Source organism: Triticum urartu, chromosome 3A (genome assembly GCF_056163025.1).
Source record: "Triticum urartu cultivar PI428250 chromosome 3A, HENAU_Tu73, whole genome shotgun sequence".
NCBI lineage: Eukaryota > Viridiplantae > Streptophyta > Magnoliopsida > Poales > Poaceae > Triticum > Triticum urartu.
Window position 1 is genome coordinate 176,862,221 of NC_141875.1, and position 72,089 is coordinate 176,934,309.

General features: G+C 38.2%; 3 protein-coding genes and 2 pseudogenes across 5 annotated transcripts; 2 read left to right on the forward strand and 3 right to left on the reverse strand.

Moving 5' to 3' along the window:
- The first annotated feature begins 5,356 nt into the window (after window positions 1–5,356).
- On the forward strand, window positions 5,357–23,632 carry LOC125543397 (uncharacterized). Of its 2 annotated transcripts, none has more exons than XM_048706724.2 (12): window positions 5,357–5,810; window positions 18,310–18,489; window positions 18,583–19,212; window positions 19,316–19,468; window positions 19,555–19,776; window positions 19,857–21,826; window positions 21,932–22,422; window positions 22,499–22,585; window positions 22,664–22,801; window positions 22,922–23,025; window positions 23,097–23,169; window positions 23,273–23,632. In XM_048706724.2, exons 3-6 carry the CDS (start codon window positions 18,691–18,693, stop codon window positions 21,039–21,041), a joined length of 2,082 nt encoding a protein of 693 aa, XP_048562681.2. In that variant the 5' UTR covers window positions 5,357–5,810; window positions 18,310–18,489; window positions 18,583–18,690; the 3' UTR covers window positions 21,042–21,826; window positions 21,932–22,422; window positions 22,499–22,585; window positions 22,664–22,801; window positions 22,922–23,025; window positions 23,097–23,169; window positions 23,273–23,632. The 2 variants fall into 2 exon arrangements, with proteins under 2 accessions (XP_048562681.2, XP_048562682.2); XM_048706725.2 differs by lacking the exon at window positions 5,357–5,810 and adding an exon at window positions 16,352–17,423.
- A 796-nt stretch (window positions 23,633–24,428) lies between these two features.
- LOC147979099 (uncharacterized) lies at window positions 24,429–25,064 on the reverse strand. Its single transcript, XM_087516705.1, has 2 exons — window positions 24,876–25,064; window positions 24,429–24,794 (listed from the first exon to the last, which is right to left on the reverse strand). The coding sequence occupies exons 1-2, from the start codon at window positions 25,062–25,064 to the stop codon at window positions 24,429–24,431; spliced, it is 555 nt and encodes a 184-aa protein (XP_087372831.1).
- Window positions 25,065–50,676: 25,612 nt separating this feature from the next.
- On the forward strand, window positions 50,677–55,061 carry LOC147979100 (uncharacterized; annotated as a pseudogene).
- Window positions 55,062–56,205: 1,144 nt separating this feature from the next.
- Window positions 56,206–58,822, reverse strand: LOC147979101 (protein FAR1-RELATED SEQUENCE 5-like). Its single transcript, XM_087515035.1, has 5 exons — window positions 58,507–58,822; window positions 57,899–58,352; window positions 57,496–57,787; window positions 56,839–57,410; window positions 56,206–56,212 (listed from the first exon to the last, which is right to left on the reverse strand). The coding sequence occupies exons 1-5, from the start codon at window positions 58,820–58,822 to the stop codon at window positions 56,206–56,208; spliced, it is 1,641 nt and encodes a 546-aa protein (XP_087371161.1).
- A 5,222-nt stretch (window positions 58,823–64,044) lies between these two features.
- Window positions 64,045–66,103, reverse strand: LOC125548214 (serine carboxypeptidase-like 34; annotated as a pseudogene). The gene is made up of 5 exons (XR_015599677.1): window positions 65,767–66,103; window positions 65,587–65,694; window positions 65,211–65,489; window positions 65,023–65,111; window positions 64,045–64,934 (listed from the first exon to the last, which is right to left on the reverse strand). The product of XR_015599677.1 is annotated as a serine carboxypeptidase-like 34 (transcript).
- Between the last annotated feature and the right edge of the window lie 5,986 nt (window positions 66,104–72,089).

Below are 72,089 nucleotides of genomic sequence, written 5' to 3' on the forward strand. Positions count from 1 at the left end.
AGTCAGCTTGCTACTCTCTACATGTCCAGAATTGTTTCACTTCACGGTATTCCACTGGTTATCAGTTTGGACCGTGGCAGCTTATTCACTTCAAGATTCTGGGCAAGTTTCAAAGAAGCTATGGGGACTCACTTATCTTTCAGTACTGCGTTTCATCCGCAGTCACAAGGGCAAGTTGAACGTGTCAACCAAGTTCTCGAAGACATGCTTCGAGCTTGTGTAATCTCATTCAGCAAGAAATGGGAGGAATCTCTTCCATATGCCGAGTTCTCTTATAATAATAGCTATCAAGCTAGTCTGAAGATGTCCCCCTTCGAAGTGCTATATGGACGAAAGTGTCGAACCCCTCTGAACTGGTCAGAAACTGGGGAATGTCCACTCTTCGGTCCGGATATTATCCAACAGGCCGAAGAACAAGTTTGCATTATTCGCGAGAATCTCAAGACTGCTCAGTCACGTCAGAAAAGTCAGTATGACCGTCATCACCAAGACATGGTCTATCAACCTGGCGAAAAGGCTTATCTTCGAGTTACACCAATGAAGGGTGCACACCGCTTCGGGATCAAAGGAAAGTTAGCTCCCCGCTATACTGGTCCTTTCACTATTCTCGAAAAGCGTGGAAAAGTGGCATATCAACTGGAGCTTCCGTCAAACCTTTCTCAGGTTCACGATGTGTTCCACGTGTCGCAACTTCGACGCTGCTTCAAGGACCCAATCCGAGCAGTGGACCATGAAGTGCTCGAATTGCAACAGGACCTCTCCTATAAAGAGCATCCGGTCCGCATTCTCGACCAAGCTGAACGCCGCACCCGTCAGAAGGCGATCAAGTTCCTCAAGGTCCAGTGGTCGAATCACTCTGAAGACGAAGCCACCTGGAACGCGAGGATCGTCTTCGCGATGAATACCCTGCACTGTTTTCTTCTACCTCCTAAATCTCGGGACGAGATTTCTTGTAGTGGAGGAGATTTGTAACGCCCGGATAATCACGCTAGAGTGATCTCACGTTAATGGTGACACGTCACCTCTGTCACTGTAATTAATTTCGGGTTAATTCAAAACCGTTTCAAATTTAAATCCTAATTAAGTCAAACGACAAAAGTTTTCAAATATTAAAATAAAATGTTCGGGCTATATCTATTATTGCATCGGTAATTATAGTGAAGTAAACACATTTTTATAAAATGCCTAAATGCTTTTAAATGAATTAAAACAGAAAAGAAATAATAAAAGAAAATACAAAGGAAAAAAACAAACAGAAAACAAAAAAAGAAAGAGAAAGGCCCCCACTGGGCTTCGGCCCAGCAGGCCGGCCCATTCGACCGCAGGCCCAACCGGCCTCCCCCACGCCTCCCTTATCCCCCCCACAACCAAAACCCTAGCTCACCCCCACCCCACTCGCACCACTCCTCCCCCCTGGAACTGGATCGGGAACTCCCGATCCCCTCGCCCCCGCACGCCGACGCCGGTGCCCGGAGCCCCCTCCCCCGCCAGACTGCCCTCCCTACGCACGCTCGTCCCCGTCGCCTCCCCGACCTTCCCCGAGCCCGCTGCTTTGACCCTACAAAGCCCGGTGAGGCCACGGCCTCCGCCCTCCTCCTTCCCCTGTCGCTGCGCCCCTCCTCTCTCTCCGTTCGCCGGCCGCGCAGCTCGGCTGCGCCCGCGTGCCGGAGCTCACGCTCCGGTCCGCTCGCCGCCCCATGCCGTGGCCTCGTGCTCGCCGCGCACCGCAGCGCTGCTACCGTTGCCCACCGCGACCTTGCCCCGCGCCGCCCCCGCTTCTGCTCTGCTGCCGCTGCCCACCGCTCGCCGGGCCTTCCCCCCTTCCCCCTGCTCACCCGCGCGCATCCGCACTTGCCGCTGCCGCGGCCACGCCGCCCCCCGTGGCGCCCCTGCTTCCCCCCCTCTGCTCCGCTTCGGCCGCGGCCAAGCCAACGCCCGCGACCCGCCGTCGCCTCGGGCCTTTGCTCGCCGGCGTGCCCGTTCGGGCGACGCCGCGCCCTGTCGGACGCCCACGGTCACGGCCTTGCCCCGGCCCTCCTCGCCCCGGCGATTTGGGCGAGCGCCCAGTCGGGCGCCGCAACGCCCGACCCGCCCGTAGCGCCCGAACCCGCTAAGGCCCCTGTGCCTATGACGGGGGGCCCCACCCCATAGAACGTTTAAAAAAAAGAAGAGAATTAAGAATAAAAATAATTAAAATAATAATAATAATAATAATTAAATTAATTATTTAATTAAGGAATTAATTAAGTTAATTAATCATAATTAGATTAACCTAACTAACTAATTATTTTAATTAAACAGTAGTTAGATTAGTTAAACACTGATTAGGCTAAACAGTCAATGACCAGTGGGTCCCACACGTCAGCGACCCAGTCAACACCTCTGTTGACTGCTGATATCCTGCTGATGTCATGATGACGTCAGCAAACACTGTTTTGGATAATGTTGACTTAAAATATTTAAATTAATCTTAAAAATGATTTAAATCTTTTAAAATTAATATAAAATAAACCGTACCTCGGATGAAAATATTTTCAACATGAAAGTTGCTCAGAACGACGAGACGATTTCGGATAAGCAACGCGTTCGTCTGCCACACCCCCCTAACCTATCGAACTCGCAACTTTCCCCCTCCGGCTCCTCTGCCCGAAAACACGAAACACCGGGGATACTTTCCCGGATGTCATCCCCCTTCACCGGTATCACCTACTACCGCGTTAGGGCACCTCTAACGCCGTTACTTGTCATGTCATGCATCACTATGCATATGCTTGCATTATATTTATTGTTTCTTCCCCCTCTTCTCTCGCTAGACACCGAGACCGACGCCGCTGCTACCCAGTACGACTACGGTGTTGACGACCCCTCTCTCTTGCCAGAGCAACCAGGCAAGCCCCCCCCTTTGATCACCAGATATCGCCTACTCTTCTCTATACTGCTTGCATTAGAGTAGTGTAGCATGTTGCTGCTTTCCGTTATTCCTATCCTGATGCATAGCCTATACTTGCTACTACTGTTGTTACCATTACCTGCTATCCTACTGCTTAGTATAGGATGCTAGTGTTCCATCAGTGGCCCTACACTCTTGTCCGTCTGCCATGCTATACTACTGGGCCGTGATCACTTCGGGTGGTGATCACGGGCATATACTATATACTTTACACAGTTACATTACCTGTGGTACTGTTCGGAGTTGGGGGCTGAAGGGGCAGGTGGCTCCATCCCGGTAGAGGTGGGCCTGGGTTCCCGACGACCCCCGACTGTTACTTTGAGGCGGAGTGACAGGGCAGGTTGAGACCACCTAGGAGAGAGGTGGGCCTGGCCCTGGTCGGCGTTCGCAGATACTTAACACGTTTAACGAGATCTTGGTATTTGATCTGAGTCTGGCTACTGGCCTATACGCACTAACCATCTACACGGGGACAGTTATGGGCACTCGACGTCGTGGTATCAGCCGAAGCCTTCGTGACGTCAGCAACGGAGCGGCGCGCGCTGGATTGGACTGGAACGCCTACTAGGCTAGGTCTGCTTCCGGCCGCCCACGCAACGTGCAGGTGTGCTAAGGGCGATGGGCCCAGACCCCTGGGCGCTTAGGTTTAGACTGGCGTGCTGACCTCTCTGTTGGTCTAGGTGGGGCTGCGACGTGTTGATCTTCCGAGGCCGGGCATGACCCAGAAAAGTGTGTCCGGCCAAATGGGATCGAGCGTGTTGGGTTATGTGGTGCACCCCTGCAGGGAAGTTAATCTATTCGAATAGCCGTGATCTTCGGTAACAGGACGACTTGGAGTTGTACCTTGACCTTATGACAACTAGAACCGGATACTTAATAAAACACACCCCTCCAAGTGCCAGATACAATCGGTGATCGCTCTCTCACAGGGCGACGAGGGGAGGATCATCGGTTAGGGTTATGCTATGCGATGCTACTTGGAGGACTTCAGTCTACTCTCTTCTACATGCTGCAAGATGGAGGTGGCCAGAAGCGTAGTCTTCGACAGGATTAGCTATCCCCCTCTTATTCTGGCTTTCTGCAGTTCAGTCCACCGATATGGCCCTTTACACATTTACCCATGCATATGTAGTGTAGCTCCTTGCTTGCGAGTACTTTGGATGAGTACTCACGGTTGCTTTCTCCCTCTTTTCCCCCTATCCCTTCTACCTGGTTGTCGCAACCAGATGTTGGAGCCCAGGATCCAGACGCCACCGTCGACGACGACTCCTACTACACCGGAGGTGCCTACTACTACGTGCTGCCCGCTGACGACGACCAGGAGTAGTTAGGAGGATCCCAGGCAGGAGGCCTGCGCCTCTTTCGATCTGTATCCCAGTTTGTGCTAGCCTTCTTAAGGCAAACTTGTTTAACTTATGTCTGTACTCAGATATTGTTGCTTCCGCTGACTCGTCTATGATCGAGCTCTTGTATTCGAGCCCTCGAGGCCCCTGGCTTGTAATATGCTGCTTGTATGACTTATTTTTATTTGTAGAGTTGTGTTGTGATACCTTCCCGTGGGTCCCTGATCTTGATCGTACACGTTTGCGTGTATGATTAGTGTACGGTTGAATCGGGGGCGTCACAAGTTGGTATCAGAGCCGACTGCCTGTAGGAATCCCCCTTCCACACTCCTTGGCCGAAGTTGAGTCTAAACAAAGCTCTTCTTCTCCAGCGGAGAAACTTTTAATCAGATTCTCTTAGTACAATGATAACTATCTTGTTAATTTTCTTGTGATTTCCTTCCTTGTTTTCGGAAATAATTGTTCTTTCCCTGTGCAGAGACTAATAAACAAAACAAGATGATGAAGTGGACACATACCCTTAATACATATAGCTAATATTAGTTCCCTATTCATTAGCTAATATTAGTTCCCTATTCATTTTCATGTAGGTACTCATTCCTGTTTCTACTATACCCACAAGATTGGAGGGAAATTAGCTATGCACCTGTTTCTATTGTACCTACCCACAAGCTTGGAGGAAAATTAGCAATTCACTAAGTAGTTTAATTAGTGCAACATCAGTTAATTACCTAGCCTGCTGATGCCCACCGTGTGACATAGTCACAACCTTAAGGTCCTGGGCACGAGGGCTTTGAATAATTGACGCTCTTTTGTTTACGCAAGAAAGATCTCATTCATGGACGTGGATCCAACCGATAACATAGGACGTTGGCAATCTCTCCCTAAGAATAAAGTACGGGTTGAGTCTGTCGAGTTCACCGTTGTAGTCTTTTTGCGAAAAAGTCACTGTACATTTTGATAACTAAACCCGCAGTCCCTTTATAAGTTACTAACCTGAGATAACATTTTGTTGTTGCAAAACAGGCCCTGTAGTCTGATAGATTTGACCCGCAGTCCTTTTAAAAGTGGTTAATCGGGAAAACGCACGGGCTCCTTCTTTGATGCGTGCTCTCTTCGATCCGTAATGGTGCCACCGCCGGCGGTGGACAGTCTTCTTATCCGGCCACCATCCGCCGCCCTTTTCTCCTTCCCCTCCCCATCCGGCCTTAATCTTCTCCGGCGTCACCCATAGCCTCCTCAATCCCCAACCTCCCCTCTCTGATTTGGATCGAAGTTGGATTTGGATCAAAGTTAGAGTCCGTGTCCTTCTCCAGCACAAAGCCATGAAGCAACTTGGCTGCCATAAGAAGGAAGTAGCCTCGACCAGAATCTCTATCAGGTTGCGTCACCAGAATCTCCATCGAGCTCCGCCGAGTTTGCCGGCTGAAGAAGAACATCCGTCAAGCCGTACAATGTAGCCTCCGCTGAGTTCACCAGAGGAACAACATCTGCCATCCGAACATGCTTCACCAGAGGTATGCATCCCCTAAATATAATCAGTTGATAGAAGCCTCTGATTCAGTTTACGTTTCTGATTGCTGCCACTTCTGATTGCTCTTGTTTAGTTTATTGTTTCTGAATTGGCCAGTAGATAAAAGCCCCTGAAATCTGACCCAACTATGTATTGGCCAGAAGAAGCCCCTGATTTTGTGTTATGCACCAAGATGGCTTAGCATCATATGTTTCCTGTGTCAATTTCTACTTTGTTTTATGGAACAATTCGTTTCTGAATTGGTCAGTAGATAGAAGCCCATGAAATCTGACCCATCATTGACCGGTAGATAGAAGCCCCTGATTTTGTGTTATGCACCAAGATGGCTTAGTGCCAGATGTTTCCTGTGTTAATTTCTACTTTGTTTTATGAAACAATTCATATAATGGTGCACAATATGGCAAAAATGTAGATGCAGTAATGATTTATCTTGATAGAGATGCACTGGATTAGCAAGTAGTTTTAGTGCTTTTTTCTAGAAGATAGCTCAACAACTTAAGCTTCCGCAATCATGAAACAAAAGGTGTTCTGCAGCTGCTCAACCTAATTAAGTAACTAAAATAAAAGCAACCAATAGTCAGGTTCTATTAGCTTCACATCTATTAACCTATATCTTGATATAGATACACTGGATTCACAAGTAGTTTTAGTGTTTTTTCTAGATAGCTCAAGTATTAAGCTTCTGCGATCATGAAAAACAAAAGAAGGTGTGATGTCCGCTGATCAAGATAATTAAGTAACAAAAATAAAAGGGACCAGAGTCAGGTTCCAGTAACCAAATGCTTCAGATCTATTAACCTGTACTCATATTAGTCCAACGTTGTTCGGTATTGCTTGGAGATTTTCTCTTTTTTACAAATCAAAAACATTATGTGTAACTTGGGCATGTACTAAAGTTGCATGTACTTTTTAATAACAAACTTGCTAGAGTAAGCAGATTTGGGGCTGCACTCTGGTCTGCGGCGAGCTAGATAGGTGTCATTGGAAAGTTCCTGGGCATCGCCGCCCACCAGTCGGTGTCAATCTACGCTGACGACGTAGTCATGTTCATAAAGCCCCAAGCGTTGGACCTCAGGTTTGTTAGGACCGTGTTACAGGTGTTTGGTGAGGCTTCAAGTCTAAGGATCAACTATCAAAAGTCAATGGCCATCATGATCCATGGGGACAATAGCGATAGAGACCGGGTGGAGTCCATCCTGCATTGTCGATTGGGCAACTTCCCATGCAAATACCTTGGACTTCAATTGGCTATAAAGCAGCTTTCGGGGGCCGATTGGCAGCCCATGTTAGATCAAGCCAAGAGTTTCGCCCCGTCTTGGCAAAGGGGGCTGATACACCGCCCAGGTCGATTGGTGCTAGTTAAGTCCGTGATCGCGGCCAAACCTATACATTATTTTATGGTTACCGAGGCTCCGGTCTGGGTTTTTGAAGAGATTGACCAATGGATGCGATCATTCTTTTGGGCAGGCAAAGATAAAGTGAACAGAGGTCAATGCCTTGTTGCCTGGAACTTGGTTTGCAAACCTACTTGGCTTGGCGGTTTGGGTGTTCGCAATCTTCAGCTACAAGGGCTGGCCCTGAGAGTTCGGTGGGAGTGGCTACGAAGGACGGATCCTGACAGACCATGGCTAGGTTTACCCATGGCGGTGGACAGAGAGGCCCGGGAGGTGTTCGACGACATGGTGCACATCCCGGCGGGGAAGGGTAGAAAGATCTTGTTTTGGAGAGACAGATGGATTCATGGCTTTGCGATTAAGGGCATTGCACCGCTCATTCATGCTCAAGTGGACACCCGCACGATCAATCGTCGCACGGTCGAGGAAGGCTTACTGGAGGGGAGATGGTTACTTGATATCAGCGGTGAGGTAAACTTTGTTGGCCACATGCAACTCTTGCACCTCAACCTTGCGATAAGTACGATCAATCGTGATCCCTCCAAAGACGACCTTTTCTCTTGGCCGGCAGACCCATCCGGATCTTATACTGCAAAATCCACCTATATTCGGCTTTGCCAGGGTGCTGAGAGGCCCCCCTACGCCACTTGCATTTGGAGAAGTTGGGCTATCCTGAAGTGTAAAATCTTCGTGTGGTTGGCAGTGCAACATAGGATCTGGACATTGGACAGAAGAGCTAGGCATGGTCTCCAGAATGCTTTGTCCCCTTTGTTTCACGTGACTTCAAGATGAAGACAATGCGGAGCACATTCTCATTTTGTGCGTCTATGCCAGGGAAGTGTGGCACTACATATTCGAGGCATTGAGCTTGAGGGGCACTACCCCTAGACCGGTAGACACCTTCCTGGAGTGGTGGCTAACCACGAGGACTAACTTCAGGAAAGGTCACAAGCGCGGTTTTGACACAGTGATCATAGCGACCATTTGGGCTCTTTGGAAGCAGCGCAACGCCAGAGTCTTTCACCGGATCAACCAGCAGAGGACTGCGTCAGAGTTGGCACTTGCCATTATTGCGGAGCTCAAAGATTGGAGACTGGCGGGTTTGGGTGGAGGAGGATACGATTCGTTTTGTGAGAGCGTAGGCATAGGCTAGCTAGTTGGGTGTGCTAGGGTGTGCGTCTCTCTTTGGAAGTTACTAGGGGTAGGGGCGCGCCCATGGCGCGCCTCTTGAGACGTTTCTCTGCGCACATAGGCTGTCTACAGACTTTAGAGTTCCTGCTTTGATCAAATAGCCACCTAACCATCAGGTAGATGTTACCACTAACCAATATAAACACTCGACAATAGTTTAATATGAGGGTATGTTAACAAAAATAGAAGCCACACTCTTCATATTGATCTGATCATACTATAGGAGATCAATAATTTGGCAAGTCAATAATACACATATGAATAACAATATGCCATTCCATAAGAAATAATGCTTAGTTCTTTTATACATTTTTCATATGCTGGCTACAGAAAGCAAATATAACCCATTTAGCAACATACTTTCATGTTTTCGATAATTGAGACACTCCCCAGCGTTTGCAGCGGAAAATGTTCAGACTCAAAAACTTACTATACACGACAATAGATACACCTACAGCCGCAAGCTCTACGGGGTTGTTTGTCCTGAAACAATATCAGAGCAATCAAATTACCAGTATACAACATGAGCTAAAAACATCACAGTAGCAGGATGTAGGTTGATAACAACTGTTGGACAAGTCCAAAATAAAAGACCAGTGATGTAACTATAATGTTAAGTTACACACAATTTCATGCTAGATTGACCAGCAATCATTTTGAACACATGTTGTTTAATTCCCACACATTAAGTTACACACTTCAAAACTGAGATGATAATCAATGAAGCAATACAACTTGGATGCAACACACGTCCCAACCCAAAGCTTTCATGAAAAGACCAAAAAGTGAGGTAACTATTTGTTTGTTCCATGGTACCATGATAATGGATTGGCTTTTCAAAATGCCCTGATATATCCTATTACAGCCAGAACGTTGAAACTTTATACTGTTGTGCAGGTGTTCAACTCCAAGTTAAAATATGGATTGATAATTGTGGTAGATCATAATTACCTTCAATGGTAATTTCAGCCGAGAATCACCTTACAGAGCAGGAACCAAAAAGAAATCAAAGAAAAGGACAGATATGAAACGACCCAGCCCTAGAGCTCATCCCAGACTAACCACCGCAAGCCTCAACAAAGAGGCTGAAATCTGCGCTCGCCAGCCTGCTAATACCAATTGCCGAGCACTAATACTATCCAAAATTCTTCTGCAATTAGTCACTGATCAATTGAGTAATTAGACAGTTTAATGGAAAATATATATACGAGTGACTGACACTGAGATTGATCTGAATTTCTTACCATTCAGGCAGCCTCTTGTCCTGCAGAATAGCCTACTTCTTGATCAAAGACTCTCACTTCATGTGTTCTATACACAGGCAGAACAAAGCTTTAAGAAATCTCAATAATCAAAGACATCCAGAAATCTCACAGACAAGGGTGTCATGAGCCAATTGTTCAGCAGTGGCATCTCGATTCAGGCTGAGGAACTTTGTGTACCTCCAGTGGTAGGTCACGCACGAGCCACGACACCATGAGTGTGCTTTATATATATGGATGAACACATGAGGAATCCTACCTTGACGACGGATGAAGGTCAACCTGGACGAAACGAAGACGAAACAGACGATTCACGAATGATGACAACTTCGTGCTCACTTAACACCAACCTGTGAAAAAAGAGCACATATTAGCAAAGAGGAGCAGGAGCACAACCTAAGCAATAATTAACATCCAGTGCAATCAAAATCACCTCATGGTAGCCATCACGAAACAAAGCAAACACGCAGATAAACCCCTCTCCGACTACCTCCTAGACAGCGTCGGTTCCTGCTCCCTGCAACATGCAAAATCAGTAATACACCGCAGAGCAATCAACAGAGGATAGTAGGTTTAAGATTTATAAAAACATCTGAAAGCTTTTTACGAAAATTTCTATATATTATGTGAATTATCAATTTACAGAATTGAGCACCAAAGGCTGAAACCATGCATACCAAAAAATAAAAATGTTTGTTACAACAAATGGGAAATGCATTATTTCTATAAACAAAACAACTATAGGTAAGAAAAAAGTTTCTTCCAGGAGATAATTTGTTCTTGTTGGTTACATATACATGATTTTCCGTTAGATAGAAAAAGCGCCGCACCATCTAAACAGTATATGCAAGTAATTATTCATACATGAGAAGCTGCTGAGATTGCATAGGTAGAAGATTAAGGTGGCACGGAACACAAATCTAAGTGATAGAACAAGCAATTTTAGTACACATGGAATTGTCCTCGGTCACAAGTGATAGGTACAGTGGAGGCTATCTGGAGTACATAGATAGAAATAGAAGTTCCATTGCAACATAAAAGAAGCACAGTAGACATCCTCTCATCATTATTTCTACCACATAGTAGATGATACATGCTTGCACTACAATTTAAGATTTGATATTCGTCTCACATTATATCAAGAGACAAGTTACATCAATGTTCGAGCTCCATTGAGATCTTGGTGGATTCAAGCCTACTTTCAAAACTTCTTTGTAAGACCTGCACCGAGCAAAGACACATTTGAAACCAAACATGCTTCAGTGTTTGCGAATCAAACCTATTTCAGTTATATATAATCCCAATTGTTCACCATGGATTTAGTCTCCAAAAGAAAACTTGAAACAAAGAGAATAATCCAGTATTCTGGATAGTTCATGCATATGAAAGAAACAATACATCTACTTGTGCATATGAAATCCCATGGACTTCCAACAGAAAACTACTAACCAAGCTCACATGTGCCTTTTATATAAAAACTTGTCACAATAAAGCAACTATATATTTTTGGTAGTTTGTTAGTAAATATCCCTTGCAAGTATGAGATCTATCATCCATTCAACGTATGTCGTGAAATATTTCAAGGATACAACAGAAGACAAACCTGGTCAAAGAAGCTTATTTTCTTGCTGTCACTGCCAGAGCTAGGAAGTTCATTAAGTAGTCCCGCATCAATAAAAATGACCAGATCATATCGATAAGCCAAGAACCTTACCTTCTCCACACCATATAAATACGTAGGCTCGAACGATTTGCTTGCTTTCTCAAACCGCTTCAATGTAACAGACACCATAAGCTAGTGAGAAGTCTGAGAAAATAAACACTGGAAGTTTACTGGCCAGCATACAGAATTATTAAAATTTGTACATGCATCATTGTAGGAGGAAGAACCAGTGAATATGCCCAATTTACTGCGAAGTGCAAACATTACCAATTATCAAAAGAAGATGATCCATGCTTGGTAATAGAAGATCCTTAATGACGTGGAGAAAGTCATCCCAATTCGATCTGGCCTTTCATTCATATAAGGGAAGAAAAGATCAAACCCTAGTGAGTAGAATGTATGTATGACTAATAAGCAATACATAAAAAATATGAGCACAGAAAATCATGGTCTGGAGCTAGAAATATAGGGAGTTTATAAAACTGATCAAACTTCTTGCCATTAGTTGGAGGGTATTAATAGAAACTTGCCTTATGTTCCTCCAAAATAAGGCAGAAGGAGAGTACCACTTTCTAGATAAGTATGTAATCGCTGCTTTAAATGATTGATCAACAACAACAACAACAAAGCCTTTAGTCCCAAATAAGTTGGGGTAGGCTAGAGGTGAAACCCATAAGATTTCGCAACCAACTCATGGCTCTGGCACATGGATAGCAAGCTTTCACGCACCCCTGTCCATAGCTAGCTCTTTGGTGATACTCCAATCCTTCAGGTCTCTCTTAACGGACTCCTCCCATGTCAAATTCGGTCTACCCCGCCCTCTCTTGACATTCTCCGCACGCTTTAGCCGTCCGCTATGCACTGGAGCTTCTGGAGGCCTGCGCTGAATATGCCCAAACCATCTCAGACGATGTTGGACAAGCTTCTCCTCAATTGGTGCTACCCCAACTCTATCTCGTATATCATCATTCCGGACTCGATCCTTCCTCGTGTGGCCACACATCCATCTCAACATACGCATCTCCGCCACACCTAACTGTTGAACATGTCGCCTTTTAGTCGGCCAACACTCCGCGCCATACAACATTGCGGGTCGAACCGTCGTCTTGTAGAACTTGCCTTTTAGCTTTTGTGGCACTCTCTTGTCACAGAGAATGCCAGAAGCTTGGCGCCACTTCATCCATCCGGCTTTGATTCGATGGTTCACATCTTCATCAATACCCCCATCCTCCTGCAACATTGACCCCAAATACCGAAAGGTGTCCTTCCGAGGTACCACCTGGCTATCAAGGCTAACCTCCTCCTCCTCACACCTAGTAGTACTGAAACCGCACTGGATTCAAAAGACTCTCGAATTCAGAACAAGCAAATAGAGACAGAAACACTGGATTCCAAATTAGGTTCACAGCAAGAAAGACTTCTATGGCGCAACCACAATACTGTAAACATCTTGGCATATGTTCTGCATCCATATAATAGATCTGAAGTGGAGCCCGGGAATCAGTGTTCAATTCTGCAAGGTGGTATGCACGAGAATGCAAGAATCCAGATCTGCAAGTATAAGAACAAAGGAAACTACTAATTAATCTCTAAATGTTGCATTGTATGAACTCCAATAGATCTGCATACACCTTGCACACAGAAAACAAAAGGGAAAACACGGAAAGCTCGCTATTCTAAATTGTTTGAGTTGATTAGCACTGGCGCTGAGCGAATTACCAAGATTAAGCATCCGAGGATAGAGAAAATAATCTAGCAAATTTAGAAACCTAGTAAAGAGAGCATAATCTGAAGGGGCTAGAAGGTGTGGGGATTAAAAGAAGGCAATTTATGCTTACTTTCGCTCACTGAACATCGACAAGGTTGAAGACACTCCAACAAGCTTTTGTCAGTGTGAATGGCAGGGACATCAGAAATTTGCATCACCACATGATTCATTGCCAGGGACTCAGGACAATCATGAGTGATTTTCAAAAGTATAGCTACATCATGCCTTACCTGCTTCAAACATACAGCAAAACACTTCATACAGTTTCTTATAGCAATTCATCAAATGACTGGTGTAGACAAATAATGGACCAAAAGTGGACATATAGGATGGTTGGATATGTCAATGCAGCACTGCCTCCAGCTCGAGCTCGCCCGTGGGCTATCCTCTGTTGCCTCCGAATCGAGGGCGCTAGGGGAGGCAGGAGAGAGTGGCAACTGACGAACGAGAGTGGTGGAAAGAAGACGAATCAGGGAGGGAGGGGGCCAGAGGGATGGGAAGAGGACCTGGGAGGGCGATGGTGGCTTCGTTCCCGCCTCGCTAGGAGCCGGTGGTGGAGGAGGCAAAGCGGGGGGCGGAGATCGCAGGCCAGCGTGGGGAGGCCAAAAGTGGCTCCGATGCTCTTGTCGCCGCCTTGCCGTCAGGTCCGTGGGGAAGAGCAGCGCCACACCTGGGTGCCAGTGGTGGCGGCGGCTGCTGCGCGGAGGGCGCCGGTGGCGGCGGCAGATGAGGGAAAGAGAGAGGGAGAGGAATAGGGGGTGGGGACTGGGGTTTGGGCCGCTGGCCAATTCTTTCTCTCTTTCTTCTCGATGAAGCGAACCATTTGTCCCGTAGCAAATCCGACGTGGACATCGCGAGTGCTCGCCCTTGATGCGCAGCTGAATGTGTTTGATTCTTCCATTCTTGTAATTCTTGTGTGACCATTGCCCTCTTCTTCTATAAAGTTAAGGTACGCTATTGGCGTACTCTAAAAAAACACTAGGACAAAAATGCTCATAATATTTCAAATATCCACTGAGTAATTTTCATGGCGAAACCAACCTCATTTGGATTACCAAAATGCCCCTGGAATTTAATTAAGTGGACCAGCAGCCATTTATCCAACCTTCTCAATTTCTAAAAATGCTTACACAATTCTAATTGCCCCCAAACTTTTTGTGCCAACCCAGAATATTTCCCTGTATTTTGTGTCAAGTTTCATATTGAGAAAAAATCAATTACTAGCTAAAATAAATGCAAACAGTGAAGAAAATTCAAAATAAGAATTAGAAAAGAGAAAACATCATTGTGCTATTGGGCCCTAGTGGCCACAGTCTAAGGCCGGACCACCAAACCTCCACGTCCTCTTCCTCTGTTCATCAGGAACGGCGACCCAAGCACGTCCATGGCTTGGATTGCCACGCGTTGACCATCCCACGCCCCCCTGATGTATAAGGCCGGCGTCGCGAACGCCCCTGCGAACCCTAGTTCATTCCCCTCTCCCCTCTCACTCGCCCTTGTTGTTTTTCCTGTCGCCCGAGAGATGGCCGTCGCCGCTGCTGCTCGTCCACGTGTCCACCGACCACCATACGTCGTACCGCGATGTCCAGGAGCTCCGGCATGGTCGTCTCATTCGTCTCCGCCACTGGATCGAGGCCGTGGTGCACCTGGGACGCCGTCCGCGTCGATGCCCTTCATCGGATGCGACCTCTGCCCCGTCGTCGATCCCCACGACTCCAACAACCCCTGGATCCCCTGAGTTTTCCCCTGACCTCGAGGTGAGCCCGCGCACCCCCTCCTCTATCTCTTGGTTTTGGTTGCTCTCTCTGTAGCTAGTTTCGCGATGGACCACCGTCGGCGCCGTGGGAAGTGGTCGCCGGCGTCGTTTCCGTTCCACTTAGCTCGTGTTAATGCCGCTGCTCACCGTAGGCCGCCGACCGCAACCCGCACCTGCCCTGCACACGCCGCTGTCCGCTGCTCCGCCCCGCGTCGTCCACGCGCTCGCTCCTGTGCGCGTGCTGCTGCGCCTCTGGCCGCGCTCGCCGCGTGCCCTGGTGGCCGCCTGTGTTTGGCCGCGCCCACGCGCACGCCGTGCAGCGGCGCGCCCCGCGCCCAGCTTGTGTGCATGCCGCTGCGCAGCTGCGCTGATGCTTGCTGCTACTGCTGCCCGTTGCACGCGTGCCTGCCGCTTCATGTTGTCTGCTTGCTACCGCTGCTATGCTGCTGCCTAGAGCCGCTACCGCTATCACCTCCGCGTGCCCCGTACTGCTACTGCTGCTTGCTATGCCGGCTGCTGCCTGGCTATGGCCATGGAGATCTAGCTTTTCTAATTCTACATTGACTAACCCCCTAGGCAGCCCCTAATCTACTGCTAAACGACTGTTAACAGGAGTAAAAATAATATGGGAAGGTAGTACACTTGAGAAGCTCCAAGTTACCCCATCGGACCAAATTCAAATAAGGCATGGATTAAATCCTGTGAAAATCACAAAATCCTATGTTCGTATATGTTAACAGTTTTTGGAATTAACAAGTGGCACTTTTCAAGCAAAGTTTTGATTAAGCAAATGAACTCTTAACAGTGATGCAATTGTTACCATCTTGTAGATATCAGGAAGGTGGTCAATATTGATATACGGCACTAATCTATAGGATGGGCAGATTAATAGTTATAGCCTTTGAAAAACAGCTAAGTGGAGTTTAAAAACTGAACAATTCTTGGACTTAGCCAATTTTCAGGAATTTCAAATAACTGTTTAAATCTTCGGAAATTCGCAGAAATTCATCCGTAACTCCGATGGAAAAACTTTATATATCAAAGTTGTTCAGAACGACGAGACGAATCCAAATACGCAATCCGTTCGTCCACCGCACGTCCCTAGTATAGCAAACTTGCAACTGCCCCCCTTCGGTCTGTCTGTCCGAAAAGGCGAAACACCTAGAATACTTCACCGGAAGTTTTCCCACTTCCCCGGTATCACCTATCCCTGCGTTAGATCACCCCTGGCACCACATATTGCCTCGTTATATTGATGCTTTGATTGCTCTGTTATTTATTTTGTTCCCCTTCTGTTACTTCTTTTCGGTAAACCCCGAGACCGCTGCCGATACCCCTCGTGATCGACTACATCGACGACAACTCCTTCTTGCCAGAACAACCAGGCAAGCCTCCCCCCCCCCCCGATCCCCCCCCCCCCCCCCCCCGATCAACCCGATATCGCCTATTCCTTCTCTCTACTGCTTGCATTAGAGTAGTGTAGCATGTTACTGCTTTTGGTTAATTTTATTCTGCTGCATAGCCTGTCTTTGCTACTACTGTTGTTATATTTACGTGCAATCCTATGGCCATGGTCATGGGTGGACGACGCACAGGCAGAGAGAGTAGAGCAGAGAGGCAGATATCGCTATATCAGACCCCGTGCTCCCTCCCACCGCTGTACACACCGGCCGGGGATATATGGGGAGTTGTCCGAAATACTCCACGGCCGTACGTCCAGCCAGCCACGGAAATGTTACTGCAATGCGCCAATGCATGCGTTGTCACGGCGTCCAGCTAGCTTTTTCGAGGCCATGCGAAAACGACGTGCCCCGATCGAGGATTTTCCACGGGGAGCTAGCGTGCGAGGCGATCGATCATGGACAGACCGCGGTGCTCGTGTTAATTGGGTTTCGCCGTCGGCGTCTCATCACTACTCCCACAGCGATCAATCGCGCACGAAACGTACCTGCGCTCGCGGAAGGATCGCCGCCTTCTTTTTATTTGCTGCTGTTGCGGGTGGCCCGGGACCGACGGCGACGTGCGGCGGCAAATGGTGACCCGCGGGCGTCACGTACGTACGCAGCCTGTTCGGCTGCTCCACCACCACCAGCTCGACCAGTGACGTGACGGCGCCGGCGGCGAGAGCGTGAGATGGTCATGTACTCATGTATAATTGGGAACAGCGCAAACCTCTTTTTACCGGAGGGGATATGTGCCGGAGCGGCATCCACCGTTGGCATTGTTTGCGATTCGTGCTTTTCGATGGTCCACACGTTTGTATATGAGTGTATTCATCTGCCCGGGCCGCTGTATTGATCATTACGTCCTATCAATGGTTGGCCCCATTTATTATTAACTCCTTTTCTTTACCCCCCTAGTCCTCACCCACCCCCCGCAAACCTATCTTCTTCTTCCATCGGTTTCCATGATTCATCCGCCGCCTGGCCGCGTTCTTCGCGGCTGAACTGTTGATTTCTTCCCCGTCGCCTCGGCCGCCGGCCCGCGTATTTTGGCGGCTCACCTGTCGCTTTTCTTCCCCTCCGACTGACCTACTTCCGCCGCCCTCATTAGTTCGTAAAGGTTAGATATCCATCTTCATTTACTCATAATTCCTGCTGCTCATCTTCATTTAGAGTTTCTACATTTAGCTTATTTTGGTTAGATATGTAGAAACCCGCGACCTCTAAACCTATATTCCGTAGTTGATAAATGCTTTGGTTCTCTAACCCTAGATCCCCATGTGTAAACTAGAAAAAGCGGTAGCTCATTAGTAATGAGATGTTCAAAGTGAGATAGTTATTTGTTACAGAAACTGTGATTGAAATATGATTTCTAGTTCCCTTAATTCGTTTGAAGGGTACACTCTGTGTGCATGATTCAATTTTTATTGAAATAAGATCGTGCAAATTGTTAGTTAAATGGCTATTGTACATTATTCCAATCTGTATTGAAATAAGGTACAGAAACTATATCTGAACGTGCAAGTGAAATGGCTGCATGATTTCAATTTTTATTGAAATAAGAACCTTAAATTTGTTAGTGAAATGGCTATTCTGCAGGATTTCAATTGTTATTCTACATGATTCCAATTTGTATTGAAATAGGTTAAAGAAACTATATCTCAACGTGCTTGTGATATGGCTATTCTACATGATTTCAATTTTTATTGAAATACATTTTTTAAGTACAGACTGCAGACTTTTTTTCAAATAAGATGGCTTATAATTTATGTTAAGGGTACACAGTGGGTACTGAAATGTTAGATATAGTGTTCAAATTTGACTAAAATCCATACTAAACTGCTACATCCGTACGTAACCTAGGGGTTTCATAAGTCCACAGGTTGTAAGTACATTCAGCTCCAAAGAATCTAAAATGTTAAAGTTACTGATAACTGAATTTCCTCTTGACCACTTTATTATTTCTACCTATGCTGGTTCTAAATTTCGAATTTTTAATTTTACAGATGACTAATTCTGCACGCCGTCGCCGGAAATCTCCAACCTTTGAGACAACTAACTCTGATGAAAGCTGTAGCGTCGACATGAGTGATACTGATGTTTCCTCTCAATCAAAATCAACCAGGAATAGCCGTAGAAGATCTCCGAAGAAACTTAAGAGAGCAGCTTCCCCCGAAGTTAAGCAGGTATTTACTTAGTACACTAGATGTTTGCATCGCTTTAAAATGTAATTATTGATGGCAGCACTAACCTTCTGCTTCCCCCGAACATGCATGTAGACAATCAACTGGAAATGTGATCCAAACAAGATACGCGCCATTATAAAAAAACTATGTCCAGAATAGCTACAATGGATAGAAGAATTGGGATTTGGATCACTCATTCACATGATTGAGTGCAAGTTACCCAGAAAGCTAACTATATGGCTGATGAAAAGAGTAGACTGCGACAGCAAGTGTCTAGTATTCAGAAACAGGAAGGTTTCTATAGTACAAGTTGTTGAAAACCTGTTGAAGTTACCTGCTCTTGACAAAGCAGTTCCAATGCCCCGTCCAGGTAGGGTTCGTGACAAACCTTTCAGAGGTAAAACTGAATTCAAGTCTGCTACGGCCGGAAGAGGAGAATCACTCAAGGAAGCGACAGACAAGATGTTAACGTACAAAGAGGAGAAAGACAAGGACAAGTTTTGCTTGTGTTTCATGCAAGTCATTCTTTGCGCCTACTTAGCTCCGACGACTGGTTACCAAATTAATAGAAGTTACCTGCTAGGAGCTTTGAAGGACTTGAGCGACATCCCTCGTATGAATTGGTGTCGTTTTGCTGCTGAGTACCTTATCGAGGCAATCCGTGAATCAAGGAAAAACAAAGTGCCCAACTTGAATGTCGGTGGATGTGTACATATTCTACATGTAAGCTAAACCTTTAAAAAATTGCACATACTATGCTTCCACTACACATTCACATCATTGTGGTACTAATAAACCCTATTTATATTCTGTCTAATTATTGCAGCTCATATATGTGGATCTACTTCAATCACATTTAGTCAAAATACCTCTGGGTTACCCAAGGATTAAATATGTGGGTTCAGCAGTACTGGAACAAATAGATCATACTGGAAAAAAGAAGACACAAGACCATTGCAAGTTGTTTGAGAGCTTACTGGTATACAAATCATGTAGTTATTAATACTCTTCATTTTACCTATTTCCTTTAACTTATTAACTGAATCTTCATGTATTCTATTGCAGGACGATGAAAAGTTAGCAATGTTCCCTACTGCAGAAGACCATAATGATGATCTTGATGATCACGAAAAATCTACACATTCCACCCCACCAGTAACAGCTAATATAAGTACTGTACCTGGCCAGGAGAAATATAAACTTCGTCCACAAGTAGTACAATATAAACTTCGTCCACAAGTAGTACAAGTTTCTAAAAAGCGCCTGTCACATCAACCTACAGATGAGGTGATTTCTTAAATCTGTGTTACACTAGTTCATTATTTTTCATTGATATATTCATGAATTAGTCTCTGTCCAACTTGCAGAATTTGATCAAACGAATAAAGATTCTTGAAGACCAGTACACAGCCGATCGACAAAGGTTGATAACTGTGTCTGAACGAAAGCTTCAAAACAAACTGCAACAGCTTCAAATTAAGAAAACCAAGGAAATGGCAGCCTTGGTCCAGGAAGAGATTCAGAAGGCTATGTTGCCGATGATTGATGATGCATGTCCAGGAAGTTCTCTACACAATGATGATGCAACTTTGACGAAACGAACTGTAGGAACACAAAGTCCATGTCACTCTAATCTAGATGAAGCTGTTCTCAATTCTTCCCGGTCTGCTCAACTGGTTCACGAAACTAGCACTCATGTTGATGTCATCCAGCAGTTGACAGCCGGAACACCGGCATCTCCAACCTTCATGAATGAAACTCTAGAAATTGGTACTCATGAATCAGAACCAGGAACCAATTTTGTGAACATTGAAGGTGTCGAAGCTGACAACTTCCATCCTGCTTCGCCAATGCTTGCTCAGATTACTCAGTACGAGCCTTCTTCTAAAGAATTGACTACCACAACAACCGCCTTAGAAAGACAAGAGACTTCTGTTGCCAATGTGGTACCGTCATCAAATAATTCTGCTTCTACACATCCCCCAGAATTAGTCTCTGCAGTCATCGTTCCCACAACTGCAATTGTTATTCCCAACATTGTTGTAGACCAAGTCCAGTCACATTCTGTTCAAACTGAGAGAAGCAACATGCCAAGTGAAGATTCATCAATAATGAAGTTTGTTGGTACTGATGGTCAAGCGGATAGTGCTTTTCTTCTACCTGTTACCAGTGCTCATAATGTGCTTGGACATGGCAACCAAGGGGATCAGCCAGAGAGTAATGCATTTGTTGTTCAACATCCACAACAGGATTCATCCAAAGATGTTTTGCATGAAGTAGGTAATACCGTTACTACGGCACCAACTGCTGATGGAATTCAAGATATTGCCTTCATTGATCCAAAAACAACAAAACCTTCATCTCAAATAGATGTTTCTGATGCACAGAAAGCTACCAAGAATCATAGTTTCCCACACAATCCTGCATCAGATGTTGTTCAACTACAACATACAGACAAGACGACACTTGAAGATGGCATTCAGAAACAATCGAATGATCATTTGGAAAATCTTGATGTCGGCAAAATTGATATTCTATCGACGAAAGATTGAAATTGCTGATACTGATTCCACTTCAAAAGATGTTCCAAATATTTCTTCCCCACCTTTATCCATACAAATAGTAGGTGATGTATCAATTATGTCAGTCAGTCAGATGACCAGGGAATATGATAGGATGAATGTACCAGCGGGTGCTACTATTCATACTACCCAACATAATGCTGCATCTACGCTCCAGGAAGTCTCAAGAATTGAAGATAATCAGCCTATTGTTTTGAAGCCTATTGTTTTGGAAACTTCTGTTCTGCCCGACCATAGCTCCTCCAGTTTGGATGTTTTGCAGATAGACCCTTCTAACTTACCTGATGATATGCCAAAACCAAGCACTGTACCCTCAGATATCACATTGCAAATTGGTCAAACCTCACCAAAGGAATCCTCAGCACTGCAAGATTCTGATAAAAAAATACTAGACAAATGTGTGGAAATGATTCTATGTATGACACCGAATCCAGCACCTGCAAATGATAACAACGAATCACTAAGTCTTGCTATCAATGAAGTGCTCAGTGAAAACTTAGAACAAACTCTTGCATTAGCAGAAATACAGACTCAGTGCACTGCAGGAGACATAGAATCATCATCTTGTCAGTCTACACAAGAAGATGTTGCAAACGTTGCCCAAATGGATATAACTGCAAAAAAACAAGATGAATCCCAAGAACATCCTTCCGACAATTCATCTGCCCGAGTAAGTTCTGAGTGCACCAAAGATGATGATATATCTAAAGTGGGCAAGCAAGATCCAGACTCTCATACTTCTTATTTAACTCCTAGTAAGTTAATACAACCAACAATTGTTCTCACTTAAATAATGTATTTATATTTTACATGACTTAGTATAGTAATAATTATCTGACTTGTAAATATTCAAATATCAGGACACAGCTTCAGAGATATAGAGATAGTTCACATAGCCGATGAACCTTCATCTCCTAAAACAATTGATTGTGACCACATCTCTAAGCTTGCTGAGCCATTACCAGATGGAGAATGTTTTGATTATGCTGGTAGCATAAATCCTTCTATGAAGATGAGAAAACAGCGTTATCAGAAGAAAGAGGAGATCGTCGAAGGTATATCTGAGCTCATAAAGAAGAAGCAATATCCGGTGAAGAAGTTGAACGACCTGTACAATACTCTTGTCGCCTGTAGCAAGTTCCGAGGTTTACGTAAGACACGACGACGCAACGATAATGACACAGGTGGTACCAAGATAAGGATAGGTCCAGCTTCTGTAACAGAAAGAGAGTTAGTATAATGCCTAATGCCAAAAGGAAAGATGTGCAAAAATATGATGTGGTTACTGTCCGTGGCACTTATGTATGATTGGGGATCAAAGACCAAGATTATATTGGACCAGACTATTATAGTAAGCACTCTTTACTTTTATTACGCATAATTTTCATTCCATTCTTGTTATCTAACAACTCTGCATTCTTATTTAGACCGAATTGCTAAAAAAAGGAAATAAATGCAACCATGCATATCTCTGCAAGAAGCTTAGAAAGTTGCCACTTCAAAATGTTGAGCAGGTAATCTTTCACCATCTACATTTTTACTTTCTTATGTAAGTACATGTTACTAATAAACAAATTTGTACTTTTTTCAAGCTATTTCTGCCTACACTATCAGACAACCATTGGATTCTGGCTGTCATTAACCTCACGCAAAACACAATTGAAATTTATGACTCTAACTTAGAAGTCAAAGAAGGTGAACACCAGCACAGGGTTATGTTGGAGAACATGGTAGGTCATTCTATTACTAGTTCTATTTCAGATTTCCTAATTCTGATAAATGTTCAATACAGTACCTGAAATTTCTCACATAAATAATTTGCATTCACGACCTTTCTCAACAAATTGCAGGCCAGCAATCTCCAAAAATCATTGAATGATTGTCTCCACAAGAGTGCTTTCGCATTTACTGATTTCCCAATGAAGTATTGTTCTACTGGAAAACAAACAAACAAGTATGTATGCTACATCTTTTGTTATATACTTCAGTAATATAATGAAATACTAATAATTATTATTATGGCAGTGATGACTGTAGTTTTTGGGTTCTTAAAGTCCTTCTGTGTCACAATGGCAAAGAGCTCATTGGAAATTACAAGGTTTACTATTGAACACACAACAATGTTCTCACAATTTTGTTTAACATCACAACTTCCTATGTACAAGTTCATCCACTATTAACTCTTCCTTGCTTCCTTACAGTGGGCAATGGATGTCTTCAGGAAGGAAATATGCTATATCCTTGTTTACCACCGCTTCAATGATCTCAATCCAAGGAGGCCTGAGATTAAGAAGATAGCATCCGCCGTGAAGACAACAACAGACTGATTCCTCCACCGCGTTGTTGCCTATGTAGCCTTTGCTACGTACTGCAAGTTATTTCATATGATGTACTAGTTTCATCTGAAATGAACAATGTTCATTCCGTGCAATCGTCGTTATGTATGGTACTTTTAAACTATTAAGGTTATTCCCTGCTTTATAACCAATGTTTGTATTGCCAGTATGTAAGGAAATGACAGCACAACTTCTTGCTGTCTTCTAATCACTTTATGTATCTCATATTTCCTCTACTAACAGTATATATTGCACTCACAGTCTCTATCATTCTTAAATTCTATATAATATATTTCTAAAACGTACTCTTAAGTCCAAAGATTGTTCCACATCATATGAATAAAATAACTTGTATGCTTGTTCTTCTTGCTCACAGCAAAATTTGGGCTCACAGCTAAACTTCTTATTGTCTTTCAAAGTGTTTATATTTCTGCTATAGATCATATTATTTATCATACTTCAATTCAGTATCATAGCTATCAATCAAATACTATCAAGTACAAACATTTATCCAAATCATAAGAAGAAATTACTTTGGGTGCTCACAATTAACTTTTGTCTGAACGTATCTTTCAAATGTCACACTAAGATACTTATTCTGTGTTTATCTGCTATGTGAAATGAGACATCACATACTTGTGTTGGCATACCAATTATGTATGTTACTCGTTTCATTGAAAATTAAACTTATTTTGTAACTTTCTTGTTACATATTTCATTCCATACTTTTCTTTCAAAATTTGATTTCAAGTAATAGAAACGATATACCAATACAATAATCTCTTTCCAAATTTGATTTCAATTAATACAAATGATATACCAATACAAACGAGCTATCGCTACATATTTCAATTTTTTTTACTATGCTCTACAGATTTCATTACAGACATCTCTTTCCAAATTTCATTCCAGACATCTCTTTCCAAATTTGATTTCAATGACAAAAGCAAGCTTAACTAGATATTCATACATCATTATAGAATAACATTACATATTGGTTCACACGGATAGGTTTTCAAAGTTACCCTACAACCAGATAAATTAAAGTTACAACTAACAGTATAGTCACCAGACTTGAAGCAGATCCTCCAATTGCTAACCAAGTTGATACCAAAAAGATTGTTCCCCATATGAACATCTTCAACATTCTCACTGATCCTTCAAGCTTTTTTATACAACCTATGACCTCTCCCAGCTGCTGCTCTCTGTCACTAGAATCTTGTTCAATCTTCAACCTCAGGGAATTAATTAATCTAGCTTGATCAGCAAGCTTTCTGTTTGCATCATCAAGCATCTCCTTAATTGGCGCTCCACAATAATCCATCATTTCCTCAACGTACTCCATTAATATATCTCTCCAAATCCAAATGCTACATCTTCCTGGATGCTCTTAAATATATTAGGTGCGAGATGATAATTAGATTTCTGCCAAGATCCAAAAATCAGTAAAGATGACCAATCAACTTACAGTGCTTCCACATGAAAGGTACTCTCGATCTGGATTCCGTGTGGTGCGAGACATCATCTTCCTTGCCTCAACCTTGCAAGCACACCTCAGCTCTGGTGGATCCAAGCTTCTACCATCTCTAACTGACTTGTACACCCTTCTAGAAGACCTAGAGCTTGCAGATCCAGATGAATTACCCGGCTGCAACATTTTGCTCTGAAATGAGTGTGTTCCTTCCGCACTCTTATATCCCCCACTGGTCATTGGATTCTAACAAGTGGGTCAGCTTTCTCATTTACTCACATGCGTCTGTACCACGCATCCTTGTGAGGTCAGTTCCTGCTTTTCACAGTACCACGCATCCTTTGATTTGACATATCATAATATACAATTTTTACACAACGCCACATAACTAGGTTTCGAAATGTAACTCTTCGCTGTTGTGTAAAACTGCAATTTTCCACTTTATCAGGTCTGCTTTAATTTCACATATACTAATATTTATTAATTATAGTACTGCACACTACTAATTATGAAATGTAAATAGTGCAAAACATAGAGACATATTATTTTACATTCACTAAACGTTAACACATCGTACCACAGTAGAAATTGCAACCTATCTAACACAACAAGATGGGTACTAAAATACAATAAGTTCAGTCATATATTCCATTTCAATTTTACAATTTTTTTGTTTTATGTAATATGTTTTTGGTTAAGTTCTGTCAAACATGAAACATTAATATCAGTACAAATTATTTCAAAAATCATGTATAATTGTTTCTTCAATTGAAAAATACTTCATCACATGTGAAGCGTTAAAGAACATATCACATTTCATTATATCCACATTTCAATATTTCCAAATAGTCAATCAATATTTATGAAATTGAAATGCAATATCAATACCATATCACATTTCATTCTTTCCACTACTGTTCAAAATTTATATTTCATTATACACACAATACGAACAATATGTCATTTTATACATTTGAAATATGATATATCTTAGACAACATATTTCAGTGCTACCAACCAACAACAATATGTGAATCTATACATGTGCAATATGAATTATATTAAACTACATGTTTCAGTAATACCAACGTGGACATATCATATGTCATTGTATACATGTCAAATGTCGTATTTGTAAATTAAGCATGTTAGCACCCTGTAGTCACATGAGGAAATATGAATGTGAAACATTTGGACATCACTAAATGCATACTATACAACTTAAATATAATATTTGATATTCAATTATTTCATTTCATACTATATAACTGATCTCATATTATATTGTCCCCACAATAGTTGGATTTCACATAAACATATTGAATTGTTATAGTTACAACGTGTAACATTTAAGTATTTCAGTTCTCACTATACAATTAAAAGTCATAATTATAACAGCTCATATTTCATTGACTCCACAATTATTTAATTTCATATAATGATATTGAAGTGTGATAATTACAATGTATAATATTTCATTCTATCCACAATACGAAACTTAACAAATTAATAATTATATTACTCATGTGACACAAATGTGAAATATGTTTTTCCATTTTCGCTATGCAAATATTGCATTTGATAATCTGAAAGTTAAATGACATATATAGAAGATATCACATTTCATTCTTTCCACAATTGTATATTGTACATGATGTGAATCTATACATGTGCAATATGATATATATTACACTACATCTTTCAGTACTACCAACGAGGACATATCATATGTCATTGTATACATGTGAAATGTCCTATTTGTTAATTATTTCATTTCATACTATAAAACTGATCTCATATTATATTGTCCCCACAATTGTTGGATTTCACATAAACATTGATTGTTACAACATCTCATATTTCGTTACACACAAAATAGGAACAATATGTGATTCTATATATGTGAAATAGTGAAATACGATAAGTTCAGTCATATCTTGCATTTCATTTCTCCATCATACATTCTATTACCAGTGAAGTATTTAAATATGGTATATATTATTTACTAAATTTTTGCTTTATGTAATATGTTTTTTTGTTCAGGTCTGTCAAACATGAAACATGAACATCAGTACAAATTAGTGCAAATATCTTATATACCTGTTTTTTCAATCAAAAATATTTCATCACATGTGAAGCTTTAAAAACATATCACATTTCATTCTATCCACATTTCACTCTTTTCAAATAGTCAATCAATATTTATGAAAGTGAAATCCAATATCAATGACATATCACATTTCATTACTACCACTACTGTTCAAAATCATATTTCATTTTTCACACAAATAGGAACCATATATCATTTTATACATCTGAAATATGATATATCTTAGACAACATATGATATATATTGTACATAATGTGAATCTATACATGTGCAATACGATATATATTACACTACATGTTTCAGTACTACCAACGAGGACATATCATATGTCATTGTATACATGCCAATTGTCGTATGTGTTCATTATTTCATTTCATACTATAAAACTGATCTAATATTATATTGTCCCCACAATTGTTGGATTTCACATAAACAGATTGAATTGTTATAATTACAATGTGTAACATTTCATTATTTCATTTCTAACTATACAATTGAAAAGTCCTATTTATAACAGCGCATATTTCATTCATTGCACAATGATATAATTTAATATAATGATATTGAAGTGTGATAATAACAATATCTAATATTTCATTCTATCCACAATAGGAAACTTACCAAATTAATGAATATAGTACTCATGTGACACAAATGTGAAATATGTTTATTTTTTCTATGCAAATATAGCATTTTATATTATGAAAATGAAATGACATATATAGAACATATCACATTTCATTCTTTCCACTATTGTACATTATGAAATGTCAACTTATTATGATACTGATATTTGATTGTTAAACCATCTCATATTTCATTACACACAAAATAGAAACAATATGTGATTCTATACATGTGAAATACTGGAATAGGATAAGTTTAGTCATATCTTCCATTTCATTTTTCCATCATAGATTCTATTAACGGTGAAATAGTGAAATATGATACATATTATTTACAAAAAAAATTTATTTATGTAATATGTTTTTTTGTTTAGGTCTGTCAAACATGAAACATTAACATCAGTACAATTTATTGCAAATATAACATATACCTGTTTTTTCAATTGAAAAATATTTCATCAAGTGTGAAGCTTTCAAGACCATATCACATTTCATTCTATCCACATTTAAATCTTTCCAAATAGACGTGAAAATTCATTTTTATAACAGCGCATATTTCATTCATTACACAATTATTAAATTTCATATAATGATATTGAATTGTGATAATTACAATGTCTAATATTTCATTCTATCCACAATAGAAAACTTACCAAATTAATAATTATATTACTCATGTGACACAAATGTGAAATATGTTTTTCCATATTTGCTCTGCAAATATTGCATTTTATGAAAGTTAAATGACTTACATAGAAAATATCACATTTCATTCTTTCCACATTTGTACATAATGAAATGTGAACATATTATGATAATGAAATTTGATTGTTACAACATCTCATATTTCATTACACACAAGATAGGAACAATATGTGATTCTATACATGTGCAATAGTGAAATACGATAAGTTCAGTCATATCTTCCATTTCAATTTTCCATCACACATTACACTACCGGTGGAATAGTGAAATATGATATATATATATTATTTATAGATTTTTGGTTTTATGTATTATGTTTTGGTCTGTCAAACATGAAACATTAACTTCAGTACAAATTATTGCAAATATCATATATACCTGTTTTTTCAATTGATAAATATTTCATCACATGTGAAGCTTTAAAAACATATCACATTTCATTCTATCCACATTTCACTCTTTCCAAATAGCCAATCAATATTTATCAAAGTCAAATGCAATATCAAGAACATATCACATTTCATTAGTTGTAGTACTATTCAAATTTTATATTTCATTACCAAAACAATAGGAACCATATGTCATTTTATACATCTGAAACATGATATATATTAGACACCATATTTCAGTGCTACCAACCAGGAACAATATGTGAATGTATACATGTGCAATATGAATTATATTAAACTACATGTTTCAGTACTACCAACGAGGACATATCATATGTCATTGTATACATGTGAAATGTCGTATTTGTTAATTAAGCATGTTAGCACCCTGTAGTCACATGAGGAAATATGAATGTGAAACATTTGGACATCACTTAATGCATACTATACAACTGAAATATGATATTTGATATTCAATTATTTCATTTCATACTATATAACTGATGTCATATTATATTGTCCCCACAATTGTTGAATTTCACATAAACATATTTAATTGTTCTAGTTACAACTTGTAATATTTCATTATTTCAGTTCTTACTATACAAGTAAAAAGTCATACTTATAACAGCTCATATTTCATTGATTCCACAATTATTTAATTTCATATAATGATATTGAAGTGTGATAATTACAATGTCTAATATATTACTCATGTGGCACAAATGTGAAATATGCTTTCCCATATTTTCTATGCAAATGTTGCATTTTATAATCTGAAAGTTAAATGACATATATAGAACATATCACATTTCATTCTTTCCACAATTGCACATAATGAAATTTGAACATATTATTATATTGAAATTTTTTTGTTACAACATCTCATATTTCATGACACACAAACTAGGAACAATATGTGATTCTATAGATGTGAAATAGTGAAATACAATAAGTTTAGTCATATCTTCCATTTCATTTTTCCATCATACATTCTATTACCGGTGAAATATTTAAATATGATATATATTATTTACGAAAATTTTGTTTTATGTAATATGTTTTTTTGTTCAGGTCTGTCAAACATGAAACTTGAACATCAGTACAAATTGTTGCAAATATCGTATATACCTGTTTTTTCAATTGAAAAATATTTAATCAAATGTGAAGCTTTAAAACATATCACATTTCACTCTTTTCAAATAGCCAATCAATATTTATGAAATTGAAATGCAATATCAATGACATATCACATTTCATTATTACTACTACTGTTCAGTTTCATATTTCATCTTTCACAAAATAGGAACCATATGAAATTTTATACATCGGAAATATGATATATCTTAGACAACATATGATATATATTGTACATAATGTGAATCTATAAATGTGCAATATGATATATATTACACTACATGTTTCAGTACTACCAATGAGGACATATCATATGTCATTGTATACATGTCAAATGTCCTATTTGTTAATTATTTCATTTCATACTATAAAAATGATCTCATATTATATTGTCCCCACAATTGTTGGATTTCACATAAACATTAATTGTTACAACATCTCATATTTCATTACACACAAAATAGGAACAATATGTGATTCTATACATGTGAAATAGTGAAATTCGATAAGTTCAGTCATATCTTGCATTTCATTTCTCCATCATACATTCTATTACCAGTGAAATATATAAATATGATATATATTATTTACTAAATTTTTGTTTTATGTAATATGTTTTTTTGTTCAGGTATGTCAAACATGAAACATGAACATCGGTACAAATTAGTGCAAATATCATATATACCTGTTTTTTCAATCAAAAATATTTCATCAAATGTGAAGCTTTAAAAACATATCACATTTCACTCTATCCACATTTCACTCTTTTCAAATAGCCAATCAATTTTTATGAAAGTGAAATGCAATATCAATGACATATCGCATTCCATTACTACCACTACTGTTCAAAATCATATTTCATTTTTCACACAAATAGGAACCATATGTCATTTTATACATCTGAAATATGATATATTTTAGACAACATATGATGTATATTGTACATAATGTGAATCTATACATGTGCAATACGATATATATTACACTACATGTTTCAGTACTACCAACGAGGACATATCATATGTCATTGTATACATGTCAATTGTCGTATTTGTTCATTATTTCATTTCATACTATAAAACTGATCTCATATTATATTGTCCCCACAATTGTTGGATGTCACATAAATATATTGAATTATTATAATTACAACGTGTAATATTTCATTATTTCATTTCTAACTATACAAGTGAAAAGTCCTATTTATAACAGCGCATATTTCATTCACTACACAATTATATAATATCATATAATGATATTAAAGTGTGATAATTACAATGTCTAATATTTCATTCTATCCACAATAGGAAACTTACCAAATTAATGAATATAGTACTCATGTGACACAAATGTGAAATATGTTTATATTTGCTATGCAAATATTGCATTTTATATTATTAAAATGAAATGACATATATAGAACATATCACATTTCATTCTTTCCACTATTGTACATAACGAAATATCAACTTATTATGATACTGATATTTGATTGTTAAACCATCTCATATTTCATTACACCCAAAATAGAAACAATATGTGATTCTATACATGTGAAATACTGAAATAGGATAAGTTCAGTCATATCTTCCATTTCATTTTTCCATCATACATTCTATTACCGGTGAAATAGTGAAATATGATATATATTATTTACAAAAAAAATTATTTATGTAATATGTTTTTTTGTTTAGGTCTGTCAAACATGAAACATTAACATCAGTACAATTTATTGCAAATATAACATATACCTGTTTTTTCAATTGAAAAATATTTCATCAAGTGTGAAGCTTTCAAGACCATATCACATTTCATTCTATCCACATTTCAATCTTTCCAAATAGACGTGAAAATTCATATTTATAACAGCGCATATTTCATTGATTACACAATTATTAAATTTCATATAATGATTTTGAATTGTGATAATTACAATGTCTAATATTTCATTCTATCCACAATATGAAACTTACCAAATTAATAATTATATTACTCATGTGACACAAATGTGAAATATATTTTTCCATATTTGCTCTGCAAATATTGCATTTTATGAAAGTTAAATGACTTATATAGAAAATATCACATTTCATTCTTTCCACATTTGTACATAATGAAATGTGAACATATTATGATAATGAAATTTGATTGTTACAATATCTCATATTTCATTACACACAAAATAGGAACAATATGTGATTCTATACATGTGCAATAGTGAAATACGATAAGTTCAGTCATATCTTCCATTTCAATTTTCCATCACACATTACACTACCGGTGAAATAGTGAAATATGATATATATATATATATATTATTTACAGATTTTTGGTTTTATGTAATATGTTTTGGTCTGTCAAACATGAAACATTAACTTCAGTACAAATTATTGCAAATATCATATATACCTGTTTTTTCAATTGGTAAATATTTCATCAAATGTGAATCTTTAAAAACATGTCACATTTCATTCTATCCACATTTCACTCTTTCCAAATAGCCAATCAATATTTATGAAAGTGAAATGCAATATCAAGAACATATCACATTTCATTATTTGAACTACTGTTCAAATTTTATATTCCATTACCCACACAATAGGAACCATATGTCATTTTATACATCTGAAATATGGTATATATTAGACAACATATTTCAGTGCTACCACCCAGGAACAATATTTGAATCTATACATGTGCAATATGATATATATTACACTACATGTTTCAGTACTACCAACGAGGACATATCATATGTCATTGTATACATGTGAAATGTCGTGTTTGTTAATTATATCATTTCATACTATAAAACTGATCTCATATTATATTGTCCCCACAATTGTTGGATTACACATAAACAGATAGAATTGTTATAGTTACAACATCTAACATTTCATTATTTCATTTCTTACTATACAAGTGAAAAGTCATATTTATAACAGCGCATATTTCATTGATTGCACAATAATTTCATTTCATATAATGATATTGAAGTTTGGTAATTACAATGTCTAATATTTCATTCTATCCACAATAGGGAACTTACCAAATTAATATTTATATTGCTCATGTGACACAAATATGAAAAATGTTTTCCATATTTGCTATGCAAATATTGCATTTTATATTATGAAAGTGAAATGACATATATAGAACATATCACATTTCATTATTTCCACTATTTTACATAATGAAATTTGAACATATTATGATAATGAAATTTGATTGTTACAACATCTCATATTTCATTACACAAAAAATAGGAACAACCTGTGATTCTATACATGTGAAATATTGAAATACGATTAGTTAAGTCATATCTTCCATTTCAATTTTCCGTCATACATTCTATTACCGGTGAAATATTGAAATATGATATATATTATTTACAGAAGTTTTGTTTTATGTAATATGTTTTTTCCTTCAGGTCTGTCCAACATGAAACATTAACATCAGTACAAATTATTGCAAATATCATATATACCTGTTTTTTTAATTGAAAAATATTACATCAAATGTGAAGCTTTAAAGAACATATCACATTTCATGCTATCCACATTTCACTCTTTCTAAACAGACAATCAATATTCATGCAAGTGAAATGCAATATAAAGAACATATCACATTTCATTCTTTCCAATACTGTTCAAAATTGATATTTCATTATACCCACAATAGGAACCATATGTCATTTTATACATCTGAAATATGATATATCTTAGACAACATTTTTCAGTGCTACCAACCAGGAACAATATGTGAATCTATACATTTGCAATAGGATATATATTACACTACATGTTTCAGTGCTACCAACGAGGACATATCATATGTCATTGTATACATGGGAAATGTCGTATTTGTTAATTAAGCATGTTAGCACCGTGTAGTCACATGAGGATATATGAATGTGAAACATTTGGACATCACTTAATGCATACTATAAAAATGATTTCATATTCAATTATTTCATTTCATACTATAAAACTGATATCATATTATATTGTCCCCACAGTTGTTGGATTTTACATAAACAGATTGAATTGTTATAGTTACAACGTGTAACATTTCATTATTTCATTTCTTACTATACAAGTGAAAAGTCATATTTATAACAGTGCATATTTCATTGATTCCACAATTATTTCATTTCATATAATGATATTGAATTGTGATAATTACAATGTCTAATATTTCATTCTATCCACAATAGGAAACTTACCAAATTAATAATTATATTACTCATGTGACACAAAAGTGAAATATGTTTTCCAATATTTGCTATGCAAATATTGCATTTTATATTATGAAAGTGAAATCACATATATAGAACATATCACATTTCATTCTTTCCACTATTGTACCTAATGAAATGTGAACATATTATGATAATGAAATTAGATTGTTACAACATCTCATATTTCATTACACACAAAATATGAACAATATGTGATTCTATACATGTGCAACTGTGAAATGCGATAAGTTCAGTCATATCTTCCATTTCAATTTTCCAGCATACATTCTATTACCTGTGAAATAGTGAAATATGATATATATTATTTACAAAATTTTTGTTTTATGTAATATATTTTTTTGTTCAGGTCTGTCAAACATGAAACATTAACATCAGTAAAAATTATTGCAAATATCATATATACCTATTTTTTCAATTGAAAAATATATCATCAAATGTTATGCTTTAAAGAACATATCACAGTTCATTCTATCCACATTTCACTCTTTCAAAATAGTCAATCAATATTTATGAAAGTGAAATGCAATATGACATGTCATTATGTGAATCTATACATGTGCAATATGATATATATTACACTACATGTTTCAGTACTACCAACGAGGACATATCATATGTCATTCTATACATGTGAAATGTCGTATGTGTTAATTAAGCATGTTAGCAACGTGTGGAAATATGAATGTGAAACATTTGTACATCACTTAATGCATACTATACAACTGAAATATGATATTTCATATTCAATTATTTCATTTCATGCTATAAAACTGATCTCATATTATATTTTCCCCACAATTGTTGGATTTCACTTAAAAAGATTGAATTGTTATAGTTACAACGTGTAACATTTCATTATTTCATTTCTTACTATACAAGTGAAAAGTCATATTTATAACAACGCATATTTTCATTGATTCCACAATTATTTAATTTTATTAAATGATATTGAATTGTGATAATTAGAATGTCTAATATTTCATTCTATCCACAATAGGAAACTTAACAAATTAATAATTATATTACTCATGTGACACAAATGTGAAATATGCTTTTCCATATTTGCTATGTAAATATTACATTTTATAATCTGAAAGTGAAATGACATATATAGAACATATCACATTTCAATATTTGCACTATTGTACATAATGAAATGTGAACATATTATGATAATGAAATTTGATTGTTACAACATCTCATATTTCATTACACACAAAATAGGAACAATATGTGATTCTATACATGTGCAATATCATATATATTAAACTACATGTCAAAGTACTACCAACGAGGACATATCATATGTCATTGTATACATGTGAAATGTCAAAATTTTTAATTAAGCATGTTAACAACGTGTAGTCACATGAGGAAATATGAATGTTAAACTTTTGGACATGACTTAATGCATACTATACAACTGAAATATGATATTTCATATTCAATTATTTCATTTCATACTATAAAACTTATCTCATATTATAGTCCCCACAATTGTTGCATTTGACATGAATAGATTGAATTGTTATAGTTACAACGTGTAACATTTCATTATATCCACAATATGAACCATACGAAAATGCATAATTATATTCCAAAAGATCAGTTGTGCAATATAATATTTTATTTTTGCAATGTTTTTACTCCATTTCAAATTTTAAAATGAAAAATTTATATGTAAAATATGATATACGATATGCCATAATATTTCACTACAGTATTTCCATTTCAAATACATAGTTATAATTCACATTTTAGTCACATGAGGAAATATGAATGTGAAATAGGATATTTTATATTTGCTATGTATTTATTCCATTGCATATATTGTACTTAAAAAGAATTATGTACAATAAATCATATTACATTATTCCATAACTTGTTCCATTTCATATTATCATAATGAAATGTGATAGTTACAATATATCAAATATGATATCTCTGACGGAACATATTTCAGTTCTACCACCGACGACATGTCATATTTCATTTCTTTTATGTGAAATGTCACAGTTGTTCATGAGATATTTCAGTTCTTCATTTTGCAAATTCTATCATATGAAATATAAAATATAATCCTTGTCTATTCAAATCAATTTATACATACATTCTTTTCATACCCAAGTAGTCACATATAATATTGATGAAATTTCATTTCTGATTAAAATGTAATATGAAATGCTATATTAACGAATTTAAAACGTCATATATGAAAACCAATATAAATATCATATTATGTAGTTATTCAACCGAAAATTGATATTTGCAATTTCAAACGTGAATACATCACTTAATTCATTCTATACATGTGATAAATCATATTTGTTATTCAATTATTTCATCAATTACTATAAAAGTGAATTGTCATAGTTACAACGTCTCATATTTCATTGTATCCACAAAGGAAACAGTACCAAGTAAATAATTATAATCCTAATGTGACTCCAATGTGAAATATGATATTTGATATTTGCTATGTATTTATTGTGTCGCATTTTTTGAAACTAATAAGTGTTATGTAGAACAAATCATATTACATTGTTTCAAAAAATGTCAAATTTCACATGTTTTTTTATTTTCATATAATTAACATGTGAAATATATGTATTCATTATTTTATTTCATATACTGCGTGTCAGATTTTATATGAATTACTTTTCATATTTCATTTTTAAATAATAAATACCTATGACCAAATATAAGTACAATATTCAGGATGTACGACATGGAAGGACATCTCAACACTGTAATATGTAACTTCAAATTAAAATATTCTAGTTATTAGGCACGTTCGAAACATTCAAATATATTACAATCTACCTTATATCATCCAAATAGGACTAACATCCTTACAATCCTTAAAATATTAGACATGGAAGCTTCGCCAAAAGGTAGGACGAACCAACTTGACGTTTCAAGTGTCCATGATACGTCTTCATCGCCCAAAATAAAAACACTTCTGCCTTGTTAGTTCACATGCCCAGATAAGCCTACATTTCAAACATAAATATGAGTGTTTCATAACTGGTAGCACTAAATATCCTGGTTCAATTACTAAACAAAAACCTACCAGGGATATATAAAGTTGCATATGGGTGGAGTGACATAGTAACTTCTGGTCCAAACACCTTTCTACCAGCTTCATTGCAAATGTCCACTTCATAGACACCATCTGCAGTTCTAACAATCACCATTTCTCTATCTTCAAAAACATGAAGTAATATTGCTTTAGGCTTCCAGCACAAATGTGTTGTTCTTGGGAAGGAAATAATTGGCTGCAGTTGAATCACTTTATGAGGAGTCCAGCATATTGTTTCATCTAAATCAGCTTCCATCCTCCATATTCTCATCTCAAAATTAATAACAGCAGCAACACCAAGTTCATGATTTCTAATCTTCATTACATGAACATTCCTCCTAAGAATTGTATCAACCTCATGAGGTTGTTCTATGTAGCTCATGCTGCTGTCAATCATATTGAAACTAAACAGATGGTTTACACTCATTACCCAATACATGACATTTCCAACAATGGTTCCAGGACGGAATTCGACATATGACAAAGATGGAAGAACACACACAGCACATTTCCACTCAGCAGTAGCAAAACAAAAGGTGTACACCTTGGTTGGATTTCTTCCTGTGCTAATCCAAATGATTTTGATAGGACAATTATTGCATCCATCCTTGTGATCATGATTCGCAGCACACAATATACTAGCCTGGCTATTCGTTTCATTCTCTGGTTCTTGTGTGAAAGTTGTTTCTCCATTCATAGGATCCCAGACTGCGAGAATCCTACCTTGTGTGCACAGCAATAGTACCTTGCCATGACGAACATCAATGATTAGCATATTGTTTAAGAAAGGATCGTCAGTTTCACTTGCAAATGTTGCTCAAACACTTCAGCTCTAACCATATCAGGATGTTGACCAACAGCAAGGAATCTAAATATTCCATCTATTCTTGTGAAAAGTCCTAGGAAAGGAGGACTCTTCTGATTATCAATCAACAGTCTCCTAAAGGAATTGCTTGCAATCAACCTCTTCCACTTTTTGCACACACTTATTGCTCTGGCAAGACTATTTGGGTGTGCTGGCAAACATGATAAAATAATTTGTTTAATGTCATCAGGTAATACTGATAGGTCACCCGTTTCTTCATCGCTTTGATCGTCCATCCTACAACAAGTAGCTGGTTTATATTCTAATTGAAATTCCAAATTCCACCCACTAATTGATATATGTAACTTGATAATAGTGAGATGTTGAAAGAATGAACCAGAGAAACAATAAATTCATAAACGTAGGCCATTAATCCAACTATATTAGCACTATCTAACGCATAATTTTACTGGAAAATACATTGTAACAGATATAAACAAGTTAAAAGATTCGCAGTGACGCTGCTGTTCTTGTAACAGTTGCAAAAAACATTCAAGTAAATCGCCACATCTAGCATTCAGTGAATATATTTTTACTAGTACATAAGTGGTATGTTATGTTTTTGATTTAGAAGAATCGAATGCTCAATAAAGGCAGGAAAGTGATGAACAAACGCCAAATGCAACATTTCCAAAGATCTAATGTCTTCTAGCAAAATCTACATCAAATAAATTGGGTAAAGGAACGTACCAATGATTTCAGAGACAGAAAGGGAAGATTTGATGTGCTTCTCAGGAGTAAGACGAACATAGTGGACGAGCTTCGGTCCTAATGGTTCCGTCGACTAATGCAGTTGCCAAGGGTTCCTTCTTCAAACTCATTCCATTATCTTCAGTACTCTTGTTTTCCTTCTGCCTGGTACTCTGTGTTGTAGCTATGGCGTTGAAAGCGAGAGGTAGAGGACACACTATAGAAAAGGTATCTGTGCACCACTCCACAGAGATAAATGTATGACATAATAAAAAATTATTTTACTAAGGCTGAGATGTCGTTACCTGAGTCTCCGCAGTCATGGGGTAACAAGTGCCCTTGCATTAAGTGGTATTTTTCCATCAAACGCCACTCTTTGATGTAAGTGTGACAACGGTATCACATTTCACTACTTACAATATCATGTTTCAATATTTCATAAATACATTTTAGTAGTTTCACTAGTTTTGATATCTTAATTTCCTAATTTCCCTTCTTTCAATAGCATATTTAACTCATTCATCTAATTTAAGTTGTTTCAATAATAGATTTAGGTGAATTCATAAATTTGTTTCATCCCATTTTACTAAATTCACTCGTTATCAATAACATATTTCACTAGCTTCAAAAAATGATTCACTAGTTTCACTAACAACCAAATATGATTACAATTGTTTCAATCACAAATTTCACTCGTTTCAATAATATACTGAACTAATTCAAAATATTGAAACGAGCTCAAATATATTCAACATTAGTCTTATTATAAAGTTTTTTGCGTAATGATTATAAAGATCAAATTGGTTTTCGAATCAGAATATTGTTATTATTGAAACGAGTTCATAGTTTACGTTTTTATTCCATCTTCCAATTGCATATAAGACAAACTTATATCATTAGAACATCAAATTGATAAAACAAATCAAAGAACTAATTTTCCATCATACAACATAATTTCTCAGTAAATCGACAAGCCAAATGAAACATTTCTAGTGCATCGAACAAATAACTAAAATGAAATTACATAGATAGCCAACACATTGATACATAGTAGGTAATAACAAGATAGGATCACATGCAACTAGTTGGAAGTCCGAGCTCCAATTGTTCCAATTATCTCCGACTCTAACTCATCTTCACCAAGTTGATTGTACTCAAACACTGTCTCCGCAAACTTCTGAATGACATCTTCCCAAACAAAAACTTCACAACCAAGGTGCTGAAAGGTAGAAAGCCAAATTTTAGAACATGGCGCAATGTTGCAAAAAATATATAATGTAAATTTACTAACCCGTTTCCACCAGAGTTTTTCGTTCAAACCGTCACTATTTTCAACCCATCCGTTCCCGCACCTGTAGAACATTCGACCATTGTGTTCTCCACCTAAACACTTCCTAGAAGCTGCAGGTCTACCGCAACCACACAAGAACTCAGGTTGAATGAGTTTCTTCTGCGGCAGGTGGACGGCCACTGTGACTATGACAACCATTGCTAACTGCTAGATGTATTTCAGTAGTTATGAGCTAGAGCAATGTGTGTTCAAATGTCATGCGCACAACATATATATAGCATCTGGATTGCTAACTAGTAACTACACATACGCATGCAGTAAAAAGTGTTTTTGCCATGCAAGTAAAATTATATTTTTCACTATGTCACTGCTCCCAATAGTACCGTACCGGTCAAGACGTTTGAGGTAGGAATCGAATAACTTTATGTCTATATGGCAGAAGAATCCTTTATGACCCGTCTATGTACCTGCATGCACAACCACATAAATACAATTCTGAACAGAGGGGGCGATTCATGCTACTACTCTTCAAACCATGGCCTATGTATGATTGCTATTAAGAAGGAAAAAATATAAGTGGATACTATTTCATATTTCAGTTCATTTAAATTTGGTCATAATCTTATTTCATTAAATTTCAAATGTACATTCATTGAATTTGAAATTAAAATATTTGAAGATTTAATATCTCATTTGTCTAACTGTATTGCTTACCTACAGTCTGACTATCTATTACACAATATTTACAACTTTTCAGCACCTTGGTTGATGTATCTAAAGCAATCAAATTATATGACGCAATGGAGAAGTGCTACTACTCTTCAAACCATGTCCTATGTATGATTGCTATTGCGACCATTTCATATTTCAGTAAATTGAAATTGTATCATATTCATTTTTCATTAACTTTGAAATGTACATTTCATATATTATAAATTACAAAGTATGAAGATTTAATTTCTCATTTGTCTAACAATAATGATTACCTACAGTCTGAATATCTATTACATAATATTTACACCTATTCACCACCTTGGTTGATCTATCTAAAGCAATCAAATTATATGAAGCAATGGAGAAGTGTAAGAACTTATGATGTACATACAATGACACTATAAAATGAAATGCTGAAAAAAAATTTGTTTCACATTTCACATGGCTAAAACAATATCAAACTTCTGTAAATAATAATAATAATAATTAGTGATATATATTTGGGCGTCCAGTTATTAATACGACAATCATACTGATACTTTATCAAGTCTAAAATTAATTTGAAGAAATTACATGATAACATATACTATACTTTTAACATAGTATTACCATCTAGGAGGGCGTTTTCTAAAATTTGAACTACTGGTATGTGCATTCCACCAGACGTTTCATTCTCAGAGGATGCGTGTACTAATTGAATTGAAAAAGTTGTCAGCCTAGTACTGGTCAGAGAATCTTATGATTCTCCAGCTAGGAAGCTGTTACACGTTACTTTCTTACTATGTACTGGAAAGCTATTTCTCCATCTAGTATTGTCACATCAATAGAGATATGCATTGATCCATTACCAGCCAATGCCAGTACCTGCCTATGCTTAATTTAGAAAAATAATTTTTGAAACAGTGCTTCATCAACCTCTATATAAGAACCAGATTTCCCAGCTGTCATCACAACAACATTCCATTCAGTCATTCCACTACCAAATTGGTTGAAATGCCACCACGCAAGCACAAGAACAAGGTTAAGCCAACCAAGAAGAAGGATGTACCCAAGATACCTTGGTTCCTAACGGCTTCTGGGCAATCTATTGACCATCAAGTTGAAGCTGCTACAAGTGGTACTGCTACTCCAACAAATACGACCAACTCGTCTTCCACATTTGACGACTCAAGTGAGTGCTGCCATCTATCCCCTGAGGTCATCCGATTCTTGACCACGGACTTGGTATCCGAACACATCAAGGCAGAAGCAAAAATGTATGGTATGCCAACTAAGAACAAGCATAGTGTTTCATATACAGATGATCCTTATGTGTCTTGGTTAAGGAATATCAATGAAAGCATAGAAACTAATCAAAGAACCAATGTCGAAGATAAAGAAGATGGCAGCGCATCGCAGCAGTATCAACCGTCTTCTTCGAGCAAAGAATATGATAGCATTATAATCTTATCTTCAGATGAGGACGATGCTATGCTTAGATTACTTTTTTCTTTTGTTTTCCAAATTGTATCTTTAATTATTAGTTGCTACTTTTTCCGAAATGTAATTCTTTTCCTAATTAATATATGTAATGCTATGTCTATCAATGTATCTCTTATGTTTTTGAAGTGCAAGGCTTTGCGATATATTAATGTTTGCAGCAAAAATGTGTTATATTATCACCTGGATATAGATATAAATATGTGCATGCTTAGAACAAGCATTTTCCCCCTAAAACATTGATGCAGAACACATTGAATAACGTACATCATGATCTTAAATATTTTCTATTTCATAAATAGCATGGATCAACAGAACCGTTCCATGGCGTATGCAAGTATCAAAAATGGGCAGTAAGACGACGATATCCACCATAAACCCATTTCTAAAAGTTTACAATTTCTCATACTATACACAACATCCATCATTGATAATGCCTATAATTAGTATAATCATATAATTCAGTTCTATTAAAGTGAAAAAATATAATTTTGAATAGGATATGAAGGATGTCCATATTCTATTATTTACATATTAAAGGCAAAGCATATTTCAATAAACTAGATTTCCTATTACATCATATGCAATATAATGTTACATATATGTCTTTTTTCTATCAGGTTAAACTATGTCAATAATTCACATACTAAATTATTTACCATCTCTTTATAAACTAGTAAGAAATGAATAATTTTTATCATTTATGCCACTGGTTATGTATCAGTACTCAGTTTTGCCACTATGAATATCAACTACTACAAAATGACATAGGTTCGTTAGGCGCATGCTCGAAAAGTGCCAAATTACAACTTGATTTCAAGCATAGCATCTTACATTAAGATAATAAATATGCTAATGCTTTTATTAATTATTTATTATGATTTCGAACTTGAATGTTATATATTTAGCTCCTAGAATAATCGAAATGTATTTGATTTCGTACTTATTATGTGTAACACTATAAGTATGAATGTATTTCTAATGTTCATCATGGGCAATGTTTTGTAATAGATCAAATTTTTAATTTTTGAACCGCTAATTTGAATGTCATTATAACATGAATATAGTATTACAAATGTGCATTCCTATACTAAAAATGTATGATATGAAATAGCTATTATTTTCTGACGAGCCTGGAACAAGAAAACCATTCTAACATATCCAGAACTATCACAAAAGCGCACTATTACGACGACATCCAAAATGTATGAGTTTGTACTAATGTACAAAAACAATTTGTATGAACGGCATCCTACGTTGGCGGTACCAACAACAACATTTCTGTCATTGAAAGCACACAAACTAACCAGAGAACCATTGACTTAGCTTGGTATCATAACAAACTAATCACACAAACTAATCAAAAAACACATTTCCTAACTTGGTATCATAACTTATTTGTCTTGGTTAAGGAATATCAATGAAAGCACATAAACTAATCAGAGAACCATTGTCTTAGCTAAAGAAGATGGCAGCGCACCGGAGCTCTATCAACCGTCTTCTTCCCGCAAACTATATGATAGCTTTATAAGGTTTTCTTAATATGAGGAGGATGTTGATCCTTACATTACTTACTTATTATGTTTTCTAAATTGTATTTTAATTTATTACTTCCCACATATATTGAAATTTAATTCATTGGCTACTTAATATATGTAATGATCTGTGTATGAATGTATCTAGTATGTTTGTGAAGTGCAATGCTTTGCGATATTATAAATATTGCACCAAAAATTGCATTTTATTATAACATGAATATGGTTATCAAAATGTGCATGCTTATAGCAAGCATGTATCCCCTAAATAAATTGATGTACAAGAATTTTAATAACGTACTTTATGATCTGAAATAGTTTAAACTTTATAAACAACATGGACAAAGAGAACAATTAAATGTCTTATGCAAGCATAACAAACACGTAGTATGACGACGATATCCACCCTACATACATTTGTACAAGTTTACAATATAATGTACTATAGACAACATCCATCGGTGATAACGTCTAAAATTAGTAACATCATATATTTCATTACTATTAAAGTGAACACATCTAATTTTAATTATTATATGAAGCAATGTCCATATTGTATTATTTCAAATATGATATGAACTTACATATTAAAGGCATAACACAGTTCAATCTACTGTGTTTCTTATTACATCATATTGAATATAATGTTATATATTTGTCTATTTTCGATCAGCTTAAACTATGTGAAGAAACAAATTACTTTTTTATTATTTAACTGGTATAATAATATTTATCAAATTAAGTTTAATCTTCACATACCGAAATTGTTTCCCATATCTTTATAAAGTAATAAGAATTGAATCATTTTTATCATTTATGCCACAGCTTGTGTTTCGGTAATCAGTTTTGCCAATATCAACCTCAAATGCTAATAAATGCCATTGCTTCGTCAAACGCATCCTCAAAAGTGCCAAAGTACAACATGATTGCCATCATATAATCTTAGATTCAGATGTCGACGATGCTAATTGTTATATCAGTTATTAATTATGTTTTCCAACTTGAATGTTTTATTTATAGCTCCTACTTTAATCAAAATGCAATTCATTTCGTACTATTTATGTGTATGATATCGACAATGTATATGGCCTACAAATGTACAAACTCAATTAGTATCAACGAGATCCATTGTTGGCGGCACAAAATACAACTACTCTCTCCAATGCAATTGAAATTATGTTCGCATGCTATGTTATTTTTAAGAGTCTAGTTGGTGGAATGTACTATACCGTAAATGATGAGTTGTCGTGCGATGTGAGATAGACCATACCATTTCACACAGAAAACAATAGCAGTATGCTAACCTAAATGAACCAAATCAAATAATAGTTTCCTGAAACAAGGCATAGCCCGCCTTACAACAATTAGATCATTGAACAGCACAACGATTCGGCTATCTTTTCGATGCAATACCATATATCAGTGAACATAATATCATATTTCACTATTCACATCTGTCAAAGATGATATATGTAAATATATAACAATGATTCCAACCTATTTCAAAATAACATATTTCTCAATTTTTTTCAACTAATATATGATGTTTGAAATATGCACCGTTTTCAAATCTCTTGTTTCATATTTGCTATTGAATTATGGAATTCATATTATGAAAGTGAATTGCGATTATTAAAACATCTCAGATAGCATTATTTCCATAATAGGAACCATGTGAAAACACAATTTCATCTATTAGTCATATTATTCAAATTTGTTATTTAATTTAATTTACGAATAATGAAATATTCTATTCTATGCATATCATATATAAATTTCATAATTTTAAAATTTGCACTTCTATGGACAATTTTCATTTTTCACATGTTTAGAATGAAATAACATATGTCCTAACGACTCAAATTTGAAACATAAATATTTCAATTCGTAAAAAGAAAGAATATGATATTTTGAAGTACGGTGTAATCAGTTCGATTTAATTACATTTTTCAAGTTTGACATAAGTGAATTCACAAAATCATATTACAGATAACATATTTTTTATAAATGTCATATTGCACATTTTGGATGTTAGTACAATGTATGTATCAAAATACATCACTAACAATATTGTAAGTAGTACTCAATATGTTTAGTTTATTTCTTATTTCATATTAATGAAATGTGTGTTCTGCTTTGTTTCATATTTCGCATCCAGATAGTCATATGAAGAATATGGTATGTACTTCATATGTCAATTTGCTGACAAATATTCTGAGAATTACATAGTTGATATGGTTACTATTGTGTAAAGAATGAAAGACGAGATGTTGTAAATATGACATTTCACTTCCATCTACTCACAATAAATCATTGAGAACCTAAATTTATTTTCCGATGTATACTATTTAATATGAGATGTCTTAATTGTTAACATTTCAAACATCATTTTTTGGTAAAAATTAAACAGACTAGTATATATTGAAATAGTTTGCAAGCGTTTCTACTGATTTTCATATGTCATGTTCGACATACGTCAATACACAATTTGTATCTATATTATAATGTATGTAACATAATTCGATTTAAATAGAGAAGGATATTTAATTTATATTTCATATGTAATGAAATATTTTTTCTACATGAGAAAACATGTGTTTGGGATTCATAATATTAAAACATTGTTTCATAACTCTACATTGCAGTCAGTGAAGCTATTCAAAAGTATACCTTTTGTTATTTGACATCTAATAATATTCATCATATAATGAATTTTTTTATATTTGAATAATATTCCTAATCTCACATCTACTATTTAACATATTGAATTATTTTCAACACATTCATGAAGCAGTATAAATTGTAATATGAAGTTATTTACATTGCATATTTCACTAGTACAAAATTGGAAATTGTGTCATTTCTAATATATTGTAACTTCCTTATACATTGAAAATAATAGAAAATTTTCCATATTATTTTTCCTTATGGCTAAATTCATTTTATATAAGTAATTCTCAATGACACTTTTACCTTATTTTCTTATAACATTAATAAAAAAATTGGGAAACATAGTGAACTAATTTTTTTATTTCAATTCATATTTGATATTAATATGTTCACAAATGCCGTTCAAGTTGAATTGCTCTTATGTTACGGCAAAAAAGATGTGTTCATGGAAAAATTGTAGTACAACTTATTATTATGGGTTTTACTTATTTTTAAAAACCAGTGTGTCGTCAATAGAAATCGGTTCGCATAATTTCAGCCCGACTATTTCAAAAAGGTGTTAAATGCTACACGCTCATTGCTATATCACGTCCTACAACATACCTGTCCGCAGAGTAGCGCACATATCGGTACATAAGATGCATCAAATTTTCACCTACTAGTTCAGAGGCAATAATTGATGCTACCGGTGTAACCACATGTTTGAACTTATTGCTCATTTATTACAAACCAACGCTTGTGTAAGTGGAACATTGCCTGCCTATATTATACACACCACCCATTGTACAGAGGCACCAGCACAGGCAGCAATCCAATCTCTAAGCAGCAGTCTTCATTCGCACCACCTTTGGACATCTCAGGAATGAACATTGCTGCGGATAACCAGGTAAGTTCTTATATTTTCGAATAGAACTTCTTAGGATTTGTTTCCTATAACTTCATGCTTACTTCCATGTTGTGTTTAGGGTGTCGGATTGGTCGTATATGAATATGTTATGTATATACCACAACCTGGTGGAAGCTGGAACGGGATTGACCAGCAAACTCTCCGTCGATGCATCCATGGATACAGTCCTGCACGCCGGGTGGCATGGGGCAGCGAGCATGGCGGTAGGCGTTTCCTCGGTTGTCCTATAAATGTAAGGAGTAGCAACTAAGCCCACACTCTAGGCAATGTGAACTTCCTATATTTATGCTTACTTTTCCCACAATGCTATTGTATTCAGGGACAAGAATGTGCATGGAGCTGTTGGGTTGATCCGGAACATGGAACTCCCATGAAGAACTACCTGGCAAGCCTACATCTGGACTTAGAAAATACATTGGTGAAACTAGAAGATGCCAATGAAGAGAAAAGTTACAAGGACAACCATTTCCTTTCTAAGAACAAGATGCTGAAGGAGCGACTTCTATCAATTAGTGCAGATTCAAAGAAGAAAGATTATGTAATACTTTTTTGTATTTCACTTCTACTGATATTCATTAGTGTTTACTATCACTGAAATTGATATTTCACTGGTTGTAATATTATTCAGCACCTTAGATCATCACTCTATGTACTAGCTGTACTATCTCTACATTTCAGTATTTCACATCATGAACTACTCATGTTTCACTTCATGTACTACTTATGTTTTTTACCAGATTATATAAACTTAGATTTATTTTCAGACTTTACACTAGTATCTATTAACGTGTCATAATAGTTTTAGTGAAGGTAAAAATTAATTTGAAACAAATTTTCACAGCTTATAGAAGTGAAACCTTTAATTTTAGTAAGTACATTTACATTTATGAGTGATTTTTTTTAATATTAGCACTATTTCACAGATCATAGGTATTGATAGTTTCTAACTCCATTGCCAATTGAAATATGAAATACATGATAACGTACAATTACTTAATACATTTCATACTGCAGCTGAAAAATGGTGTGACAAGTTTTTTATTTTACTGAAATACATTACATAAGAAGTAACAGAAATGTTATACAAACATTTTCATAAGAAGAAGCTGAAATGTTATAGAACCATTTCATAGTGAGTAATTTCATTTCCCTCAATTTTCTAATTGATAAAACCATTACATAAGAGGTAGCACAAATGTTACAGAACATGCTTACTCACATATTCTGGACATAACGTTTCAAATGTAAGTACTTCACAATCCAAAATATGGTCTAATTGAAACCGAAGCTTAAATCCCAACCATGTTCACACACAAAATGACATATGAAACACAACTAAGATCTGAAATTTCAATGTCCCACAGTTAATTATCGATTCTTCTCCTCTTCATCGATCTTCCATCCGTGCCGATCCTCCGCAGCTGCAATTACGCAATTGGCTCTTCGTGTACACGATGTTGTCTTTCAGCCTCAACATCAGACGCACAGTCGCCTTCATCTAGCTCTGCTTCAAATTGTATATTATCACCAATAATGTTTTCTCCAACCACCTCCTCCAAACCATTATCTTCAAGTAGTAACAAAGGAGGCTGCCCACCAGAAACATATTAATCACCCATGAATGAAATAAGAATGTACTACAGTGGACTTACTTCTATTGGTTCGACCTGGCTCTGCTGCAAGAATTTCGTATGTACTGGACGCATGCTGGAGTCAGCATCATCTTCACATGAGCTCCCCTCAGAAATTTTCTAAGAAACATAAGTGAAAGACAAATTGAAATGAGACATTAGAAGAAGATATTGACATGCACACCAATTGATACTGAAATAAGAATCTTCGAACAACAAATATGAGAACATAACAAGTAACTGCTTATACAAAGTACCTTGGATGAACTAATTTTTCCTTCCATCTGATTCGGATCATTGCTGCCATTGGTGAAGGAAGATAGGAAAACACCATTCTTCTCATCCATGCTCATTGTCTCCTAATAGTTTGAGAGGTAGGAGGACATGTACAAGTGTAAGCGTTGCTCTTATACTACTCCTGCGAGAGGTAGTTTTCCCACCAAAATGGACCTCCCAATTTTGAAACCATACAAGAAAAAATATCCAGGGGAGTGTTTTTTCATTTCACTCCTACATGTTTTTTAACATATAACACCTCCTTACAGTTTGTAGTTTCAATGTTTGGTCTACTTTGTTTCTGTCACATGATTGTTATTAATGTCATATTATACTACCTTCAGAACTTTACATATCTAGTCTAACTAGGTGGCCAATGTGTAAAATTTACATGTCTGCTGCAGAATAGTACAAACAATTAAGAGAGCGTTGTGTGTTGTCAAATCCATGTCAAATCCATCCCGTAGACCGAGGGGGTGACTTCTGTCATAGCACGCGTGGTACTATGCAAGCCATCTCTCCCACTACCTCTGCCCATAACTCAATATCACAGCCAAAGAAGCACTCAACTAGGACAGCTCTCAGACATTCGCCATTGATGTTCTGCTTCTAGCTCTCCACCGCATCAGCACGCACAGCTCTCGTTCAATTGCTATTGATGTTCTCCTTCTAGCTCTCTTCCAATCTCCACTGCATGATCTGGGGGATTAGTATGTCAACTCTTCTTCTATTGATCTAAAAAAAGGAGTGGATTGTTCAACAATCAGAGGTTAGGCGGGATGTTCAATCTATAAAATTTTATTCCGGTTCATCCAAGCAATTCCTGTTTACTACGACCACCACTTACCCTTGTCATGCAATCTCTTCTATACCAATATGTGTAGTTGGACCATGGAAGGACACTTCTTGAATTATTGCTAACTACCATAGTTTCGGTTATAGCTACTAGAACCGTTTGCTGGAATATGTTTTCATGTTTTGCATTATTAAGTCTGATATTTTTGTGTGTCACTTAAAAATCAAATTTCACTATTACAGTGAGTACAAATCACATTACATTATTATACATGGATATATTGAAGACACTATGAATTACATAGATACTGATATGTATATATATTTCTTGTAACTAACTGCTAAATGTGTTGTGTGCATACATTTCAAAAGTTAGTGAAATTATATATTTAGCTGCACATTGGAATTAAATTGTTATATAAATATAGAAACACTTTACTTCAACATGTATAACAATAGGTAAAGAAGTGATATGGACAATAAATTATGTTATAAGCATTTTTTTACATTTCATATAGCAGTACAGCAAGTTGAAGAAATTAATAAAACAAAGTTTCTTCAAAGTCAGAGATAAATTATTATAATAGTAAAATTAACTCGTGTACCTACTCTGCGTATGTAGGATTTGGTAGAACATGTCTGGATATGATCATAGTTCAGATAGGAAGTCCAATGATTCTAAAAATTCGGACACTTCAGAATGTGATGCAGCAACTCCTAGAAGTTCTTGCAAAAAAGTTGCCGCAATTATAAACAAGTTTGACAATTGTAAAAGGAAGATAGTGAAAGATATGGATTTTGGAGGCTTGTTGGACCTTCCACAAATAAACAAGTTAGATCACAAGTTCACAGTGCTGGTGCTATGCAACACTGAACCTGATACTAGAACAATAAGAATCAATGATAGAGTTTCCCTCACAATAACTGATGAAGATGTCCACAGAATTCTAAGAATACCAAAGGGTCCGAACTTATTGAGAGGATTGGAATGCCAATCAGTAGACGAGAAAATTGAATTCTTGCGTCTGGCAATGGGATCTGTTACATACGACCCTGAAGAAATGAACAGTTTGAAGGTGGCTGAAACAATAATAACCAGGGAGTACCCAAATGGTATGGATGCAACACAGGTTGACCAATTCAAGACTTCTTTTGTTTGCTTCATAATGGGATATTTCTTAATAGCTCACAGCAGTGCAAATCATGGAGCTAAAGATTTCTGGGGTTCACTACTAAAACCAAATGAAATACCATCATACAACTTTTGCTCAGCAGCAATTGATGAAATTATGAATGCAGCCAGAAAAGCTCAGTATGAACTGAAGACCAAAAAATGTGTGAAATATGTTTCAAGTTGCGCACTACTTTTGCAGGTGAGTAATGTAATTGAAAGAATCATGATTCTGAAATATTATATTATTTTCTGCGTCTGATGATTTATTAATGCATGGAAACTAATTGTTGTACTTTATTAAATATATGACAGGCTTTTGTTTTGGACAGTCTCAATCTTGGAATTCTAAACATACCTGATTATGTAGTGCCTACTATTTCTGCATTTGACTGTGAGAAGATGTCAAAGATGATAGAACTTGTGAGGCAGAAGGCTGATGATCATTCATTCGGATCAAATGAGGTTATAATATAATTAGTAACCTATCATATATATTTCTCGGAATTTGTCTTACTTATAAAAATTGTTTATTTATCATTCTCAGCTTAATTCCTTCTATATTGATATCAATTTTTATACATACATTCTATATATATACAAATAATGAAATATGATACTTATGATATTAGATTTGTCAGATATCTGTAATATGAATTTGAGTATTCAAGTTTGCAAAAGATGAAATACTAATATCAATACAAGTGATTGCAACATAATTGAAAATATAACATGAATCTTTTGTTTGAACTGAAATATGATGTTTCAAATTTAAACTGTTAGTAGAAAACTTATTCAATTTGTAATAAAAGTGTTGCATATTAACTATGTCAAATAAATGACATATCAAATACTTAGCATATTCAACTTTCCAAAAGATGTATAACTAACTAAATGATTAAAAAGACTCGTATTGTTGAACTTAATATCTTTTCTATTTTTAATGTGAAATATGGAATATGAAATATGTTTCACTAATATGGAATACTTTAATACTTACCATATTCAGTATTCTAGAAGTATAAACAAACACATGTTTCACTAACATGCATTATGTTATATGAAATATGAAAAATAAACAAACGTTTCACATTTATGAAATCAAGACACATGTTGTATCGCATAAAATTGATATTTCATTATGAAATGAAATAGAAAGTAAATTCCTTCTCTGTTGAAATCAATTTTTTATTTACAATCTAATAAAGATAGAAAAGATGTATTAAAGTATGACAAACATGTTGTGTAGTTACGTATCATATATATTTCTCTGAATTTGTCTAAATAATCAAAATTGTTTTTGTATGATTCTCAGCTAAAGTCCTTGAAGAACAGAAAATATATTGTTTGTAAATAGGCTGCAAGTACATCAAAATTTGCAACTCTTCCCATGAAGAAACCTCCATTTATACCTAACATAGTTTCAAGCAAACCTGCAGCAGTACACAATACAAGTCATGCTAAGCGCCCACTAAATATTTACCTTGATTCTTATGTACAAGGAACAACACCGAAGAAGGCATGAATTTCTAACAATTGCAAAAATGTGAATATTTCTACGGCAACAACTATATTTGCTAACACTATTTATTTGATCAGCTAACCGTTCCTCAAATAATTGATCTTAAATGGCACAGTGCTAGGATTGTAAGACATATGACTGAGTTTAAATCCATTACACAGCCAATTGGTATTTTGGCCGGTCATGTTAATAACCCTGAATTAGCGAAATCAGGAAGGGAAAATCTGTCTACAAAGATAGACAATCTATTGGAAATCATTTTAAATGACAACCTTGAATTAGCGAAGAGGCTTCATGACCACAGCCCAGCGACAGAAGTTCAATCTGAAGGTCCACCCAAGTCCAGAAACAGTATAAAGCGTTCTGGAAGTGAATATAGTGGAGCTGATTCTAACAGTGATTGTAAGTACTTCTGAAGTAAAACAACCAGGTGCTGCACTGACTAAGACATGCTAACAGTTTTTTTCATTAATGTTTCAGGCACTTCCAAAAAACTGGACTCATCTAGAAGCAAAATGTTTGAAATTGGAATTACTGGTAAGAGATAGGAAGTCATACTGCATTATTAAGAACTGATATATGTTTTATTTTTTTTGTACTTATTATATCAAGTTACCTACTTCTCTGGTTCATATAAAAATTTGTTGTCACATATGTGCAACTATATAAACTATAATTCATTTGGTGTCATAACATATGTTGTTTCCACTTTATATCTAAATTTTAAGCTCTTTCATTCTGTACATTATTTCTTTCAGGAAATATGGATGCAACAACAACACCAACTAATGAAGTACAAAAAACATGTTCTAATACATGTGCAGAAATTCAAAATGTGCAAACACCACCAAATCAACTTTCACCAGCAACAGTGGCTAGTCGGATGTCCGAAACAGCTGTTGCATTTCGTTTGTTTCAGAGAGAAGATATCCTGAACTTAAATGCAAGAGCACTGGAAGCAAAGTTCACAGACTCACCTATTGATAAAATTAAAGTAAGCAACAATCCATTGGCAATTAATCATGTGCTTGTAGGTAGTAATATGCTAAAAAGATCATCAGCCATGCTAGCTACATTATCAAATTGGGTACTACAAAGCAAGCAAGAGGAAAATGAAGTGTAAGTATACTTCATTTAAAGAATGGCATATACATAATATAAATAATTATCAATAATATTCACATTTTCTATACAACAGGTGCTGGATAATACATTATGAACCAAGGTACATCGAGGTCACAGGCAATGAATTGAAGGATATACTTGTACTCTTCAGAACATTCAGCTACGAAGTATTTGATTTATGTATAAGGAGACTTGTTCAACTTGAAAGGTTGATGTATGGCACTTAAAAGAAGCAAAGGTGTAGGCATATACTAGAGTCTGACTTCGTTGTAAGTTCCCGAAAAAAACAATTATATATATTACCATTATATTATTAGTCATAATCATTGATCTTGTCAAATTATAAAATACGTAATGAAATTTCATAAAATGAATGCAGATGATGGTCCTAGCAAACGAGAATGTTATGTCCAGCCGTTCTGTGCTTGACCAATTTAGGAAGATTGCAGTATTATATGATATATCAGAGTGCAGAACCGTAAGAATTTTCACATCCATTATGTGTTTATGTTTGTGTGTGTGTGTGTGCAAGCTGAATATTTACAAGGTAAAGTAGTTGATGAGGAAAAAACTTTTGTCATATTAAGTAAACTATTAATCTCTGTGCAGATTATAGTTCCTACTCTAGTTAATGTTACATGGTGCTCCTATTTCCATGACATGATGCTTAAATATGTACATGTTGCTGACCCAACGTATGTATGATCAAATGAAAATGAACTAAAGAAGATGCATGATTCAAACGTCAAGAAAATTCTTTGCGCAATGACAACAGTTGTGAAAGAGCTTTACTCTGGATGGGAAGTTGACTTTACCACATGGGACACAAATTACTTGAAGCCTATTATTCACGGTGCTAACAGGTACTATTGCTTGAACTTTCCTAATGCATTTACAAAAACTATTTATGTATAGGTTTAGTAATATGAAAATTTACTACAGTGATGACTCTGGTTTGGTGACGATTATATCAATTCGTGATTTCCATGGAGAAAACATTATTGGAACCCACACACAGGTAATTATCAAAATACAGAAAACTTCTGTCCATATGTTGCACCACACTAATATTTAATTACATGTTCCTTCTTGTGCAGGAAAGCGTAATGTCATTCAAGCCATTGTTGCTGTATGAGTTGTTGTCCATTAAAGGAAACCATGGAACGGTTCCAACTTCCTACATAGAAACAATTGAGGATTAGGTGAAGAGCACCAGAGTTGAATTGCACAATTGGAAGAACGTGCTATTTCAATATTTTGTATGAGATATTTATGTACTTTATTTCAGTGAGACGCGAGGACAAGTATTCTTTGTAAAACTTATTAAATGTAAATTACAAAAATATGCAAAACATTCTAGATTTCAATTAATTGTGAAATTAGTTGATCTATCTGCATTATCATACTTGTAAAATCTACGTACTACAATGTCGAATTCCGTCATGGAACCATTTTTTAATATCAAAACATTCCTTGCTGCGTAGGATCGTCACGGATGGAATATCAATGAAGAGGAGAAGAAACGATAGTTAACTGTGGGACATTGCAATTTCAGATCTTAGTTGTGTTTCTAATGTCAATTTGTGTGTCAACATTGTGGGGATTTAAGCTTCGGTTTCAATTAGACCATATTTTGGATTGTGAAGTACTTACATTTGGAACGTTATGTCCAGAAATTTGAGTGTAATGAAATGACTCAATATGAAATGCTTCTATAATATTTCAGCTTCTTCATATGTAAATGTTTCTATAACATTTCTGCTACTTCTTATGTAATGTATTTCACTAAAATAAATAAACCTGTCACACCATTTTTCGGCTGCAGTAGGAAATAAATTAAATAATTGTACGTTCTCATGTATTTCATATTTCAATTGGCAATGTAGTTAGAAACTATCAATACTTATGATTTATGAAATTGTGCTAATATTCCACAATTGGACTCATAAATGTAAATGTACGTACTACAATTAGAGGTAAGTAAAATCTACGTACTACAATGTCAAAACATTCCAGATTCGAATCTTATTTCATATCCATTTGCAATTTTCCAACAGAACTATAAAATATTCATAACTAAATGCATAATTGTAATTAAAATAAATGTATCTGCGGCTGTTGAAATTATTTGTTATTTTCATAAGGAATTAAGTAATGTAGTTCTTTATTGAATTAGCTTTTATTGACAAAATTATTTATGCTCATAAGGTAAAAATAAATGTAATGATATATTATAAATATTAATAGATGTCAAAATCAGGCCTCGGGAATGTCAGCCCTAAGAAGATATTTTTTATAAGTGATAGTTGAAATTGAAGTTTTTAGTTCATTTCACATTACAAGAAATCAATCCCTGTAAGTGAAATGAAATCAATCTCAGTGAAATATGAAACAAACAAGTATACGGAAATTAATTTTATTCAAATATGAAACTTAATAAGCACCTTATAAATGTGATATAACCAAAAACTAGATCAAAATATATATGATTCATGGTTTCCTTATAAAACAGTAATGAACATATACTTATTAATAGTTAATCTTAAAAATATATTCACAATGCATAATACAAAATCTTAACAAAAGGAATTGTACATTAGTAAAAGATTAATACTGTTTGCAGCAATGTAACAAAGAATTAATGCAATACATAATAGTTCAATATTTGAAATAATAGGCGCTATAGCATAATGACAAATCGTTCAAAAAACAAAGCACACCATTAAAACGTTCAGGTTAATCCAAATATGTAGGATGTGTTAAACTTTAATTAACGACACAATACTAAGGCAATTATAAATAACAACGGTAAGAACAAGAAAATTAGTTCAGGGATTCATACATTTAAGTTTCCAATCAGTACACACTTCATTAGTAGTTTCATTGCAACAACAAAACGAAAACAAATAACATTAAGGTAAATATAACTAAGGAAAATTTTTGATCATGTGTGTTGGCGATCGACATTTGCTGCAAAACCTTGACTGGACAACACCCAACACACCACCCAGATGTTTGGTCTTCTGGTCCGGTGTTTTCCCACGTTTCTTCTTCTTGATGTTTGCTTCCATGCCATACATGTACCTCTTATTTGAAGGTCTACCGTTCTTCTTCATTATAGCAGGCGCAAGAATTGAAGAAACCGGAATTGAAATATTGTTTGCGGTATCAACTATTTGAAGACCTGAATCAGCAACTTCATTGACTTCCTGTTGAACACCAGAATGTGTAGTTACTTCATGTTCAGGGATTGATCCATATCCGACCCGGCATGTAGTTGTCTTTGAAAGTCTGTGCTCATGTAATTCCTTCTTGCAGCGAGTAAAATTAGACTTTGCAATTGCAAAAGCATCTTGATCATTTTCAGCTTCATTCACTATATCTATTACAGCAAAATATAATATCTTGTGCCTAAATGATCTCGATTCCTCGTTCGTGTCGCCGATATACTTCTCCAACTTATTGTTGAAACTAGATGACCTTGCTTGCTTTGTCCACCGCTTCATTATATGACAATCTGGAATTTTGCAGACACCTCGGTTCACAAAAATCTGGGACAAAGAACAACAACAAACAAAATTAGTTGCTTTCAGATATAACATCATATTTAACAATTCAAATTTCTGAGATTCATACCGCTAGGACGTGGCTACAAAGAACACCAAAATGTTCGTAAAGTCCACATTCACAAGTGTAATATCCAATAGACTCGTCTACTTTGATTTTGTATATTACTTTCGACCACGATTCCCTAGACTCGGCCTGGACGTGCTTCACAACAAAAGTATGTTCCTCCATGCTAGGAAGCACAAGGTATGATGTTGACTTAATGAGCTCCTTCTTCAATAGATTATAAACCTTTGCAGTATAGATAACTGAAGCATGCTTCTCCATTGGATATCCAAAATGGACCTTAATTATTTTCTGCATTTATTTATAGAAAATTAGATTTGGAAAAAATTTAACAAAACATACATATAGCAACAAATTACTATCGTAAAATAGTACAAAAGTGGATTTTACTAAATTTTCACCTATTTGTTTTTTCCTTTCGGCATCTGCGTCACAACTCTCACGATCGTCTATAAGCTTAGTGTACTGGGTAATGAATGCATTTATTGAAGAATTGCATACAGTATGTATCTTCAGCATAAAGTTTGCACACTCACTACGTTGAGTGCTACACATTCTAGCACAGAAAACTTTGCTAAAATATGGTTTAGCCCATTTGTGCCTACACTCGTAGGCTCTAGTCATAAAAGGATGTTCCTGCAAACAATATTTTACCGTAACGAAATTCCAGGCATATTCAAACTCTTCTACAGTTAGCATGTGGTTCACTAGCTTATGGAAATCATCGGCAAATGTTTTGTGCTTGCTATAGACAGCACCAAGAAGTTCATGAGCCCGCTTAAGAACATGCCATTTGCACCATCTATGTTCTGCATGAGTGAAAACTTTCCGGACTGCATTTCCAATGGCTCTAGCCTGATCTGAAATAAAGTATGATGGAAAATAATGTATTAAGAACATATAATTGCAAAATTTAGTCCTAGAAAATTACTTAATTTAGTTTGTGAAGAATCTCATACACTAAACATGAAATAAACAAGCCAGACGTAAAGGTCTTTCAAAAGTATTGTTTACCTGTAAGAATAGTAATTGGGTGTTTTCCACCCATCATAGCAACAAATTGCTTAAAAGCCCAACAGAAATTCTCTTCCTTCTCATTAGTCAAGAACACTCCAGCGAATATTACACTCTCAAAGTGGTTACTAACTCCTACAAACATACCAAATGGCATTTTGTAGATGTTTGTTCCATAAGTAGTGTCAAAAGTTATTGCATCTCCAAAGTGATTATATAATGATCTACTCCTCCCAGTAGTCCACATTAGTGACTTTAGCCTGTTGGCATCATCCACCTGTGCACAGAAAGCAAATCTATCGTCCATTGCTATCATATCACGGAAATTCTCCAGTGTCTTAGCAATGTCATCCTGAAGGGTTTCACTTGCAATCTAAGAACAAACAGTACGCAACTTGCGCTTACAGAATGGTACTTTCTTTGTTGATCCATAGAAACCTGCTACTATAGAATTAACCTTTGTGAGTGATACATTATTCTCCCGAAGATTCTTTATTAAATCTCTGATTGGCTTGTCAATATGTTGATGTGAATGCATGCGCTTTTTCTCACTGCAAGATTCGACAAGGGAATGATTGTGTTCCTCCCTAAAAACTTTGACATACCATTCTGAATTATCATTAAGATTTACCCTGAGTGTTGCCTTGCAACCACATCTAGTAGTGGCATATTTAGTAGTCTTGTTGATTCCCTGCACAGTAAATTGATGTATCAGATTGAATGTCATTAAACATAGTAATACATTCTACAATTATGTTTTAAAAATCCAGCATAGTACAATATGATCATTTTTAACAAATTTACTTACGGCTCATTGGCAAATTAATTCCTGCATAGTTTGTACGCCTTTGGAATTAATAAAATTATCACCATTTCTAATACTGAAACCAAACACCCAAGAATAAGTATTGTAGAAGTCATATGCTTCTGCCTTTGATGAAAACTTCATACCAACAACCGGCCTTAACATTTGAACAGAAGTGTCTTCACAAAAACTTCTAATTCCGTGTTCAACAGCTCCAACTTGTCCTCCTCTATCCAAAACAAATAAACATCTATAAATCAAACTCCCAATACATATTAAGTATGAAAAAAATTATTAAAAAGTTCTTACTTACTCAAGGTATCGTTCATTAGAATCAGACTCCTCAGTGTGAACATTGTATGCAGAAAATAAGTAATCCTGATCTAGATTTTCAGGCCCAGATATTATATCTGGAATTTCAACGGTGTCTCTGATACATTCAAGACGGGACTGAACTTCATTTGAGTCATCAGCATAATCGTAAGTGTCCACCCTGTTTGAAATCATGATTACAAGTTCATGTACATCAATAATTTTATGTAAACTACATCGAAGGGTTGTCATAATGGAATTTATGTATTTTACCTTAAGTTTGGTCTCGAAAGTACATCATTGTCTTCTGAGCAATAAGGTCTATCAGAAAAGCAAGAACTATCTTCAGGTACTGACTTCAGATTGTTCCTAAATTGATAATGAATTTGTTACTACATAAGCAAAATTGGTAATAATAAATTTAAATTTAGGTGCAAACATATTAAAACTTATTATGAAGTATGTCAACTCACTGTTGATTCAAATTTGACATTGGCTGCTCAACCATGTTTAGTAGTGCCATAAAACTACCCGGGATGCTGTCCCTCTCACTATCCATATTAACCTACAACCTCAACGGATTTCCAACAGGTTAAATTAATATTCCTACTTTCCAACCAAATAAGATAAAATAATGACCATGCTATAATAATTCAATAAACTTGCATAGCAGTAAATAGCAGGGGATTAATTTATAACACAACAAAAAAGGATCAATATCCTACAAGGAAGTTGTCAAATAGCAGGGGATAAACTAACCTTTTTTGCTTTCCTCGGCGGCGAACAGATTGATGGCCCACTAAGATATTGGAAAAAAGAGGGACCTAGAGATCCCAGTCAGTAGCGTTATACGATTCCGGTCTTCAATCAGATCTTATCTGGGCTACGGCAGCTTCATGGCTTCAAATCTGATTACCAAATTGATGCATAAGATTCCTAAGATTCCGAACTTGAGGACAAACCAGTTGATATTAGAACTTGAGGAGAACCAATGGCCGCGCAGAGAGAGAGAGAACTTGACTCATCAATCTACTCATACACTGCCGCAAGAACTTGAGGAGAAACAATGGCGACGGGGAAAGAGAAAATATTAATGGGGGAAACAGAGGAGACGGAGGTCTGGACGAGAAGGATAAGAAGAATAAATATCCCCAAGTGGTGGACTCTATTAGATTGTATTCTATACGATCTGTCAGACTGCACAGTTGTATTTCCATTGTATAAATTTTCCGCTGGGATTACTAACTTATACGGACGCTGGCAGCACAGATCTTGACGAAAGTGAGGAACGGTGGATCTAACACCGGTGCCTACCGGCACCGGTAGAAAAACTTAGCCGTTGGGAACAGAAACAATGCGGTGGCGTGCGTGGTGACCAGTCCGGCAGTCCGGGGCCCCGAGCATCTCCTTCCCAGGTCGTGTCACCACAAGCTGAAACAAACGTGAGGAATCGTCCGCTTCGGCGTTGTTGCCTCCACCGTCGCTCTCACTCGTCCCCGTCCCGCTTTTAATTCTCGAGAGGCCTGCCTATTTGTATACGTACAGGGAAGCTGGCTGAATGGATCGGATCATGCATGGCATGATCAATGGATCCTTCATCCAGGGATGGGACGACGTCCTGCTGCGAACCTTCTCATCTTCCGCATTTAAACTCTTGGGGGTTCGTATGTATCCACCACGTTTCCGATCGAGCAACTTGTGCTTCTGCTAGTGGCGCCAAGAGTCAACATCCAACCTGTGCATGTGGTCTGCAGGCCGATTTCTCTCCGCGAAGACTATATCTCGCCTATAGAGATTATAGCGTCCGTCTGGTCTGAAGGATCCATAACTACTAGGCTGCTCCATTTTTCGTGTTTTCTTTTTGTTTGCTGGGTTTCAACGAGACGCGTGTGGTTTTATTAGGCCAATGTACTGGTTTTGGCTCGTTTTCTTAGTTTTTTCTGATTTTTTCCACTCATTTTCAATGTTTTCTCTATCTGTTTTCTTTGTTTTTTCACCGGGTTTCTTCGTTACTTTCCCGGTATCAATGGCGTTGGCCGAACACCCATAGGAAAGCACTCGAACAGCCGCGGCATACTTCATTGATGAGCTTACACTTATTTCTTCCGATGCACTCCTCCTTAATTTAAATCATGGATCATGCTCCTCAATGGCTTTTGCAATGGTGTTGAAGAGACTTCGACGCGTCCGAAATCACCACTGGAAATACTTCTCCAATAGGTTGAATTGGGTGTAAAGTAAATCTTGATAATAAGCTTGACATAGCCTTCTGCTCTATTCTGATTGACATGCAAGCGGCCAAACTGCGATCCTAGTCTTTGCTGTCAAAATTCCTTGTGAACGATCACGATAGTGGTCACTTCAAAATCATCATCGTATTCTTCCTCTTGCTCGGATCAAGAATCCTTGACGAACATCTCCCTTAACCTCTTCATCTACACCATGCAATATTTCATGTTGGATTTGATAGCAAAACTAGTAAAACACAATGATCAAAGAAATGAAAATCTTACCTATGCAATTCATGGAGCACTTTGCGAACGGAGGAGGTGAGAGCCTCCGCTGACGACATTGAGGTGACGTCGAGGCTGCTGGTGGATGGCTGGGCTCTGGAGTGACCTGCAAGCTCTAAGGAGTGTGATTGCTGACTAGGCTCGCCGCTGTTGAACTCCGGTTTTTGAAATAACACTAGTGTGGCCACAATTCCGACGCCGCCTAGCTCTTCCACGGGTGCTCGACGGCATTATGGTCGTCCACCGGTTCTGTTTTGGACGAAACCGAGCATAGCAATGACCTTTTTCGCCCACAAGAGCCCGGCGTTGACAGGGAAGATATGGATGATTCCAGCTGCAGCGTTGTCAGCGAGCGAATCTACCATGGCCCGAGAGGTGGGCCGAGTTGCATGGGTCGAGGGCGTCGAGCGATATGAAATCCTGGCTCAAATTTGAGAGCCAGTGAAAGGTTCTCCTGAATTTTATGAGCAGCTAAACCAAGTAGAAGTTGAGCCTGAGGTAAGTCTTTTTAACGGTTCGGCTAGAGATGCTCTTAATAGTAGGCATCATAGCGAATTCCATGACGCCGGCCGCAACAGCTGAATTCTATCTGACCATACCAAGAGTACAATTAGATATGACTATTGTGCCCAAAATTCTGTTTGAAGGCACCAAATTAGATTCCCACTACGGGCAGGTGGTGGTGATGATTTCCTTGCTTGGGCCCATGAAAGAAGTGGCATCTATTCTGTAAAGTCGGCGTACCGTGCTCTTGTGACTCAGAAGGAGCTTGCAGCTCTAGAGGAAGGGACGGTTACCGGATCCTCACAGACCGAAAAACAGATGTGGAAGTCGCTTTGGAAACTCAAGGTGTTGCCAAAGGTTCGTGTTTTCTGGTGGAGGGTGGTGCATGGGATACTCCCAGATAAATGTACCTTGAGGCATCGACACATAAAGGTAATCAGTAGATGTAATGTCTGTAATGCAATGGATGAGGACCTAATGCACGCCCTAGTGCATTGCTCACATGCAAAGTTGTTCTGGAAACAAGCATTTGCTCTCTTCGATCTTCGGAGGCCGCGATTGCACCCGGATACATGGTCCCGTGACATTTTATGTGAGGGGACGTATTCTGATGTGGAAAGGGCTCAAATGATATCAGTTATGTGGGCAATATGGCATTCGAGGAATAGAGTTACTCATGCAGATGATCAGCTTGACCCTTATACTTCGGTTAAGAGAATTCGGGAGGACTTGGCTCTGCTTGATATGCCAGACAAACATGCATCGGTGCTCCCGGGCTTTGGGTGGATTCCTGTGGACTCCAACAAGATAGGAGTGGGTGGTGTTGCTCGTTCCAAAAATGCTTTGTTGGGTGCATGGAGTAAACCTCATCCGGGGATTTCGGATCCGTTCATTAGGGAGACAATGGCGCTGCATGATGGAGTTATCTTTGCTAATCTACGTGGCTTCTCCCATGTGATCATAAAAACAGACTGCCTGGAGATTGTTAATCTCTGGAATACTTGTCCTTTCTGTTGTGGCTCCTTTACTTTTCGAAATTGGAGAGCTAGCTGTCTCTTTTTCTTCTTTTGTTATTCAACATGTAAGTAGATAAGCCAATGTTCCGGCCCACCTTTGTGCAAAACATGCATATTGATGGTCACCGAAAGTTGGACTGGATCTAGACCATCTTTCCTACCCACCAACCTCTTGGCTGATGATGCTAGGAGTTCTTTCGTTGAATAAAAGCTCTCAATTGGAACGCAAAAAAGGCACCAAATTAGATGCGCACCTCATTTTGATAAGTTTAGTTCTACACTATTGCAACAACAAAAAAATACTCGGTATTTTAGATAAGATAGTTTACTATATAGAAGAGCAAAATGCAAGTTCTGATTTACATACGAAATTCGAAACTAGATATTCGACACTACAATTCCAATCAAACAACCTCTAAAATACCTTGCCGGCGAGGAAGCACTATTTTCCCAAGCTTAAGCGATGATGGATTTGGGCGGCAATTCCTTGCCGGCGAGGAAGTGCGCGAAGAGCTGCCTGGCCTGGACGGGCGTGACGGTGGGCACCATGTGCCCGGCACCGCGGATGGTGACGAAGGTGAGGCCGTCGTAGTCCACCTGGTAGCCGCCGACCTGGTCGCTGGTGAACCACTCCCTCCACTGCTTGAGGGTCTTGAGGCCGAGCTTGCGCAGCGCCTGGCGGGTGGACGAGACGGGCACCCGGGCGTCCGTGTCGCCGCTGTACACCCACACGCGGAGGCCGGCGTCAACCATCCTCTTGATCACCGGCAGCGTCGACGCCGGCGAGTCCTTCCAGTGCTCGAACAGCGGGTCGCTGCACGCGGTCCACGCGTAGGGGATGCTCCCGGTGGTGTTGGCGTGCAGCGCGTCCTGCACGTCCCGGCGGTTCAGGTACTCGGCGGCGTAGTTGTCCAGGCACGGGTCGTAGCTGTTGTACCGCGGCCGCATGGACCTGCTGTTGTCGGACTGAGCGGAGGGCCGGTGGAGGCGGCGCGGCAGCTGGCCCGCCGTGCCGGTGGAGGCGGTGCAGGCGGGGGTGTAGAGGCTGTAGATGTCGATGTGGTCGAACGCCTCGTAGAAGCCGTCCATGGCGCGTTCGCAGGCGGCGTTGCTGGGGTTCTGGCCTGACGACGAGAAGTCGCTGCTGTTGCCGGCCTGGTCGAACTTGCAGTTCTGCTTGATGGCGTCGTAGAGCTCGTCGGAGATGACGGCGTGGTCCCACGCGTAGTCCACCATGCCACGCTCGTCCGACGCCTCGTCGATCGCCGCGTTCCCGATCTGGAAACGTATAGGACGAACAATTAGAGATTAACTAAATCATAATTCGTTGATTCCTGTTGAAGCACTACAAAACTGATTGGCGTACCATGAAACCCTTGAAATTGATGTGCCTGCTCTTGTGCACCTTCTTGTTCTGCTCCACGATCTTCTCGGCGAGATGGGGGACATAGTGCCCTACAAAATATACAAGATTGATTAGATCTTTTCTAGTATTACCTAGTTAATGTGGTGCCATAATCACGAGATTAATCGACGGGTAGTAGCAGTAATCACCGGCGTAGCTCTCTCCGGCGATGTAGAAATCGTGGCCCTTGAACTGTGGGAACCTCTCGAACCAGTTGACGAGGAACGTGTACGCGTCATGAGCTAATTAATTCACGAACGCATCCACTCAAGTTAACTAAGAAAGGTGGAGTAGAAAAATAAATGAAGGATAATACTACAATGCATACGTACCAGCGAGGTCGTCGCCGAATCTCTCGAGATCGGCGGTGGTGTTCGTGTAAGAGAATCCGACGCCGGCAGGTTGCTCCAAGAAGAGCAGATTTGCCTCTGCGGTTGCACACACACAAATAATTACTACGTAAAAACTAAGACGAGCTGTCACTAGCAAATTTGACGGCAATGTGACTATCGAATTGTTTGGTACCTTTGTTCCATGCGTGGGGGTTGAGCCTGAGCTCAGGGGTTCCCTTCTGGATCAGCAAGGGCCCCAGCTCTTCCAGTGCTCCGTATCCAAGCGACGAGCATCCAGGCCCTGCATGCATGCATGCTATATTACGATCGGTAGAAATAATACATGTAATTGACTTTGTTCTCGTATAGGTACCTCCGTTGAGCCAGAGGACGAGGGGCTTGTTGCTGACGTCGTGGGTGGCCTCGAACAACCAGTAGAAGAGGGCGCGGCCGTGCGTCTGGTTCACCGTCACGTACCCGGAGAACTGCCGGACGCCCAGCCCCGCCGGCTGCCCCGGCAGCGCCTCAACCAGGTCCGCCTCCTGCCGGTCGAACACCTTCGCGAACCCGTCATGGTGGTGGCCGTGGTGCCTCGCCGCCGCCACGGTCGTCGTCGTCGACACGAACGCGATCGCGAGCAGGAGGACGACCGCCGCCGCCCTCGACATCGTGGCTACTCGACGTAGATCGATATCAAAGACGCTCGTGAACTGCTACGTGCTACTCTGCTCTTCGAATATTCCTCCTCGGGGGCGTCTGTGCCGTGGATATATATATGGCATCAGGTTGAAAGTTTTTCAGATCTGGTTTCCACCGTGTTCGGATGGAAATCAAATCTTCCGCAGGGAAAAGAGATAGAAAAGGATACGGATATCAGGTCGTAGCTGGCCGTTGCAATGCACGATTGGTTTGTCTGTTAGGGCAACTCTAACCGACCCCTTATCCAGTGTTAGTGATTTTTTTATTTCTCTAACGCGCATCTAACCGAGCCCCAATTTAGCCAATAAAAGAGGAAAATTTATCCTCCGAGCCGCGTCTCCGTCAATTATTTACTTCACCGCTCAGCGGCGAAGTAAAAAATCTTGACATTCTCTCCGCCTTCTGTGCCCCTCCTCCCCCCCCCCTCCCCACAACCGATGCCTCCTCACGCCATTCCGTGCCGCCCCTATCCTCCCAATGGCTGGACGCGGTGGTCGGAGGTCCCCGTCGCTGATCAACAACGCGGATTCGTGCATCCACGCGTCCTTCTCCGCCGGATCCTCCTCAAGCAGCCGTTGTGACGATGCCGCCTTCCCGGCCCGCCTCTCCGGCTTCCCCGACCACCCCACGCCGCAGCAGCCGCAAAGGAGCTACCACGGCATCCGGGAGCGGGGGTGGGGGACATGGGTGGCGGAGATCACGGACAGAGAGACCCACAAACGCCATTGGCCCGGGTCTCGCTGCGCTCGAGCACAACCGTGGGATGTCCGGCTGCATGGTGATGCACGATGGCTCTGATGGAGGTGTCATGTTTAGTCTGTTGATGTTCGATCGAAGGTGGTGCGACTGTAGCGGGAGGCAGACGGTATGAGACGTCTTTATCATTCGTTGTCTTCTCGAGAGGTATCCGGTTATCGAGGCCCCGGTAGACGGATAAGGGCGGATGGTACAGACGGCTTCAACAATAAGTTTATGCATTCCGGTACAAACACAAGATCTCTGATCGGGCTATGTCGATGTGCGCCTGTGTCATGTCCTTGCTGAAGGTGGTGGGTTGAAGCTTGGCTTCGGAGATGAGAATCCAGAGTTCAACCTTGTGGTGAACTCGCTATCATCAGCACACGTACAACGATTCTTTCTTGAAGGCGTAGTCTAAGAGTTGTGTATTTTGGGTTTCTGGCATGTATTGTAACATAGGGTTAGTGGCTACCTGCGGGAGTTACTGTCGCGAGGTATACGGTCTCGGAGTTTGTTTTTCGCTTTATTTCTGGGTCGAGATTGTTCGATTGCTGAATTTTGCATTATTAATAATAGGGATAAGTATATTTTTGGTCCCTCTACTTTACCAACTGTGTAAAAATGGTCCCTAAACTTTAAAACCAGACAAACATAGTCCCTTAACTTGTAGAACCGGATACTTTGCGTCCCTCAAGGTGGTTTTGGGTTGACATGGACCTGCTATTGACCATTGACCTCGCCACATCAGCGCCACATCACACAAAATGGTCTGAATCTCTCTTTCTCTCTCCCTACATTGGTCAGCTAGCGTGTACATGCCAGTGGTGTTTGATGTGTCGCGGTAGCTGACTGGTCGAAGAGCTGGTTTTTCTAGCTGTAGCAGGACGGCGGTGATGCATTGCCATCCAACAGACTGTACATTGTCGATCTCGCCGAGAGCAATAGACACGCAGGAAGGACTGAGCTCGCCTGGACACGAACGTATAGAAGTTGATCGATTCCTCGACACGCATGTAGTACACAACAAGCAAAGCTGATCGATTCCTCATGTGCAAGCTAGACACTAGTAGAAAAAGGGTCAAATGTGAAGCACATTAGTGCCGGTTTGAATTTGAGCTGGCACTAATGTGTGCATTAGTGCCGGTTCCAACGGCTAGCCGGACGCTCTCATTAGTACCGGTTCGTGGTGAACCTTTAGCACCGGTTCGTGGCACGAACCGATACTAAAGTGAGTGGTGGCAGGATGTTATCAGTCCGGGGCCCCTCCAGCACCTTTAGTACCGGGTCGTATCATGAACCGGTACTAAAGGTCGTCCTACATAGACCCTTCGTCCACCCGAGCTCGCTCTGTTCTTCCCCTTTCCCCTCTCCTTTCTGTTCTTTTCCCTCTTACCCTCAAGCTCATCACACATTTTGTCCAAAATTTGTCAACATTTGAAGGCCCCCATCCATTCAAATGATCACAAAGGTTAGCAACTTTGTCCTTTTATCTCTCATTGCTAGATTAGCTCGTGCAATGCTTTATATAGTGATTGATTTTTGAGTTTAGTAATTTGGGAGGAATTATATATATGTTCTAGTATTTGATTTATATGCAATTTGAGGTCAAAAATAACACTTAGTTTGCATATGTAGGTGTGGTTTACTTAGTACCTTCTAAATCTCCGTCGTAACCACCGTCGATCGCTCGCAACGTCCCGTCGCCGGCACCACCTTGTGGTGAGCCTCTTGTTCATGAAGTTTTATATAAAAAATTGATGTTTGTGTGATTTGGATATATAGTTACTCGTATAATTATCTTACCCATACGTTGTTTGTTATACATAGTGCCATGGTTTTGATATCTGTCCCCGTCGTCCCTCGTCTGGGTTATGATTCGGATGTGGTATATTCTCTTTTAAAACTATTCATTGCATTTCGTGTTTATGACAAATTATGCCCATCAAGTTGACATAGATATTTGTATGTAGGAGGTAGTTGAACCGGAAATTCCAACCGACCCTATTGTCGAGAGGTTAAATTTAGTTAAAAGAGAAAACGAGGATTTGAAGGAAAAATTGAAAAGAATTGAGGGGGAGAAGATGGAATTGGAGTTGCATGTTGCCGATGTTGTCGATGATCACAAGATTAAGATGGAGAAAATGCTCTTGAAGATTAGAAAGATTAGAAAATATGTCATTCATAGTGAGGCTTGGTATCATTATGCTGTTGGATCAATTATTACCTTAGTTGCGATCTTGATCGCATTTGTTGTTGCATTTAAATTCTTTAGTTAGAGAGTTATTTGTTTGTTGCATTTAAGTGTTGTATGATCTTTATGTATGAACTTTATGTATTGTATTAATTTGGTGTTTTCAGTGTTGTGTATTGAAGATGAGCGGGCAATGGATGTACAATGACCGATGCTCTCCCAAGTTCATTAATGGCGTGTGTACTTTTCTGCTTGCGACTGAGGCAAACAAGTGGGCGGATGGTTTTATGCCTTGTCCATGTGCTGGCTGTAAGAATGTTCACAATTACTCTACGTCAAGAACCATTCACGTCCACCAATTTGAGTCCGGTTTCATGCCCCACTATAATGTTTGGACCAAGCATGGAGAAAGAGGGGTTATGATGGAAGACAATGAAGAAGAAGAGGATGACGATAGCTATCCTGGCCATGGATTCCCTGAATACGATGATACAACAATGAGGGAAGAAACTGAGCCGGTAATGCGGGAAGAAGCTGAGCCGGCAATGCGGGAAGAAGCTGAAGAAGAGGCATCGGATGAGCCCCTTGATGATCTAGGTCGGGCCATTGCCGATGCAAAGAGAAACTGCGCAAGTGATTTGGAGAAGAAGAAGTTACAGCACATGTTAGAGGATCACAAAAAAATGTTGTACTCAAATTGCGTAGGTGACAAGAAAAAGCTGGGCACCACACTGAAATTGCTACAATGGAAGGCAGAGAATGGTGTATCTGACAAGAGATTTGGAAAGTTGCTGGTAATGATAAAGAATATGCTTCCAAAGGACAACGAATTGCCCGAGAGTATGTACGAAGCAAAGAAGGCTGTCTGCCCTCTAGGGTTAGAGGTGCAGAAGATACATGCATGCCCTAATGATTGCATCCTCTACCGCGGTGAGTACGAGGATTTGAACGCTTGCCCAGTATGCGGTGCATTGCGCTATAAGATCAGCCGCGATGACCCTGGTGATGTCGACGGCGAGCGCCCCAGGAAGAAGATTCCTGCCAAGGTGATGTGGTATGCTCCTATAATACCACGGTTGAAACGTTTGTTCCAAAACAAAGAGCATGTCAAGGCGATGCGATGGCACAGAGAAGACCGTAAGAAAGACGGAAAGTTGAGAGTACCCGCTGACGGGTCACAGTGGAGAAAAATCGAAAGAAAGTACGGGAAGGAGTTTGCAGATGACGCAAGGAACGTATGGTTTGGTCTAAGCGCAGATGGCATTAATCATTTTGAGGAGTAGAGCAGCAACCATAGCACCTGGCCTGTGACTCTATGTTTGTATAACCTTCCTCCTTGGTTGTGCATGAAGCGGAAGTTCATTATGATGCCAGTGCTCATCCAAGGCCCTAAGCAACCCGGCAACGACATTGATGTGTACCTAAGGCTATTAGTTGAAGAACTCTTACAACTATGGAATGGAACAGGTGTATGTGTGTGGGATGAGCACATGGGGGAAGAATTTGACCTAAAGGCGTTGCTTTTCGTGACCATCAATGATTGGCCTGCTCTCAGTAACCTTTGAGGACAGACAAACAAGGGATACCTCGCATGCACGCACTATTTGGACGATACCGACAGTATATATTTGGCTAATTGTAAGAAGAATGTGTACCTGGGACATCGTCGATTTCTTCCGAGCAGGCATCCCGTAAGAAAGAAAGGCAAGAATTTCAAAGGTGAGGCGGATCACCGGACGAAGCCTCGCCACCGTACTGGTGCTGATGTACATGATATGGTCAAGGATTTGAAGGCGGTCTTTGGAAAGGGTCCTGGTGGACAACCTGTTCCGAATGACGCTGACGGACGCGCACCCATGTGAAAGAAGAAATCTATATTTTGGGACCTGCCCTATTGGAAAGACCTAGAGGTCCGCTCCGCAATCGACGTGATGCACGTGACGAAGAATCTTGTGTGACCCTGCTTGGCTTCTTGGGCGTGTATGGGAAGACAAAAGATACACCCGAGACACGGGAGGACCAGCAACGTATGCACGGAAAAGACGACATACATCAGGGTCATGCAAGCTACGCTCTTACCAAAGAAGAGAAGGAAATCTTCTTTAAATGCCTGCTCAGTATTAAGGTACCGTCTGGCTTCTCGTCGAATATAAAGGGAATAATAAACATGGCAGAGAAAAAGTTCCAAAACCTAAAGTCTCATGACTGCCACGTGATTATGATGCAACTGCTTCCGGTTGCATTGAGGGGGCTTCTATCGGAAAATGTTCGATTAGCCATTGTGAAGCTATGTGCATTCCTCAATGCAATCTCTCAGAAGGTAATCGATCCAGAAATCATACCAAGGTCAGAGAATGATTTGGTGCAATGTCTTGTTAGTTCCGAGTTGGTGTTCCCACCATCCTTCTTCAACATCATGGCGCACATTCTAGTTCACCTATGTGAAGAGATTAACGTTTTGGGTCTTGTATTTCTACACAATATGTTCCCCTTTGAGAGGTTCATGGAAGTCTTAAAGAAATATGTTCATAACCGTGCTAGGCCAGAAAGAAGCATCTCCAAGGGCCATGAAAATGAGGAGGTCATTGAGTTTTGTATTGACTTTATTCCTGACCTTAAGCCGATTGGTGTTCCTGAATCGCGGCATAAGGGCAGACTGGATGGAAAAGGCACGCTAGGAGGGGAACAAATAATATGTATGGACGGACATTCTCTCACTGAAGCACACTACACAGTTCTACAGAATTCCGCCTTGGTGGCTCCGTATATGGATGAACATAAGAATTTGCTACACTCCAAACACCCGGAGCGGTCTGATGACTGAATTACATGTGAACAAACCAGGAGTTTCGCCAGCTGGTTGCAGACACGTACCATGCATGACGCCTCTATTGAAGATGACATGTACTTGCTGTCCCAATTACCATCTTCAAATATAATGACTTTCAAAGGGTATGAGATAAATGGTAATACATTTTACACGATCGCCCAAGATAAGAAGAGCACCAACCAAAACAGTGGTGTCCGCTTTGATGCAGAAACCAAGACGGGAAAGGAAACATATTATG

What these genes read in the sequence shown, in the direction of transcription:
- LOC147979099 (XM_087516705.1), bottom strand. Translation starts at nt 25,064, where the DNA reads ATGTTGCAGCCGGGTAATTCATCTGGATCTGCAAGCTCTAGGTCTTCT. An exon ending in ACCTTTCATGTGGAAGCACT is followed by an intron (nt 24,795 to 24,875) that starts GTAAGTTGATTG and finishes TATATTTAAGAG; the next exon opens with CATCCAGGAAGATGTAGCAT.
- LOC147979101 (XM_087515035.1), bottom strand. Translation starts at nt 58,822, where the DNA reads ATGATAGCAATGGACGATAGATTTGCTTTCTGTGCACAGGTGGATGAT. An exon ending in CCCAATTACTATTCTTACAG is followed by an intron (nt 58,353 to 58,506) that starts GTAAACAATACT and finishes ACTTTATTTCAG; the next exon opens with ATCAGGCTAGAGCCATTGGA. An exon ending in TTTGTAGCCACGTCCTAGCG is followed by an intron (nt 57,411 to 57,495) that starts GTATGAATCTCA and finishes TCTTTGTCCCAG; the next exon opens with ATTTTTGTGAACCGAGGTGT.
- LOC125543397 (XM_048706724.2), top strand. Translation starts at nt 18,691, where the DNA reads ATGATTGAGTGCAAGTTACCCAGAAAGCTAACTATATGGCTGATGAAA. An exon ending in AGTTGTTTGAGAGCTTACTG is followed by an intron (nt 19,469 to 19,554) that starts GTATACAAATCA and finishes ATTCTATTGCAG; the next exon opens with GACGATGAAAAGTTAGCAAT. An exon ending in CACATCAACCTACAGATGAG is followed by an intron (nt 19,777 to 19,856) that starts GTGATTTCTTAA and finishes TCCAACTTGCAG; the next exon opens with AATTTGATCAAACGAATAAA.